General features: G+C 46.9%; 4 protein-coding genes across 4 annotated transcripts in view; 1 reads left to right on the top strand and 3 right to left on the bottom strand.

Annotated features, from left to right (window-relative positions):
* Positions 1-9,762: 9,762 nt before the first annotated feature.
* On the top strand, positions 9,763-11,527 carry MARCKSL1 (MARCKS like 1). The gene is made up of 2 exons (XM_054571527.1): positions 9,763-10,021; positions 10,860-11,527. Exons 1-2 carry the CDS (start codon positions 9,935-9,937, stop codon positions 11,370-11,372), a joined length of 600 nt encoding a protein of 199 aa, XP_054427502.1. The 5' UTR covers positions 9,763-9,934; the 3' UTR covers positions 11,373-11,527.
* An 843-nt stretch (positions 11,528-12,370) lies between these two features.
* HDAC1 (histone deacetylase 1) lies at positions 12,371-44,997 on the bottom strand. The gene is made up of 14 exons (XM_054571903.1): positions 44,874-44,997; positions 36,110-36,222; positions 24,933-25,050; positions 20,389-20,463; positions 18,604-18,742; positions 17,996-18,137; positions 16,857-16,949; positions 15,383-15,491; positions 15,160-15,300; positions 14,455-14,563; positions 14,230-14,360; positions 13,793-13,945; positions 13,198-13,246; positions 12,371-12,919 (listed from the first exon to the last, which is right to left on the bottom strand). Exons 1-14 carry the CDS (start codon positions 44,920-44,922, stop codon positions 12,892-12,894), a joined length of 1,449 nt encoding a protein of 482 aa, XP_054427878.1. The 5' UTR covers positions 44,923-44,997; the 3' UTR covers positions 12,371-12,891.
* Positions 44,998-48,260: 3,263 nt separating this feature from the next.
* On the bottom strand, positions 48,261-55,593 carry LCK (LCK proto-oncogene, Src family tyrosine kinase). The gene is made up of 12 exons (XM_054571526.1): positions 55,484-55,593; positions 55,101-55,182; positions 54,845-54,935; positions 54,497-54,595; positions 54,242-54,345; positions 53,931-54,080; positions 53,515-53,667; positions 53,211-53,390; positions 51,240-51,316; positions 50,993-51,146; positions 50,779-50,910; positions 48,261-48,463 (listed from the first exon to the last, which is right to left on the bottom strand). Exons 1-12 carry the CDS (start codon positions 55,586-55,588, stop codon positions 48,261-48,263), a joined length of 1,530 nt encoding a protein of 509 aa, XP_054427501.1. The 5' UTR covers positions 55,589-55,593.
* Positions 55,594-69,002: 13,409 nt separating this feature from the next.
* The window catches only part of FAM167B (family with sequence similarity 167 member B), a 1,543-nt gene continuing 351 nt past the window's right edge, over positions 69,003-70,194 (bottom strand). Inside the window, exons 1-2 of the mRNA XM_054571525.1 lie at positions 70,098-70,194; positions 69,003-69,417 (exon numbers count right to left, since the gene is read on the bottom strand). The exon at positions 70,098-70,194 is cut by the window's right edge and continues 351 nt beyond it. Of these exons, the coding sequence (XP_054427500.1) occupies positions 69,187-69,417; positions 70,098-70,194 (328 nt within the window). The 3' untranslated portion in view covers positions 69,003-69,186. The remainder of the gene's footprint in view (positions 69,418-70,097) is intronic.

The raw sequence follows: 70,194 nt of genomic DNA, 5'->3' as shown, positions 1-70,194 counted from the left end.
CACTGGGTTCGCAGTAGTGAAACAAGCAGCTGAAATCCCTGCCCTCATAGAGCTTATATTCTGGTTAGAAAGACAGACAATAAAAAGAGTTCAGAGATAAAATATTCGGTGTTTGAGAAAAACAAGGTGGGCCACGTGCTACTTTACATGTACAGAGCAAGGACTTGGTCTTGCTCACAGATCTAACTCGTAATTGGGACTCAGTAAGTGTTGAATGAATGTATTTGTTGGTCAGGATGTGCAGCCTGAGGAGGTTAACTCCCATACAAGGCCTGAAGGATGAGAAGGGGTCAGCCACTCCAGATGCTGGGAAGAGTATTCTTGACAGAGGGAACATCGTATGTTTAGTGGGTGGCCTCTTGCCTCTGCCTCTCTGTTTTCAAGTATCCTTATTGTTATGTATCTGTTTCTGTACGGTGTGTGTGTGTGTGTGTGAGAGAGAGAGAGGGAGAGAGAAAGGGAGAGAGACACTGAGAGAGATCTTGGGAGCCTTGGGCCAGGCTTCAGGGTTTCTGGAAGTGATGTCACTGCAGAACTGATTCACCCCTACTGATCCTTTCTAGCCTGGCCATTTCCCTCAAAGCAATCACTCTCCCCAGCAGCCTCAGTCCCAGGACTTCTAGCTCCTTTCCAGGGTAGTATCCTGCAGCCCAGAAGGAAGTTCTTCATCCTGTCTAACCACAATCCCTGCTGGTCAGCCCTTTCCTCTCATTTTGCCTTGTGGGCAGAGGAGAGGAAATGGGAAGGTCCTGTGGCAGCAGGTACTGCCTGGTCTGAGAGCTCAATAAAGACCTGACAGAGTGGGGTTTGATAAGCCCTGTCAGCCCCAGGGAGGTGAAGAGGGGCAGAGATAATCATTCACCTTCGATGCCTCTGCCAAGTTCATTATCTCATTTAACCCTTCAACACCCCATTTTACAGGTGGAAACTCAGGCAGACCCAGAGAGAAAAACATGGCAGAACTGGGACCGGAGCCCAGGACTTTTGATAAAGTAGTAATAGTCATAACAAATAATATTTATTGCACATTTGACTCTCTTCCAGGTACCATGCTTAATCTTTGCATGCAATTATCTTTCCTAAGCCTTATCATAATGCTGTGAGGTGGGTACCATCATTATTCCCATTATCCTCAAATGAGGAGACTGAGGCTCAGAGCCATTAGATGAATTGCCCAAAAACACCAGCTAGTCATGGCAGAGCAGCATGTGAAGCCAGGCAGTCTGGTATGGCATAGGGTTCCAGGGGAGTAACACAGATGTCTATTTTCCAGAGATATGGGAAGACAGACTTCAGGTTCATCGCATGATGGCCCTGGGGCTGACTTGTACCAAGCCAGGATGAGCAGAAAGATGGCCTGGGAGCCCTGCATAATACGGTGTCCCTTCTGAGAGGGTGAAGATCACCTCACTCTGCCTTGTCTCCTGGGCTCTCTATGTTTCTGCCTTTCCCTGCCCAAATAAAGCTGCTTTTGCCTCTCTCTGGCTCTCACAGTTCTCCCCATTCCCACACCCTGAGTTAGACTGAACTCAAAGGCTGGGGAGCATCTGCTGCCACCCCTGATCCTCCCACTGTACACATTCCCACCCACAAACCCCCAAGTAAACCAGACTGGAGGAAGCAGACCTCTCAGAATGCCATAGAAAGAGAAAGGCAGAGATATACTCCAGCCCGGTAGAATGCCACAGGGGGGTGAAGTTGGTTTCTACAAGGCACAGTGGGTCCTCCTGTGGTCAGAAAAGCCTTAGGAGAGGTCCCTTGAGCTGAGTCCTGATGGGTGAGCAGGAACAAGGAAGGCATACACGTGGCACAGTGGTGCAGGCAGAACTGGCAGCATGGAGAAAGGCTTGGCGATGTGCAGGCTGGAATGGTCATTCCACTGGTGGAACAGGTGAGAGTGGCAGACGTGTGGGTTCTGCCTAAAATCAGGGCTTGGAGCTTCAAATAGTCTGAAGGTCAAACTAGGGAGTACAGGAGGCAGTAGGGAGCTATGGACAGATTTAAAGCAGGGGAGGGACATGGTTTCATTACGGTGACTCCAGGCCTCGAGCCCTCCTCGGGTCCCGGAGCCATCTAGTGAGCAGTGAGTGGTCTCCAGCCCTCCACTAGGTCCAAGGCCTCCGGCTCCTGTCCCTGTGCTCTCCCTTATACACTCTCCCAGGTCCCACTCAGGACTGAGACCAAGAGTGGATCCTGCCTAAGCCTCCCTACAAAGGGCAGAGGGTGCTGATGGCTAAGGAAGGAGTCTTTGGACTGCTACCCAGACTCCTCCACCTGGTGGTCAGCAGGAGCCCCCCTTCCTCACCCCATAAGGTCCACTTGTGACCCATTCCCTGCCCTTGTGGGGTCTCCATCACATACAGGTAACTACGGAGCAGCCCCACACCCAGTGGAGCCCTAGAGCCATCTCCCTTCCTCCTCTAGCCCCCTCTCCCTCCAGAGGGAACCTAGTCCCCCCCTCCACCTCTGGTGCTGTCGCCTCTCTGAATGTCTCTGGATTTGATCTTCTCCTCTGCCCTCAGGCCTCGCCTAGTTCAGGCCCCTATTGCCTTGTCTGGACCAGTCTGATTGACTTCTCCCTTGTTTTCTTGCCTCCAGCGCTGTCCCCTCTAATCTGTGTCCACTTAGGCTTGCCCTTCTGTCTTGCAGGTCCCTGAAGGACACTGGTGTGATCTCCAAGGGCAGCTGGAGTTCTGGAGGGATCTGGGCTAGAGATAGTAATTTCTGAGTTGCAAGCATATAGATTATCTCATAGATACACATAGAGAAGGCAGCAGCGGGGCGGAGGTGGAAACGGACAGAGGGATCTTTTTTTCTCTTTCTCTCCGACAGATTTTTCTCCAGACTCAAAGACACCATTTGATCCTACTGACTTCATGTGATCCTAAGGCCATTCCAAAGATATCTCAACCCAATCTATCTAAAACTGACCTCTCCATTTCCACGTATACCCCACTGCTCCTCCTTTAGGCTTCCTGTGTGCAGGTCGGCACCGCCTTCTACCCATTTGCCCAAACCAGACCCTTGGGCACCATCCTCAGTCCTTCTTCCTCCTCATTGCCAATATCCTTAGTCCTTTCCTAAGTCCTGTCACTTCTGCCCCCTGCATGCCTCCCATACCCATCTCCCTCCATCTTCCTCACCCTTCAGCGGCGTTTTACATGGAAGATCATTCATTCATTCCTTCTGGAAACCATTTCTTCCCCAACTTTCAGGGCATCCCTGTTCCTGATCTTCCCCTTTCTTGCCGTCCATCAGCTGAATCACCCTGCTAGCTCCCCCTCCAGGCTCTGTCTTCGTGCATCACTCCTCTCTAGTGGATCCTGTCCGGTTCTGTGGCTTCAAATTTGGGACATCCCCAAACTCCTCTGAAGTCCAGGCTGACGTCCAGGCTTATTGACCCATCAACTGCCAGACTTTAAGTCCAAGGCTGCACTCATAACGCCCAGCACTGAGTAGGTACAATGTGCAAGGGGCTGAGTGGGAACCCTAAGCCCCGAGGTATCAACTATGTGGTGGGGAGAGCTGTTCCTTCCTCCTGGGGAATCTAGATAGTCTAGACCTGGGTTTGATCTGGGTTTTAAGAGAAAGGTAGAAATCCAGCAAGTAGAGAAGTGGAGAGAGGCATTGTAGGTGGAAGGAAGAGCATGTCCAAAAGCCCTGAGGTGGGAGAAACTCAGTGCTCTGAAGAACTAAAAAATCCAGTGAATTTGAAGTTCAGTGGGCTGAGGAGAAAAGAAGAAAAAGGCCGCCAGGAGCTCACCCTTCAGAGGCGCAGCCTGGAGCACTGGGAGGTCCTCCACCGTGTCAGGCCCCTTGTGCAAGTGGGAGGGAAGGAGAATTTGTGGAGGGACTGGGAGGGGACCGCAGATGAAGTGTGTGTTGGAGCGGGGCTCCAGAGTATGTCTTTCTGGGAAAAGGCACTAAAAGGAGGTCCCAGGGAGACCCTTCTGGGGTGCAAGACAAGAGGGAGAGAACCCAAAGGGTTCTGAAGAGAGACAGATTCATTTACCACTTAAGGAACTGATTGAGCTGAATAAATTTCCCTCCAAAGAAACAAGCCTCTGGTCAGTCCAGATCAGCCTGGTCAGTCCCTCTACCACTTGCACCAGGAGAATGTTGATGGAGGGACCGCAAGGTTATCCCAGGGAGGTCCCAGACTCCCACCCCTCCCCCCAGGGCAGGGAAGAGAAGAGAAGGGAATGGGCACACTGGTGAGTGCTAACTTTGTGTCAGGCCTTCGCCCAGCATGTCACGTCATCACATCTAGGAACGTTGTTGAATGTCCCAAGTGCCCTGTGCCTCAGGTCTCGGTTTCAAGAGCTTTGCTGGCTGGCGCTAGCTCATCTATCACAGTAACCCAAGAAATGGGCAGTTATCATTCCCATTTTCCAGATGAGAATACTGAGGCTCAGAGAGAGCCTAAAGCCGCAAAGCTAGAACGTGATGGAGCCAGGTCTTCATCACTAAAGTTGCCTCAACACAACACCTCACTGAACCCAAGCCACAACGTGAAGTGGCACCGAGTGTCCTTGTTTTACAGAGTGGGCATGGTGAGGTTGGTGAGGGGAAGGTACTTGTTGGGGTCACAAAGTTGGAAGGTAACAGTACTTGGGTCCAGATCATTTGGGGGAAGAGACTGAACAGAGGAGGTAATGAGCAGCGTGGAGAGAAAGGCAGGGGGTAGGGGCGGGACTAGGGACTGGACTAGGAGAGAATTTCAGTTTCCCTTTTAAAGGGACTTCCCCTCAGTGGGGATTTTGGCTGGAAAGTTGTAAGTAATCCACATTCCACCTCTTCCCCAAAGACAGCCAGGATCTGAAAAGAAACTGAAAGTTGGGAAGAAGGGAAGCGACGTGGAGGGGAGGTGTTCAGGGCAGCCCAGAAAAACTGGGTTGAATTTCTAATGACCTCACCAAGCCTAGGGGAGAGAGGCAGGCTAGCGGGCATTACATACCTCTTGGCTATTGGGGAAACTGAGCCAGAGAAACAGCTCTGATAGACAGTGGCTGGGCCCTGTCCAGTTCACACAGCCAACCTCCCTGCCCCCACCCCCACACACAGACAAACGCGTGCACACACACACACATGCATCACATATGCACAGAGACCAGGGGAAGAGGGAGGAGAAAGGAGAAATAAAAGGTTGTGGCGGCCTAAAATTCTGAAGGTAAACTTTCACCATCCCTGTCCCTGTGATTTGGTGACTGATTAGATGATGGGCCCCAAAGAAGGGCCCCTCAAGTATCCAGTATCCAGATCCAGATTCAAGACCAGGCGGCTGGCAGGGAGGCTGCAGGCCTGGGGCCTGCTGACCACAGTATCAGCACCCAGCACACCCAGCGTGCCGGGGCCTCAGCGCTGTGACTGCCGTGCCTCTCCCTGCCGCCGTCCCCACCTGCCCCTTCCAAACCATGGGCATCAGAACCCTTTGTGGATGCCTATGGCTGAACCTAGCACTGCCAGGCTCCTGCAAACCACTTTCTGCTAGTCCTTTCTTCTTCCCCTTCTGTTCACATAAACTCTCTGCCTCTGGGTTTCAGTTTCCTCCTCTGGAAGTGGGAACAAAGATGATACACATCTCACCAGTTAGAAGAAATGTATGGGAAACAGCATGTCATCAGTGCTAGCAGCTATGATTACTATTACTGTTGGTCATTCCTGCCTTGTTCAAAATCTCCCCAGTGGTCCAGGGTCTCCATGATTCTGTACTTGCGGGGCGGGGGGTTCTTCCCCTTCTTTGCTGGCTCCCTCCAGGCTCCTTCCTGGGGCCCTCTCCTGCTGCCCGCCCCTGCAATGGCAGTGCTCCCCATTGCCTTGGTACTTCCTGGGCGACCTCACCTACTGTGAGGCTCCAGTTTCAAGCAGTGACCAGAGGCTCAGATTTTGTGGGGTCAGTTCTGACTTAAAATCTTCAGTGTGTTGTCCCTGTATGGTCACGAGCCAGGTTGGGCCCTGGCCTTTGTGATCCCATGTCTATGTGCGAAAGCATATAAACGTCTGGCTGCTTCCTTGGTCATCCCCCCAAAATGTTCCCCTGGCCCCTCGAACTCAACAAGTCTGGGTTCAGCAACTCCCTCCTGATTCTTTTCTTCCCCTGATGCCCTGTCTCAATGGATTCACTTTGCCAACTGTCACACCGAACAGACATGTGGGCCACAGCTCCATCGCTGTCTTCCCCCTACTCAGCCCTGTACCCAGCCAGTCACAGAATCCTGGGAGCCTGTCTCCTAAACCTTGCTCTTGGCTAGGCCCCTCCCTCCATCCCCACCCTCACACAAACCATTTGCTGTTCCCTCTTTGTCCTGCTCTAAATTCTTCCTCCACCCCCTGGCCCACCCACACGACCCTGCTTCATGCAGCCCACAGAGCCCTCATCCGATCCTGGTCTCTCTTCTCCCTCTAAGGCACTGCCAGTTTCTCCCCTCAGTGGGAAACCCCTGAGAGCAGGGCCTTCTGTGACTCACAGCTGACACTCTGCCTTGTAAGGAGCAGGAGGAACTCCACCCCAGTCTTGGTGAGTTTGAATCATAGAGCCCAAGCTCTCAACGCACAGATGAGCAAACCGAGGCTCAAGAAGAGAGGGGACTGGCTCACAGTTACAGAGCAGGAAGAGGCAGCAGACCTGGGCTAGGACTGAGGTCTCTGGGCCCAGTTAATGTTCCTGGAAGGAGACGGGGACCCTGAGCCTGGGAACTGGGCTGTGTCAAGTCACTGCTCCTGAGGCCTCCATTTATGACCTAGCCATTCACTGATGTCTCTGTCCCACCTCCAGGCCTTTCCTGATGCTCCGGAGGCCCATCCTCCATCTCTGACTAGATAGCGCCCAGTCATACTTACCTGGCATCTGATCTGATCTCCACCACAGGGTCTCCCTCAGAGATCCCAAAATGCTCCCCAACCTCCTTTATGGGACAATGCTCTCTGTTGCCCTCTTCCACCTTCAGCTTCACCCTGTGTCTCTCTGAGGTCCCAGGCTTCCTGCCAAGGAAGTTCGTGCGGTTCTGTCCATGGGAACTAGGAGCATCTCAGGCCGGAGCCAAGATGGAGGTCTGAGCCTTACAGGAGAGCTGGGAACAGGTGGAGGTGTATGAAAACATGGGGTCTCTAGTCTCTGCCGCTTCCCTTCCCCCTGTCCACCCCACACTCACCCTGCCCTTCCCATTCCTCCTTTCCCTGCCACTCCTCCTGGCCAAAGCCCACACCTCAAAGGTTCTGACCACCACTGGGGCACACAAAGTATTCACTCTTTTGTCCACACACTCATAGACATTCCCTTACACAGCCTCACACACTCATACTCATACACCCACAGTCAGACAATAGTCACCATCACATAATCTCAAGTCACCATCACACACCCAGAAAGTCTCAGAGTCACCAAGAGTACCAAGTCTCTCTGTCACCCTAAATACACACAGTCAAACAAAGATGCAGACTCACACAACGACAACTCTACACACCTGGTCACACATACACAGAATCACAAAGTCTCTCACACACAGACAGATACAGAGCAATACACAGTCACACACAGAGAAAAACAGACATACACAGTTGCACACAGGCCCCTGGAGACGCAGAACAATGGGCACATTGTCTGGGCTTGCAGCAGCTGGGGAGGAAGGAGCAGCAGTGTGGACAGAGGAGGCAGTGGGGCTGCTGTACCCCACCCCCTTCACCCAGCAGCATCCTCTAAACCTCTTCCCTCTCCAGAAGCCAGATTCTGCTGGACCTGGATTTGCTGAGGGATTGGGCTCCCGGGCACCGCCCCCGCCCCCGACTTTCCCCTCCCCGGCCCGCCCTCCCCGCTCCAGCAATGTCTGGCAGGAGATGCAGGGGCTCCTCTGTGGACCATGCTCCTTCTGAGGCTTTGGGGACTCGGATCCTTTATCCCTGATGCTCCTCCCTCCTTCTGGGATTATCCAAGCAATTTGCCTCTCATCCCCAAAGGGCAGTTCCTGGAAATTAGGAGCCCTGGGATCTGCTCTTAACCTTTGACCCAAACCCCTCCAGAACTCACACACCCTCCTTCTAAGCCCTACCAACCCGGGGCGGGCAGTGCCTGGCAGCATTGTGGCTTCCCTATTGTGACCCACACAGAGATGCAGGTCACAACGTCCATCCCTTAGTGGCAGTGGGTGGAGAAGTCACCGTCATATCACTGAGCTGCAGTGGGGCATGGTGCCCCTTCCCTGTCCCAAAGCTGGCTCTTCTTGCCTCACTCTCTGACCAAGCAGCACTAGATCTCAACAGAGAAGTCTTCCAGGGGTTTCCTTAGAGTCCCCGGACCACTTCAGCAGGTCTCTCGGCTCTTTCTCACCCTCAGCTACTGGTATCTGCTGTATGCCCTTGGACATGTCACTTTCCTTTTTTGAACCTCAGCATCCCGGCCTGTAAAATAGGAGGGTGCTCATGAAGCTGAAAGTATTCCATAGTCTCAGAGTGGGGACGGATATGGACGTTACAGGAGTGAGTGCTGAGTGTAGACGCCACCTCAGCCTGCCCCTCCCACAACCCCAAAGAGGCCAGACCCGTGCAGAGTTCCCGATCTCTCAGGCCCCGGGTTGGGGCGATGGGTTGTATCTCCACAATTGACAGCCTCAGTCCTCCCAGGAGGCCCTACCCATTGTAGGTTGAAGGGAAGATGGATGCCATTGTTGAGTGAGCTGTCCAGGACACAGCCTTGCTTTTGCAACGTTTCCTCCAGCCCCCAGCCCCTTCCTCCTGTACAACCTGATGAACACAACCCCTTCACCCTGGGCAGCTGGACGCACACACACCATGGGGCACGCCAGGACTCTGGGGTTCCCGTGGCCTGTCCAGGTATGAAGGGAGCCTTGGTGATGGTCCTGCCCCTCCTCCTCAGGAACTGGAGTGTTTTAAGGTTTGTTGATCCCCTTTCAGGGCTTTCTCTGCCTGCTTGGTGGGGAGTTCTGAGGTAGGGGAGCCGATGTGGAAGGAGGGCAACAGAGAAGTCAGACATACTGTGTCAACCTCTCTGAGCCCCAGGCTCCTCAGCTTTCAAATGGAGATGAAGATACCCTTCAAGATTATGGGACCACCTTACGTGGGATCTAGGCTGAGGGCATGACAGGCCAAGTGTGAGCTTGTCTGTCGGCGCTCAGCATAACTGGCCACCAGGGACTGAGAGGATGGATGAGGAATGGGCCTCACCAGTCTGAGCAAAGAGATCCCGCAGTGGGTTGGACCCCGGGGTAGGCCGGCAGGGACGTGGGTGGGACCTCTGACCTGAGGGAGTGCAGATCCTAGCCCCGGGCCCTGCATCTTTGATGAGCACGTTATCCTCAGCATAACTCAGGATTAGTCCTCGGATGCGCCTGGGCACGTGAAACCTTCGAAGAGTTCTAGAGGGAGACTGTCCGGGACTGTCACGGACTGCCAGGGCAGGACCAAGGTAATGGGGGGCCACTCCAGATGCTGGGGCAGCTCGCTGAGAGATGGGCCGTGAGAGGAGGGAATGATCGCTCTCTCCCCTTTCCTCTAGGAGCACTCCTCTGCCCAGCTTGCCGAGGAACCCGCCTTTCCCCTTCCCACACAAGACCCCACCTGCCGTGTGGGCTGGGGGGACCAGACCGCCAGCGTCGCCCATTGCACAAGTGGGGCGCGCGACCTGAGCCCGCCTCCGCCCCTCGATTGGGCGCTCATTTAAATGCCCGGCCCCGCCCCAAGCTAGGGGCGCATATATATAGGCAGCTCGGCGGGCGGCGGGCAGCATTCTGGCGCGGAGCAGAGCGGCGGCTGGTGCAGTTGTTGGGTCGGGAGCTGAGTGGGGGTGCAGCTCGGTTTCCCCCGATACCCCTCCCCCTCAGGCGCGAGCCCCACCCCTTCGCGGGCCAGGCCGACCCCGCCGAACCACCCCCTGCGGCGCGAGCCCGGGGTGGCTCCGGGCGCCCCCCAGCAGACCCCCATCATGGGCAGCCAGAGCTCCAAGGCTCCCCGGGGCGACGTGACCGCCGAGGAGGCAGCAGGCGCTTCCCCCGCTAAGGCCAACGGACAGGTGGGTGCGCTGGGCACGGCCCGCCCTGGCCCCCTCTTCTCGTACCTCGCCCCCTCTAGGGCCCTGGGCCGGGGCCGCGCGCTTTGTCCGGCCCGGGACACGCGGCAACCCCCTCCCCCGCCCGGTCCCTTTGTTCTCGGCGCCGCAGCCCCCGCGGGTGAAGCAAGGGGAGGGGCGGGGAGGGGGCGCCGGCCGGGCCCCGCCGCCTTCTTTGTTCGCCGCCCCGGCCCCCGGCGCTGCCCCCCGGCCGCCCCGAGTGCCGATCGGGGAACAAAGGGCCGCACCAAGGGGGCGCCCAGGGGCCACGGGGCGGTTGCCCTACCCTCCGACCACTCCACCCGCATCCCCGACCTCAGTGGCCCACGGCCTTTTTTCAAGGGGTAGCCGAGGTGTGGGGAGAGCCTGCGGTGGGTGGGGGGCCGTTTACCCAAAGCAGGAAACTGGGGAAATAGGCCGTCCAGGTGCGGAGAACAGCGCCCCGGGGCGGCTTCCCGCCCAATCTCAGCTGGCAGGGCTCGCCCGCCCGCCAGGGTTCCGCGGCCGCCTGTGGGTCTGCGCGAAATGGAGAGCGCGCCCCGGGGGAGGTGGGTGGGGGGCCACGGGACCCCAGCGCCTCCTGCCGGCCGCGGCCTCCGTTCTTGTCCCCAGCGCGTCTGGAAGGGGCAGGAGGAAGATGTTTGACGGGATCCCGGGTGTGGGGTGAGGCTACAATTAGACTCGGTTGCAGTAGAATGGGTCGGGTCCTCGTTGTCTGGAAGGGGTCAGGGGCAGGCGGGGGGCGGGGGGTGGGGGGGGGGCTAGAGTCCTGACCCTTACTGCTGTCTCCTCTGCCCCGCAGGAGAATGGCCACGTGAAAAGCAATGGAGACTTATCCCCCAAGGGTGAAGGGGAGTCGCCCCCTGTGAACGGAACAGAGGAGGCAACCGGGGCCACTGGTGATGCCATCGAGCCAGCACCCCCAAGCCAGGGAGCTGAAGCCAAGGGGGATGTACCCCCCAAGGAGACCCCCAAGAAGAAGAAGAAATTCTCTTTCAAGAAGCCTTTCAAATTGAGTGGCCTGTCCTTCAAGAGAAATCGGAAGGAGGGTGGGGGTGAATCGTCTGCTTCCTCGCCCACAGAGGAAGAGCAGGAGCAGGGGGAGATCGGTGCTTGCAGCGAGGAAGGCGCTGCCCAGGAAGGGAAGGCTGTTGCCACCCCCGAGAGCCAGGAACCCCAGGCCAAGGGGGCAGAGGCTAGCACTGCCTCCAAGGGAGGAGACACAGAAGAAGAGGCAGGGCCCCAGGCTGCAGAGCTGTCCACCCCCTCCGGGCCGGAGAGTGGCCCAACACCTGCCAGCGAGCAGAATGAGTAGCTGGGTGGGGGCAGGTGGGTGATCTCTAAGCTGCAAAAACTGTGCTGTCCTTGTGAGGTCACTGCCTGGACCTGGTGCCCTGGCTGCCTTCCCGTGCCCAGAAAGGAAGGGGCTGTTGCCCCCTCCCAGCCACGATCGATCCCTTTCCACTTTTCCTTCCCTCCTGTGGATTCTCCCATCATCCACCTGGTCTTCCTCTCAAGGCCAGTTGAAGATGGTCCCTTCCCGTTTCCCAAGTTAGGTTAGTGATGTGAAATGCTCCTGCCCCTCCCTTTCCCTGTCCCACCCCTGCAGAAGGCAATTGCTGGTTTTCTCCCCCAGTTCTTTTCCAAGTAGGTTTTGTTTACTCCCCAAATCCCTGAGCCAGATGTGGGGTGCCTGAGTGTCCAGCCTTCCCCCTGTTAAGTTTTTAGTCTCTTGTGCTGTGCCTAAGTGGCACCTGGGCTAGGGGAGGACACTGCCCCTGTCTAGGTTTTTATAAATGTCTTACTCAAGTTCAAACCTCCAGCTTGTGAATCAACTGTGTCTTTTTTGACTTGGTAAGCAAGTATTAGGCTTTGGGGTGGGGGAAGGTCTGTAATGTGAAACAACTTCTTGTTGTCTTTTCCCCGTCCCATTGTTGTAAATAACTTTTAATGGCCAAACCCCAGATTTGTACTTTTTTTTTCTAACTTCTAAAACCATTTTCTTCCACCTGGTTTTACTGTAACATTTGGAAAAGGAATAAATGTTGTCCCTTTAGTGGTGCTTTTTAATGAGTGGTCTCTTCTGGGGGAAGGGTGAGAAGATTGGTTAACCTCAAACCTTGAGGGAGGCATGAAGAAGACAGGTGAGTTTGTGGAGCTAGTTGGCGGTACCCTTATGGACCTCCCAAAGGGCAGGGAGGTGGAGACAAAATCAACCCAGGGATACTGCTAGATGAGCTCAGGAGGGTATAGAAATGTACCATTTTATTACAAAGACTCACAAAAAAAAATATCTCAAAAATGAAACTACCCATCTCCACCTGCAGAATGGGGGAGGGAGGGGGAACAAAGGTCAGGCAGTGTGAGTGTCTTGGCTCACTGGGGGCAAGTGGGGAAGGTATGAGAACAGAACCAATCTAAAGATGGCTGATGTTACCTTAAGGAGCCTGTAAAGAACAGGCAGTCCCGGAAGACCAAGCCACCCCTTCTAGAATGCTCAATAAAGGGCATCTTTCCAAAACTAATGAGCAGGAATTTGGCATTTCAGGATTTTGTCCTATGGATGTTTAAGAGAACAGAGTCCCTTCCATCCAGAACCAGCACCCTTTATGGTTCAAAATTAAGAATTGGGGAGAGATGGTAAGGCAGCTATTAGAAGAGCTCACCCAGCACATGTGCCCTGGGCTAGGGGCCCTGGTTCCTGTCAGGTCCCTGGGGAAATTTATATTTAATATATTTTTATATAAATACACAGAAATAGAAAATATAAAATCTGAGGGGTTGCAGGAGAAAGGTGGGGGACTCTGCAAGAAGCCAAAACTGTAGAGATCTGCTCAGGCCAACTTGACCTCCTCTTTGACCCTGTAGAAAGAGCAGAGACTGGTATGAGATAACCCACTCCAGAGGCCTTGAAGCAAAAGTATGGGTACAGTGATTTTCACAGGACCCCAGCTGCTCAGGTGACTGCTGAGGGCTGGGGCTTCCTAGCTCTGCCTAGAACGGCAGAGACAGACTGGTCCCTGAAAGAGGCCTTTGTAAACTAAACCAGCTCTCCCTGAGCCTTCCCTCTCAGTGTAGTGGGACAAAGGGGCTGGTGCATCAATGCCAGGGAGATGGCCGACAGACAGCTACTTCCTCACCCTTTGGCTTCTTGCTTGTCGTCCTTGGTTTTCTCTTCTTCTGTAACTTCTGGAACATAAAAGTGCAGGGATAACCAAGGACAGCCCTTCTGGGAAGACCCACAGGATCGTCATTTACCCAGAAACCCCTTCCCCACACTAGAGCTCACTGGACATTAAAAAAAAAAGAGAAAAGCCCATCCCAGGTCCACCCAGTGAGCCCAGTGAGAACAAACAGGTCTGACCGGTTTCCCAACCTGCTAGAGTCTGAACCTGGTGGGAGGAGGCAGCCCCCTGGGAAACTGGGGTGAAGTGCCAGGAAAAGGGCTTGGGTGGTATGTGAGAGCCACGCTCCTGACCACAGGGAGCCCAGGCATGTCCCTGGCTCTGGAGCCTGGCAGGGCTCAATAAGCCAGGGGAGATGACGAATCGGATTTCATTCTTTTGTAAGCCCTGCAACTTCTGGGAGCCACTGAAAGGCCCAAGGAGCTGAGGAAGAGCCCCATAGGAGCTGGCAGGGCCCAAGTCAGCTCCCTCCTCCCAGTGCCCTACATAGATTCATCATCCTCCAGGGCCTGGGGCTCAAGACCCAAGTCCTGGCTCAATCCAAACCCACCTTTCTTCTCTTCTGGGTCTTTCTCTTTTTCATCCTCTGTTTTGACTCTTTTGGCTTTTTTGAAGTTGGAAGAGTTCTTCCGACCACCTTCCCCCTCCTCATCAGAGTCCGAGAACTCTTCCTCACAGGCAATTCGTTTGTCAGAGGAACAGACTGGGAAGCAATGGGAAATATTGAGGGAGAAGGAGAGACTTGATCTCTGGGTCTATGCCCAGTGCTTCCCTGTTAGTGTCCTCCAAGAGACACCAAGGGAAGCAGACAAAGAAAAAGGGGTAGGGAACTCAGGCTCCCTCACTGTTCCTACAGGCAACAGAACTTGGAACTTGGGTTTCCCAACAGATGGGTAGCTTGGGAAGAAATGTGGAACCAGGAACAGTGGAGGGAAGTCAAAGCTGCCTACTTAGTGGGAAGTAAAGGACCCTGGGTCTGGGTCTTACTCGAGATGCGCTTGTCAGGGTCTTCTTCGTCCTCATCACCACTCTCCTCTGGAATGGCATCCTCAGGGATCGCCTGCATTTGGACCCCAGGTGCGTGGGGCAGCATTCTCAGGTTCTCAAACAGTCGCTGTCTATGGCCAATGGTAGAGAGGGTGGCTGGGCTCTAGTTAGGGACAAACCACAGCCTGGAATGTTCAATCAAGGGGTGCCTGGGGATATACTCACTTGATTTTCTCCAGGTATTCATTCGTGTTCTGGTTAGTCATATTGGAAGGACTGATGTGAAGCTTGAAATCTGGTCCAAAGTATTCAAAGTAGTCGTTGTATGGAAGCTCTAATTGGGGTAGTGAATAAGAGAGTTATGAGATCTGGCCAAACCACTGAACCCTGAGAAAAGCATTTGTAGGTTTATGTGGACCTGTCAGCCCAACTATCAAAGAGACGAATGCCTCCCAGACAGAGTGAGAGGGATGCCTATAGTACCTCAATCCTTTTTAATGCCATCCTACAATGTCCACGCGGCGGCGGGGGGGGGGTGTGTGTGGGATGTGTGTGTGTGTGTGTGTGTGTGTGTGTGTGTTTCTATCTCTCTCTCTAACTATGAGAAGGCCCAAGCCCCAAATTCAGAAAATTGAGGCAACGCTCACTGTGAGCACTTCCTTACTACCCCTGTTACCCTACAGAATAGAAATTCCAAAGCTATAAATAACCGATACTTCTGTTCACAGAAAAACAGGGAGAGAGAGAGGATCAAAAAGTACGCAGGAAAAAATGATGGCTATGACCTGACAATCACAAGAGAATAGACAGGAGAATCAGTGACTAGTATTGGAAAAGGAGAGGTCATATGCCCAGTGGGAAAGGAGTTGAGAACTTGAGGACACATGAGCTCCAGCTCCACCCAGCCCAACCTGGCCCTGGAACTATTACCATTAGGAATCTCTGTGTCCAGGGCCACGGCTGTTTCGTAAGTCCAGCACCGGGCAACATTACGAATGGTATAGCCACCTCCTCCCAGCATCAGCATAGGCAGGTTAAAGCTCTTCACAAATTCCACACACTTGGCATGCCCTTTGGTGGGAGAAGATGGTGCTAGGTTACAGGAGCACCCAGCAGGACCCTGCCCACCCAGCCCCATGCTACCTGGCCTCACCTTTGATGGTCAGATTGAAGCAACCTAACCGATCCCCAGACAGGGAGTCAGAGCCACACTGTAAAACGACCGCACTGGGCTGGAACATCTCCATTACTTTGGAAATGACCTAAAAGGACACATCCTAGTCACCACCAGCCTCAAGAAAAGCTATGTGATATTAGGGGCTAAAAAGCATGGGTGCAGCACTTTCTTTTGTGCTTCATCATCTACTCTGACCATTCCACTCTCTCACATGCAGGGTAGTAGATAAAGGAAGTATCAGCTTGGGGTCCTGGTTTCCCACTTTGGATTTCAGTTTTCCAATCAGAAAGGATTTCCAAGAGCCTCCTAGCATTAACAACATTGAACCCAGAATGGCCTCTGCAGCAACTCCCTGAGGCCCTTCTTTCATGCCCAGACTCCAGTGTCACTTCCTCTAGTAAGTTTTTCTGACCCTTAGCTGCATCTGTTCTACTCACCTGGTCCTATAGACTTTGAGCATGATATGATGAGGAGCCACTTTTTAGTAACTCATTCTCACAACTAGAATCTAACATTACTGAGCACAGAGACCATAACTCAGGCTTCTCTCCTTCTTACTATAAGGCACACAGTTGGCATTTGGTGTTTGCTGACTTTATTAGGTTTCCTGCTGCTTACAGGTGAAGATTTAACTCCTCAGCATGACATTCAAGTCTCCCTTTGAAATACTGACCCCAACATACATTTCCCACATCGTTCAGCACTCCTCCCACACATCACCCTGGCCTACATACAGCTACATAGGCTACATATTGGCACCACTATTCCTTTTGCTGAATGCCTCCCCTCCCCCACTTCTTCACATGGGTAACTCCTCATTTTTCAAAGTCTAGCCCAAATGTCACCACCTTTGTGAAATCATCTGATTACCCTCTCCTCAGCCCAGGCAGCAGTCTGACTCTCACTCCTCTCTGTTCATCCCTTAAAAACAGTACTGACTACACACACGCTGTTGGGTGTGTGCCTGCCTCCCACACCCTACCAGTGGTGTCTAACCCGCAGCCCGCAGGCTGCATACGGCCCAAGATGACTCTGAATGCAGCCCAACACAAAATCGTAAACATACTTAAAACCGTTTTTTGCACATCAGTTTTTGTTAGTGCTTGTGTATTTAACGTGTGGCCCAAGACAAGTTGTCTTCTTCCAATATGGCCCAGAGATGCCAAAAGTTTGGACACCCCTGCAGGCCTAGATTGTGAGGTCTAGGCCACAGTTCATGTCTTAAATATTCTAGTATCCAACAAAGGGCCTGACTCACAGAGGACATCAACAAGTATTTGGATGAATTTTGTTTTCAGAACTGAGCACATGACATGCAATCCAGGGTTTAAACACATCTCCCAACTAGCCTCTCAGTGGGGAGAGATTCCCGAGATACAGTGAGGGTGCTTTGCTACCCCTCCCTTAGACCAACCCCGTTTATAGCCCAAGTGGTGAATTAACCACTTACCGGCTTGAAAATGGCCTCATAGGACTCGTCATCAATCCCATCTCGAAGCGGGTAGTTAACAGCATAATACTTGCCTTTGCCAGCCCCTATATCCTAATCAAGGGGGACATTAAAGTAAAACTGAACAATGAAGCAAGAAGGAAGTTCAAGGTTGGGGGTTGGAAGGCTAAAGCAAGAGGCAGCGGTTCTAAGAGGGACAAGTTGGGCCCATGAGGTAGGCCAGGGACAGAGCAGGGACACCTTGGTTAGTACCACCCCCCTCAATGGCAAGTCTAGTTCTCATCTCTTGGCCTATCACTGAGCCTGTACCCAAACTGAGAACTGTTTATGGGGCTAGAGATTAAATACCCTACTCCACAGCACAAAGACCTCTACCTCTGCCTGGTAACTGCGTCACAGAATACCTGCCCACAACAATCCTTTCCTGTCCAGAGAGCTTTACTGCTCATCCACCCTCTACCCACCCACCCTCTCCTCTCTAGGGAGATATGGAGGGGAAGCAAAGAGGAAAAAAGAGTTCTTCAAAATAGTAAATGTTCAGTTACTCTAATGCTTGCTATACCAAACAAGTGATTTAGTACCACTTTTTCACCCAATGGCTACTGGCATGACAAAGTGGCTGGTTTTACTGTATTCATGCTAACAACAGAACTGCTCAATGACTTAGCTTCCAAGGATTCTTACAGGTCCATGGATGGACATCATTAAGGGGAAGTGTCTATTAACTATTCGATATCAGATGGAAAATACATGTTTCAGTCAAATGGTCAAAGGGGAAGTAACCTAAAAATGTTAAGAAATCCTGAGATGGTTCATAAGGGTCCCAGTTCACAGCCCAGAGGAGAAAACCTGGTGTTTCTCAAGCCATGCAGGGTATCTGAATAGTGCAATGCAATTCAGTTGTGGCCAGGAGGGAAGTGCATGAGTCAGGCGACCCCTATCCCTCCCAACCCTGTATGTCCCATCATTTCCTTCCTCCAGAATAAGGAAGGAAAGGAGACTATGGGCAGGTGTCCCAGGCTGAAGTATGGTGCTCTGAATGGCAGAATAGACAGGAAGTAGTTTCTGGTGACACAAGATAGGAGAGTTAGAGCTGGCAGCTGAAGGTGAGCTGGTTGGCCCCTGAAGGGAGTTCTCACCCGTAGGTCCCCAGTTCCTGGGAAGTACTCTCCATATTTATGAAAGGACACAGTCATGACTCGGTCTGTGGTATAGAAGGCCTCTTCCACGCCATCGCCATGGTGAATATCAATGTCAATATACAGCACTCTCTGGTGATACCTAGGATCAAAAAGGGGTCAGAGATCTGGGAACTCTTTCACAGTGGCACGCGCCAAGGGCGCCAGGTCCCAGCTTACCGAGCTGGCTGCCTCCCTCAGGTATCTCTAAGCACCAGAGACGTGGAAACTGGCTGAAGTAAGGTGGAAGAGCGGCAGGGTGTCTCCACAGGCCTGACAAAGCCGACCAAGTCCGATCTTCCTACTCTATAGCCAGGGTCAACTCCGGCCACACAGGGACACTCTGGAGGCAGGATCTGAGCAGCACCTGAGCACCTGCCCCTGATCTTGCCGTGGGCTCAGATCAAATCAAGACCCCGTCAAGGAGAGAATGGCCAGAGACACTCACCAAACATATCCTAGCCAGCACACTGCTAGGAAAAGTAAACTAGGGAGGCAAGCCCTGGGGAAAGGTAAGTGGGAACCTGGCCTAAGGTGCTCCTCCAAAGGACAAGGCCAGGCAGGCATACTTTAGCAGTTCCAGGATGGCCAAGACGATATCATTGACGTAACAGAAGCCAGATGCCTCGGACTTCTTTGCATGGTGCAGGCCCCCAGCCCAATTCACAGCGATGTCCGTCTGCTGCTTATTAAGTTTCACAGCACTTGCTGGGCGTGGGAAGAGAGAACATAAGCCTATTACCAAGCCACTCTCCCCCTCCCTCTCTTCCAAAGAAACCCAGAGAACCCAGTGAGAGGTAGGACCTGCCCATTCAACAGCTGTATTGTACAATTCACAAGCCAGTCTTCTCCCTCCCACCCCATTCAACAGGGAGTAAACATAATATTAGTACTTTTAAAAAAACTATTTTCTAAAACTGAAGGTGGTAACCCCTTAGTATATCTTAAAATTGGTTTAGTGGGTCATGACCAGCATATATATTTTTAAATGAAACAGAGTAGAATAAAAATATGACGATAACAGTAAAGGTAACTGCTCTTTGGTAAAACTGGCTTCAGAGTGAGGAAGGGTTTTTGAGTGTAGGAGTGTGTGTGTGTGTATATATATATGCACAACCTGGATTACATGTATAAATGTATTTCTTACCATGGTTTGCAATAAAAAAATTTCTGAAGATACCAAAGGTGGCAAAGGCTTAAAGTACAAAGAGGTCCAAGAAGTGAGAGAGAAATACACACTCAAGTGTTCAAGTGCATTTGTGGCATTTGTTAAAGTGCTCTGTGGCATTTGTTAAAGTGTAATTTTAACAGCAATAAAAACATGAAACAATCCAAATGATCCAACAAGAGGGGACCAATTACATCAACTGAAGTAGGTCCATAACATGGAATAATCATGTAGCCACTAAAATTCATGCTGTATCTACTACAGATAGGGAAACTTTAAAGATTTACTAAGTAAAAAAATGCAGCCACAAAACTATATATATATAATGCAACACATTTTTATGAAATATAGATGTATATACATTTTGTCAAGATATATACACATAGAAAAACAAATGGATATACAAACTCCAAAATGGTGACAATGATTATCCATGGACAGTATGATTGTGGGAATTTTTTTTCATGCACTTCTTTGTTTTCTGAGATTATATTGGGTGGTGGGCAGGGGGAGAGAACACAATGATCATAAGAAAGTATTTGTTAAGCCCTGGCAGGGTAGCTCCGTTAGTTAGAGCTTTATCCTTGATATACCAAGGCTGTGGGTTTGATTCTCAGTCAGGGCACATACAAGAATCAATCAATGAATGCATAAATAAGTTAAACAACAAATTGATGTTTCTCTCCCCCCACCTCTTCCTCTCTCTCTCAAATCAATATATAAAATTTAAAAAGAAAATAAATACTTGTTAAGAAAAAGTGTTTAGAGTAATCCGAAAGGTAATCTAGAAGTTACTAATGAAGTGGGCAATATATAGGCCATATTTCTGATCTTAATTACCATGCTCTTTTGTAAGGCACAAATGACACTTCCGATTTTTATAGCATTATGCAATTCACAAATTGCTTTTATGTATAGCACCGCAACAATCCCTAAGATTGGCAGGGAATTCCTGTATATAAGATTGCTTGGTAGGAGAGGACAGTCCAGGACACCTGTCAGTACCATGTCAGAGGCTGAGCCCTGGTTGGGACTGAACCAGAAAGACATTTGAAAGACTTAAGGTAAAAGCCCACAGGGACATTTCATACAGTCTCAGATCAGCCCTACTAGAATAGTGACCTAAAAGATAGATCTCACTATTATAACCCAGCACAGCCCTCAAGGAGGGAGGTATGTTCCTTACCCACAGAGCCACCAGTAGATAACTGACAGAACTCAAACAGGCCATCAAATACCGGACAGTCCTCACCAACGTTGACTTGAAAGACATAAGCGAAAGGTTATTTTCCACAATTTCCTTTAGTTTGTGTTTATATATTTATAAGCTAATGGAAAAAACAGAATTTGGGACCAGAAGGCTTGGGTTCTAGTCCAGGCTCTACTACTTACTGGCTGTGTAACTGGGTCACGTCATTTAACTTCTTTCAGCTTTGGCTCATTATCTATAACAAGCGATCATGATATCCACCTCACCCCATTGTTGAGAAGATTAATAGAAATCTTTTATGGGGAAGCATTTTGCAAATAAGTACTTGGAAAATGTTGATTCATTCCTGGAGGGAGAAAAATTTAGCCTCTTCTTTCAGCCTAGGTTTGTTCCTGGACTTCACTCTGGCTGACCGACAAGGAAATGAAGGACAGAGACCTATATGACTATCATTCTCTGAATGTTTAACAACGTGCCAGAAACTGCTAAATGCTTTCAATACCTGACATGATTTCTTCTCACACAACCATATTAGGTAAGATTTGGTTCTATTTTATAAATGGGGAAACACGCTCAGAGAGGTGAACTGCTAGTAAATTGGCAGAGGCAGTATTGAAGTATTGGTCTGTCCTAAAAGCCTATGAAAATATACTCTGGCTTTTCCCCAGTAATTTCTCATCTGATCCTCATGACAACCCCATGAGCTGGATGAGACCGATAACAACCCCACTGCAGAGGAACAGATACAGAGAAGTTAATTGACTTGCCCAAGGTTATACAACCAGGCAATGGCAGAACCAAAATCAGAATCCAGGTGCTTTGACTCTTCACGGTCCAGTGTTCTTTCTACTAAACCCACAAGTGACAACTGGAGTAAAGTTATTTCAGGCCTAAAGGGGTAAAAGTATAAACTAACACATAGTGATGAAACACATGCAAACCATAATGCAAATGAAATGAAAAGACAGGAAGAGAAGCACACCTGAAGACTGTAGACTCACAGAGCTAGAGGAACCTTATGGCTCCAAGTCTCTCACAGAAAAGGAAAACTGCTGAGACATCAATGATATACAGGAAGTTAGAGGCAAGGGTAGGGTTATAGCCTTATTCTCTTGTCCCAGTCTTCCCATGGCACCCACTGTTATCAATAGCAGTTCCCAAATTAGAGCAAGGAGGAGGACCCCTAGGATGAGGAGAATAGGAGAGCACAGGTTGGATTGTGATAACCTCTTGAGACACAGCTGAAGCTCAAGGTTTGCAATAACCACAAGAGTTACCAACTCCAGCACTGCCCTAAACTCGGAGGATGCCCTGATCTGATGTCCTGCCAACACAAGTGCTCTGAGGAAGTGTGGCTTGTATAAGGGGGAGTGCACTGGGTGGCTATCCTCCCAGCTTCCTGGGTAAACACTGGGAGACTGTGTCAATAAGAACTTTGGTCACTGGGGCCAGGCTATTTATCTACTGGCGTCCAGTTCCCTCCTCTGGCTGCTTCCTCCTGCACTGGGTTTGGCCTGCCTGGGTTTCCCAAGTTTTGCTGCATTCCTATTTGGGATGTGGAGCCTCCATGGGAGGAAATGGGTGCTTTAGACACAAGGAGAAATTATTTTCCTTCAGGCCCCAAACCAACATGTGGCTCAAATGGCCATCCCACTGTTCCCAGCTCAACAAGCTGTGTAATTAGAGATGGAAAAGGGGGAAAATGGAAAGGCAGACCCTCATTTGGACTAATCTGTAAGGCTAGGAAGGACTTTTCTATGGGTTTTCCCTCTTCCTACCATAAATACTTTTCTCAGTCTTAGGCTGGCTTTAGACTGAGGGTGAGCAATACTCAGTGAAAGATTGGGGAGCAGAGGTGGGTAGAAAGGCAGTAAAAAGAGTATGGTAAAAAGAAATGTATGGAATTAAACACTGACTTCAGGACAATGCTTGTACCTTGGCAGTGGTGGTACTGGAGGAAAAGGGAAGTAGGAAAGAAAGGTATGTGATCAACAAGAGGTGCCCAGGAGGGCTTCAACTATACTGGTAGTATTTTCTTTCTAAGACCAGTAGTGGGTACATGGATGTTCTTTCTTATATCATTTTTTATACTTCTTTTGTGTCTGAAATATTTTTATATGCAACATATTTAAAAACATTCCAGAATCAGGAGACTAGAATTCCATTCTACTTTCTACCAGTGGAGAATTCCATTTTCCATTCTTTTTTAAAAAAGATTTTATTTACTTTTAGAGAGGGGAGGGAGTGAGAAACAGAGGGAGAGAAACATCGATGAGTGAGAGAAATATCAACTGGTTGCCTCTTGCATGCCCCACACAACTGGGAACCTGGCCTGCAACCCAGACATGTGCTCTGACTGGGAATTGAACCATCAACCTTTCGGTTCGCAAGTTGATGCTCAATCCACTGAGACACACCAGCCAGAGCCCATTTTTCATTCTTGCCATGTGACTCTGGCAAAAGCATTTTATCTCCCTGGGTCTGTTTGTACATCTATAAAATGGACAAGAATGGTTCCAAATTTTACCACCATAAATCCCTTTTATCATGTTTGCACCATAAGCCTCATGTTCTGATAGACTATCTGCCCAAAAACCTGCATTTATATTCATGCTCCCATTTTCACTTATCAAGGTTTTGAAAAACTTCAAGTGACCACAAAGCACTTACCACTCTAGCCAAAAGCAAGGAAACCTGACTTAGTTGGTCTTATTACAGGTATTACAGGTACAATTTCCTAGGTTAGATGTTGGTAAATATTTAAAAAGAGCTCAGTTCTTACATCCCTGGTACCTCTGTAGAAACCCCTGGTTATAAAGCACTGTACTAAGTGACATCTCTCTATAATCCTATAAGTCAAGGCAATAAGGTACCTTGTAGTCCTCAAAGAGCCTCATTCTTCCTACTCTGCATCTTCAATGAGATAAAATCCCAGACCTAGTTTATGAATGCATAAGATTAGAGTGCTGGTTTCAGGAAAACTGGAGCAATCTGGGAACCAGAGCCAAACATATGTGCACTCCCGAGGTCCTAATATTTCGTCTGCCTTGACAGATTTGAAAATAAAAAAGCCGTAAGTCATACTAGCAAAAGCTACTATTCAGTGATAGTGTTTTGAATATATTATCTCACTCATCCCCTGCCCCCAACCTCCACTATGAGATAGGCACTACTTACTGTCTTCTTTTTAGAGAAGAGAAAACAGGCTGAGAGCAGCGAGGAGACTTACTCCTGCTCCTGAACACATTTCTATATGGCAGAACTAAGGGAATCAAACCAAGACATCAAACTCATTTTCTTGCCTTAACACCAAGCTGCTCCTCTAATAAGAGCCCTCTCTGCCGACAGTTGAGCCTGACTGCTAGCCTAAATAGGTAATGAAAACCCCTAAAACCATCGAGAGCAAAGGAATGAGTCTGTCTCACCTTGAAAGGAAATAAGACCCTGCTAATTCAAAGAGCAAATACTTCACTTAGAGGGGCCAGCAGCTCCTGGAGTTCTGAAACTTAATGTTTCAAAGAAGGTCTCTGTGGTTCTGTAATCATTACCTGCACAATTATTGCAACGAATAAACAACTTTCTGCTTTGGGACTCAGACTACCTTATGGACAGTAGTAATAAACAAATACCACAAATTTCCTGATATTTCAAAATAAGCTGTCATAAGCTATCAGAACCTCTTCTGAACAATGCTGTTACAATATACTGCTTTAGTGAGATCTTAGGTGCAAGTGAGAATTTCTAAAATAACACAAAGGAGAAGTCATGTATGATAGTTCTTCCCAATTTTGAACATATTTTCCCCTCACAGCTAAAATATTCCCCATAACTCCTACAAATTGAGTGTTGCTTCTGAGATGGAACCTGTTCTGGGTTTGAAGTCCCAGGGTTCCGGGGTAGGTAGACTCACCTCAACTCAAAGATTACATCCTCTAGAGTCTGTCCTAACGGGCTGCTAAAACTCTCTCTCTCTCCCCCCCCCCTTTTAAGTTATATTTTATTGATTATACTATTATGGTTATCTCAATTTTCCCCCTTTGCTCCCCCTCCACCCAGTGCCCTCCACTCCCTCAGGCAATTCCCACACCTTTGTTCATGTCCATTAAATTCTCAATTAATACTAACACAGTGGGAGATGGTCAGTTGTATGGGGTGACATCGAGTACATTTTACAAAAGAAAAATCTGAAGCGAAGTGGCTTGCCCAGGTAGTTGTCAGAACTAGGATCTGTATCTCCTGTTCCCCACTCCCAGGTCAGTGCTTTTTCCATTACAACGACTACAGTTTTCTTGGCAAAATGTTGTGAACCTAACTGGACAAGGTTCAATCTCTACTCCTTACAATCAGAAACAAAGAAATCGAGGCTTGAGAAAAAAGAAGTACTTTGGCACTTTTGGAAGACAAAGGAAATCAGGTGTCAGCTGAATGGGAGGTACAAAGGAAAGAAGGGTAGGCCCCTCGAATTGAAAGGGAGATCCAAATGGGGGCTTGAAAGTAGGGAGAGAACAGAATGGACTTACATCTCTGCATCTGCTTGCTGTACTCAGACATGTTATCTGGGCGGATGGAGCGCAAGAATTTTATGTAGTCATCACTGTGATACTTGGTCATCTCTTCAGCATTGGCTTTGTGAGGGCGCTAGAGGACAGAGAGGAGAAAGGGCATGTTAATCTTGACTACACACCAGTCTTCTTGGTCTAATCTGAACACATGACTGCCCAGTATTGAACTAGATGCTGTGAAGGATAAAAAGAAATTACTGATTAGATTCTGGCCTCAAGAAACTTACAATCCAATTAGGCAACTAAAATTATTAAAGTCATTATCAGAAGACCTAGACTGCAACTCAAATTCTGTTGCTTAGGCAAGTCTACCCCTTGAGCCTCAACTTCCTCATTTACTATATACAGATAACATCTGCCTTACAGGGAAGTTGTTGAGAAGTGAATGAGATTGTTAAATCTTTATAAATTGTGAAGCACTTTACAAATTATCACTTTTTTGTGTGTGTGTTCTTGCCCAAGGATACATTTACTGATTTGAGAGAAACATTGATATGAGAGAGAAACAAAGACCGTGGGTCATGGGGACAATGCTCCAACCAACCAAGCCACACTGGCCAGGACCAAATTACTACTTCTTTTTAATATTAAATGACTATATATAATTATGGGCCAAATGGCTCCAGAAGTTAAAAAAGGGATGACTAATAATTAAAATACGAGATCTGTCCAGAAGGAATCCAGCCATATACTATGAAAAATACAGACATCTATTGAAGAGACAAGATATAAGAAACATTGTCCGTAGGACAACGACGCCTTAGTCCCCCTCAAAGTAGACACCTTGGGACCTCACACAGTTCTCCCGGTCGCCATCAGCTGCCCTGTAGTATTTTCCTGAATCTCACTGACAGTCTGAAATCTCCTTTTCAAAGGTGATTTTAGTTTTGGGAAAAGCCAGAAGTCACAGGGCACCAAATCTGGGCTGTAGAGGAGCTGAGTCACCTGGGTGATTTGATGTTTTGCCAAAAAACTCTGCAGGAGACATGATGTGTGAGCACTGTCATCATGAAGCTGACAATCACCAGTTGCCCATGGCTACAGCCTTCTGAATCATCCATGTAGTTTCCATGAAGGAATGTACAAGCTTAACGCAAAATTCGATGCAGATTTGTCGCTCTACTCGCTCAGTCATTTTGAATGTGACAGCCACACAGTATACATGTTCACTCATTGGCATCTACCACCTCCACTGACTAGTACAATGAAGTCATCATTGTTCACACATGCACATTCCAATCCCTCTCCTTGGCTGTCAGGTTATATCACACAAACTATTCTTGTTATACTAACAATGGCTGGATTTTTTTCAGACAGACCTCGTAGATGGAAAATCTTTTCTAAATCATCATCACACCAATAATTCTGATGGCATCATTCCCATTAAAGCTTGACATGGTAATTTCCTGGATAGCCCAGCATTCTGATTTCTGATTTCTCTTTGTCTCTTTTAAAAAATTCTCTTCTAGACTTACAGCCAAGATGAAGGCATAGGTAGATACACTTGGCTTCCTTGCACAACTGAAAGAAGGACAACAAAAAATTTAAAAACAAAAAACAACCAGAACTGCCAGAAAATCAAACTGTATAGGAGTCCAACAACCAAGGAGTTAAAGAAACATTCATCCAGACCAGTCAGATGGGTGGAGACGGGAAGCTGAGGCGGAGAGGACGCACGGCAAGGCAACATATGGAGGACCGGGTGGGTGAGGCAGCTGGTAGACCAGGTAGTCCCACATTTGTGTGCAGATAAACCAGGAGAACAGCTGGGGATCGAGACAGACCACACAACCCAGAGTTCCAGCACAGGAAAAGAAAGCCTCAAAACCTCTGGCTGTAAAAATCTGTGGGGGATGCAGCAACAGAAGAAACTCCCAACCTTACAGGAGAGTTCGTTGGAGACCCACAGGGCCCTAGAATGTACACAAACCCACCTATCTGGGAATCAGCACCAGAAGGGCCCAATTTGCTTGTGGGTAGTGGGGGAAGTGACTGAAAGCTGGCCAAGGGCAGAGCAAGTGGCATTGTTCCCTCTTGGACCTGTTCCCCACCTACAGCATCACAATGCAGCAACCTGGGCTGCCACGCCCTGATGAAAACCTAAGGCTCCGCCCCTTCCAACATAAGAGGCATGCTGAGACAAAGAAATATGGCCCAAATGAAAGAACAGATCAAAGCTCCAAAAATAGAACGAGAAGATGAAGAGATAGCCAACCTATCAGATGCAGAGTTCAAAACACTGGTAATCACGTTGCTCACAGGAACAACTGAGTATGATCACAAAATGGAGGAAAAAATAAAGGCTATGCAAAGTGAAATAAAAAAAATATACAGGGAACCAACAGTAAAAGGAAGGAAACTGGGACACAAATCAACAATTTGGAGCAGAAGGAAGAGATAAACATTCTACCAGAACAGAATGAAGAATATAAGAATTCAAAAAAATGGGGAGAAGCTTAGGAACCTCTGAGACAACTTGAAACATTCCAACATCTGAATCATAGGGGTACCAGAAGAAGAGGAAAAGCAAGAAATTGAAAACTTATTTGGAAAAATAATGAAGGAGAACTTCCCCAATCTGGCAAAGGAAAAAGGCATGCAAGTCCAGGAAGCTCAGCAAGTCCAAAGAACTTGGACCCAAGGAAGCACATGCCAAGACACAACATAATTAAATTACTCAAAATTAAAGATATGGTGAGAATCTTAAAAGCAGCAAGAGAAAAGGAGACGGTTACCTACAAAGGAGTGACCATAAGACCATCAACTGAGATCAGAGGGGCAGGGAAAGGGGGAGAATGTAGGAAAAGGTACAGGGAATAAGAAGTATAAATAGTAGGTACAAAATTGACATGGGGAGCTTAAGAACAGTACAGGAAATGGGGAAGCCAAAGAACTTATATGTATGATGCATGGACATGTACTAAGTGTGGTGGGGTGGGGCGGGAGCGGGGGAATGCCGGGGAGAAAAAAAATGGGACAACTGTAATAGCATAATCAATAAAATTTTAAAAAATTCTCTTTCTAATGCCTTGGCTGGTGTGGCTCAGTGGATTGAGCACTGGTCTGCAAACTGAAAGGGACAGCAAGGTCACTGATTCAATCCCATCAGGGCACATGCCTGTGTTTTGGGCCAGGTCCCCAGTTGCGAGAGGCAACCAAATGATGTATCTCTTGCACATTGCTGTTTCTCTCCCTCTCTTTCTCCCCTCCTTCCCCTCTCTCTAAAAGTAAAATAAATAAAACCTTTTAAAAAAATTATTATTAATGTTGAACCTTAAAAAAAAAATTCTCTTCACCTCATCCCATCAAGGTAGGTATTCTTCAAAGATGACTCTTTTCTAATTACCAATACTTCTATAGTTTATAAAGCATTTTCAACATACAGATAACATTAATTGTTTCCTTTGTGCCAGTTATTGTTTCAAACACTTTATATGCTATCTCACATGACCTTTACAACAGCCTTTTAAACTTCATACCATTATCATCCTCACTTTGCAGTAAGGAAACTACAGCAAAGAGGTTAACTAATTTGCCCAAGGTTACAAACTAGTAAGCTGGATCTGGGAACCCAAAGGTCTGGCTCCAGGTACAATCTGATTCTCATTTAATTCTCACTAAATATAATGAGAAATATAAGGCTGAAAGATAGATATCGTTTTATTTAAAAAAAAAAACAAACAAAAACACCTACAGTAAAAGAAGAAAGGCTTGGCTCCACATATCAAGTTTTGTTTGTTTGTTTGATTTTTTTTTACTATTTTAAGCCCTTCACTCCCTTGGCAATGCTGTCAAAGCTCCACTTTGACTATCTCTTCTAGATAGATGACTACCCTAACTCTCCATCTTTATCTCTATTCTAAGCTCCACATTCACAATTCCAACAGCTTCCTAACCAGCTCCATCCACAAATCCTAGAGGCACTCCAAATTTAACCTATCCTCCAGAACCTCTCTTTCACTAACTTTGTGATGTCAACATCCACGCAGGCCAAAAACCTGGGTGCCAACTTTAACTCCATCCTTTCTGGCCTTCCACTTCAATCAACTGTCAGTCCCTTTTCCATTATCCCTCCATAATTTTGATTGCATCCACCACCTTATTTCCCCTATGCTCCTCTTTCCTGGATTTCCTATTCTAACCACCATCCACCCAGCTGCTCAAGACAGAAGTCTAAGTATCACCCCTAATTCCTTGTTCCTCAACTACTGCATTCAACTTCTCTTGAAACTACTGCCAACGTATCTATCAAATCTGTCTACTTCCATCCCCAGCTCAACACAGTTTTGGCTTGGATTGCGGCAATAATCTCCTAACTGGTATCCCACCCTCAACATTAACACTGTGAATCTGTTCTCAATCCTACAGCCCTAGAGCAGAAGTAATCTGTCTAAAATTCAACTGAATCATGTCACATCCTTCTAAAAACTCTTTAGAGGCTTCATTACTCACAAGATCAAGTTTGAACTCTTTAACCTAGCTTGGGAAACCAAAATAACCTGGTCCCTGCTCACCTTTTTAGAATCCCTCTAAATATTTTATAATCTAGTCCAGGGAATGAATACCAAGTTCAAAGCACTTAAAAAAGCCAGTAGGTTAACTAACTTGGTACTTACAACAAACAAAAAATCTCATGCATTAATTGTACCATTCTGCCAAGAACAATTTTACTTGCAATTCTCCAAGAGACTCCTCTCTTATCTTTAGAACTTTGCACGTGCTATAGCCTAGATGACTATTCTCTTCACCCCCTCTACTCAGCTTGTAGGTTGCAACTGAAAAGCTAATTCTCCTAGAATGCTGTCCTTAACCACTAGAGTCTCAGTTAAAAACTCAATGATGCCTTGGCCACCTAGCTCAGCTGATTGGAGCACTGTCCCAATAAGGCCAAGGTTGCAAATTGATCCTCAGGGTCAGGGGACATAAAATAATCAACAAATAGATGCTTCTCTCTACTTCTCTAAAATGAATAAGAAAAAGAAAAGAAACTCACTGAAGTGACTTCCCCTAAGAATTCTTACTTCCCTTAACACATTCAAAGTGCATAGAAATTGCATTTGTTTGGTCCACTATGAAGGCCAGGAGCAGGTCTGTCTTTATTCTAAGTAACTAGCACAGTGGCCAGCACTTAGCAGGTGCTCAGTAAATATCTGTTGCCATAATAAACCCTCACTTGGATTATGTTTGGCCTCTTAATTGGTCCCATTTATATCCAGCCTTATCCTCTTCCAACCCAGCTTCTGTAATGGTGTTACAAAAATCTTAAAAAGTCAATGTCCTGCTCTAAAACATTCAACTGCTCCCTAACTACAAAAGAAAAGATTCTAGTCCTGGCTGGTGCGGCTCAGTGGACTGAGTGCTAGCCTGTGAACCAAAGGGTCACCAGGTCAATTCTCAGTCAGGGGACATGCATGGGTTGCAGGCCAGGTCCCCAGTATGGGGTGTGCAAAAGGCAACTGCACATTGGTGTTTCTCTACCTCTTTCTCCCTCCTTTCCCCTCTCTCTAAAAATAAATAAAATAAAATCTTTAAAAAGAAAAGAAAAAATGTTGACCCTGGCTGGGTAGCTCAGTTGATGAGAGCATCGTAGTGATAAGCCAAGGTTGAGGGTTCAGCCCCTGGTCAGGACATACACAAGAATCAACCTCAACCAATGAATGCATAAATAAGTGAAACAACAAATCAATGTTTCTCTCTCTAAAGTCAATAACTTAAAAAAAAAAAAGATTCTAAATTCTGACATGGTAATTAAGGAACTTTGCAAATTTCCTTTTCCAATCAAATTCTTCCCTGCCCTCTTTCATAAATATTATACTCCAGACAAACAGCTCTTCTTCAACAAGACCTATAGAGCTTCCCAACAGTGTACTGATTATGCTCTTCCTACAATATGAAATTTACCCTTATCTCAAATCTCTGAAGGACAAAGTCCATTTCAAAAGCTAACTCTTTTACAAAGAAAAAGCAAATTTTGCTCCAAGAACCCATCTTCCTCGCCCTGACTGGTGTGGCTCAGAGGGCTGGGCATTGTCCAAGAAACTGAAAGGTTGCCAGTTCAATTCCCAGTCCAGGCACATGCCTCAATTGTAGGCCAGGTCCCCAGATGGGGGTGTACAAGAGGCAAACGATAGATGTTTCTCTCACACTGATGTTTGCCTTCCTCTTTTTCTCCCTCTCTTTCTCCTCTCTTAAAACTAAAATAAAATCTTAAAAAAAAAAACAACCCAATGAATGCATAAATAAGTGGAACAACAAATTGATATTTCTTTCTCTTTCCCTCTAAAATCAATGAAAATTTTTTAAAAATTTCAAAACAAATAAATAAATACTACATGTTGTTTAGGCACATCTGCATATGATAACCTTTTTTTTTTTTTTAAGAGCAAGAAAATAAACACAAAATTTAGAATAGTGCTTGGGCTGTAGGATTCAAGATGTTCCTTGCATTATTAAAATATTAAGTAAATAAATTAACAAGTAGAAAATAAAATCAATTTTTAAAAAAGCCTGCAGAACACGGACCTTCTTTTGATGCTTATGAGCCAAGGATAATGATTAAGCCTATTCTGTGTATCTGAGGTCCAGTTAAAACAAAAATAAAACTCAGACAATCAAATGGAAAAGTGGGCAAAAAGCTTGAAGAGGAACTTCAATAGGAAAACCTGAATGGTCAATAAACATACAAAAAGATCCTCAGCCTCACTAGTAACCAAGGAAATACAAATTAAAAGAATAATAAGACATAATTTCATACCTACTTACAATGGCAAATAAATAAATAAACACACACACACAACAAAATGAAGTCAAGAAATTAGAACAATGCAATTCTTCTACATTGCTGGCAACTGGAACCACGCTGCCATTATCTAGTAAGTGTAACTATGTGTACATGTCCTGATCCAGCAATTCTACCCCTAGTAAATCCCATAGTGAAACTCCAACTATGTACACATGTTTAAGAATGTTCACAGCAGCAGTGCTAATATTAGCACAAAACTAGAAACCAACCAAATGCCCACCAATAATAAAACAGAAAGTTGTAGTATACTCTTTCAATGAAATACAGCTACATGCATCAACATATATGACTATCAGGAACATGTTGAGCAAGAAAGGCAAGTCACATAATAAGTACTGTATGGCTCCATTTCTGTAACACTAAAACATGTACTGTTTACGAACACATACTGGTAAAACTATACAGAAAAACAAGGAAGTAATAATCCCCCCAAATTGAGGGCAGAGGTTAACTCTGGAAGGAGATAGGGTCAGAGAAGGGCATACATTGGCTTTAGCAGTCATGAAAATGTCCCTTTTCTTCAACTAGGTGGTATTAATTGCAATGTGAGTCATTATACTTTATATATATTTTCTTTTCTTTTTTTAATGCTTTACACATATTTTATGAAAATTCTTTCGTATCTACAAATTTTATAAAAACATTTTTAAAAAAAGAATAAAAAAAAAAAGCCCTAGTTGGTGTGGCTCAGTGGTTCTGAGGGCCAGCCTGCGAAACCAAGGGTTGCTAATTTCATCCCCAGTCAGGGCACATGCCTGGGTTACCAGGACAGGTCCCCGGTTGGGGACGTGTAAGAGGCAACCAATCAATGTATATCTCGCACATAGATGTTTCTCTCCCTCTCTCCCTTCCTTCTCGTCTCTCTAAAAATAAATAAATAAAATCTTAGAAAAAAAAAAAAGAACAGAAGGCAATGAATAAGAAGCCTGGGAATATACAAAATTAGCATCTGAGGCAAGGAAGAGAGCAAGATTTTTAATTATATAAATAGAAAGGTGCCTGGATGAAAAGTGGGGATGTAGATTCAAGGAGAGATTAATTAAAATGTATGGAGACAGAATTGGGAAAGGGACCAAAAAGAATGAAATTGAAAATGACCTCAACATGTCTCTTTCAGGTATAGAGACAGAAATAATACAGCAACATCCATGAGAAGTCTAAGGAGTATCTTTCAGGGCTGACTCTCAAAAGATATCAATTTCAGGATATGTACTAAAATGTCTACCTGTGCTTTGGAAAAGGAATGCTAGGATCATAATCCAGAGAAAGTAGAAGATAGAGAGATAAATGCAGATAAACAATGTTAGGGGTATACGACCAAAGATTCATACTCAGAGGAAAGGTAGGGCCAGAGAAAAAGATCACATTGAAGATAACAAGGTCTAGAGATTTCAGAAGGAGAGGCAATACTGAGGTTTTGCTTTAGAAGTTTACAAAAAGAAAACCACACATATGACATTATTTCCAATAAGATATTATTATTTTCTATGAGAGCCACTGTTGGTTGCTTCCCAAAAAGTCATTCTCTCCTTTTTTGGTAGCTTATCCCAATTTGCTTAGGTGTTAATGTACCCAACCCCAGGGATCAAATGTGATTAGTCTAAGCCAATTGCTGGTGAATGGGCTAAGGATGGCAATAACCAATGGAGATGTAAAGGGGAAATTTGTTGGAAGTTTCTGGAAAGTTTTCCTCTTTAATCTCTTTAATCAAAGCAGGAGTATAAGATTGGGACAGTGGACAGCGATCCATTTACTCTTATCCCCTTCCTCTTTGGATTTTGTTATATGAAGACATGGTACTTGGAGACAGCAATCATGGGACTTCCAAGGCAAAAGAAGAAGGGATGAAATCACATAAGCTAAGGATGTCTGAGCAAAAGGGTAGAATAAGCCTGGGTCCCTGATAAACAAAGAAAGAAATCCTGAGACCATCTACCTCTAGACTCCTTGTTAAAAGATTGTTTAGGAAGGAAAAAAAGGACAAATGGACAGATACAGACACTGGAATCAGAGAGATATACACTGGAGTCTTAGCTCATCTATTAATAGCTATGTGACTTTGGGCATGTTAATTATCCTCTCTGAGCTTGCTTCCTGATCTGTAAGTTAGGGTTGTTATAAGAATTACATAAAATAATAGGTGGCTCTGGCTAGGCACCTAGCAAGCATCAATAAATATTTATTAACTTTTCCTCTCACTTGAAGATAGAATCCATTTTTACATTTCTCAGTATCTCTCACAGAGGTTAATACAGTCCCTAAGACATGACAGTACTCAACAAAAATATGCTGAAAGAGGGCATGAGGTGACTCTTGAAGATGAGTAAGATATGATTGGGCACAATAAATAATTCCCCCAGTCAGGACAGGGTGGAAAGAGGCAGAACCTGATCTGATTGACTTGGAGAGCTAAAGGGGAAGAAGCAGTAAAGAAGGCAAATTGGGGACAGACTAGCACGGTGTAGATGTACAACAGACAGCTCTGGAAAGTCTTGGCACTTACTATTCCACATTCAGGTATTCTCTTTATCTAAATTCTAGTCTGCTCTCTAGAGTCCCTGAAAACCTTGCTACCTTTTATGTTTTTCATTCCCAGCTGCCTTTTATACCTGAAAAACCTTTGGTCCCAAGGTCTATCTGTTCCTGTCTACCTTCTCTCTGGCTTTCCCAGCTGCCTCTATGGTCTCTTAGAGACATGACATGGCCATCTGGGAAGGAAGACTCATCCCCTTTCATTCTCTGGAATGGTGAGGAAAGATACTGCTGTTGCTAGGTTACTTAAGCTGCTGGCACACTTTAACAACAGACTCTTATGCTCTTACCATAAGGCAACATGGGCCCCCAGATCCTCTTTATTTTTCTCATTTGGACCTTTGCAACAGCCTCCTAAATGGACTCCATGCTTCTAAAATGCATGCCTGTTCCTATCTGTCTTTCATGTAAAATCCTTCATTTATTATTTACTGCCTCCAGAAGAGGTTCACACTAGGAACCTTTGGACCAAATTTGGTTCACAGATGTACTACTATGTTTTTATTCGTACAGGTTTAAAAAAGAAATGCCTTGGGTGGTGGGGCTCAGTGGTTTGAGCGCTGACCTGCAAACTGAAAGGTCGCCAGTTTGATTCCCAGTCAGGGCACATGCCTGGGTGGAGAGCCAGGTCCACGGTTGAGGGTATGTCAGAGGCAACTTTGATGTTTCTCTCATGCATCAATGTTTCTCTCCCTCCCTTCCCCTCTCTCTAAAAATAAATGAATGAAATCTTAGAAATAAAAGAAATGAATAAATAAAATCTTTAAAAAATCCACTTGGGCCAACAAGTCTTTGCTGGAGATTTTTGTTGGGGGATTTTACATAATATCTGCATTTCTAGCCTCTGTTTAAAAACTGGAAGATGGAGCAAACATCACTAAAAGCTGAGTCAAGAGGTTAGTCAGTCTATACTCTCTAGTACATGGAGACTTGGTACTAGTTCAACAATCCCAATCACATGTTTTTGTTCTTTTTCTTCCCATTCAGACTTTTTAAAAATCTTAATAAAGCGGTGTTTTTGTTTAAGATTTTATGTATTTATTTTCAGAGAGAGTGGGAGGGAGAGAAACACTGATGTGTGAGAGAAGCATTGATAGGTCGTCTCTCACATACCCCCAACTGGAAACCTGGCCCACAACCCAGGCATGTGCCCTGACTGAAAATCGAACCCGAGGAGACCTGTCAGTTCACAGGCTAGCACTCAGTCCACTGAGCCACACCAGCCAAGGTCCCAATCATACATTTTTTGACCCTGGCCCACTAGAGCTCCTCAGGACAGCACATCCAATTTTTGCTGACCTCTCCAGCTCTAGCTGCCCTCACTTAGACCTGTAAAATTTACACTATAGCAATACCTGCACAATGAACTACTTATATTTTCCCCAAACACACCATCTTGTTCTTACCGCTGTCTTTTTGTATATGTTCTTCCCTTAGCCCAGAATAGCAGTCCCCTCCTGAACTCTGGGCTAAATTCCATTCAATCTTTGAAACTCCTCACATCACCTCTGGGAAACATCCCAAGGCTCCCTTCCTCCTTCATTCCTCCTTATCTCTACATCTTGTACATTTTTTTAATTATAGAACTTACACACCGTAAATTATCTGTGTACATGTCAGTCTCTAGCAGTAAAATGAATTCTTTAAAAACAGAATTTCTATCATTTACACAGTGGGGTCTGCCACTCAACACATGTTTGATGAATGAGTATTTAAGATAATAAATTAATAAGATAATAAATGACCTAAGGGAAACCAGAGCTGATGAGATTAGGGAGGGGTGGAGCTCCCAGTAACTCACATAGATTTCCATTTTTCGGTAGAGACCATAGTTAAGTAGCAAGTTGTGAGTCATGCGGATTCGGTGAGGCTTCATTGGGTGGCCTTGTCCATAATAGTAATTTCCAACATCCCCTGAAGAAGAAAGAGTGAGTTTCAGTGACAGTTAGACACACACTCCCAGGAAAACCCAGGAATTTTTCCAATAAACTCCTAAGCAAACGTTTTCTGGCTCTGGCCAGTGTGACTCAGTTGGTTAGGCATTGTCCTGTGAACCGAAAGGTGGCAGGTTCAATTCCAGTTAGGGCACATGTTTGGGTTGTAGGTTCAGTCCCTTGGGGCATGTACAGAAGACTACCAATTGATGTTTTTCTCTCACATCAGTGTCTCTCACCCTCTCTTTCTCCCTCCCTTCTCCTATTTCTAAAATCAAAAATAACAAAAACAAAAAACAAAAAACAAAAAAAGTCCTCTTTCTGGTTCACTCTAATCTCTAAAATTCTCACCTACCTTGAGGAAAGATAACTCCAAAAGAAAAAAAAAGCAGGGAATCCTGGAGAGGTCAGATGAATGTCAGTCTAGCCCAGTTTCCTCCCCTGGGACCCAAAGGCACTACTAGAGAATGTGATGGGTTCATTCCAAAGCTACTTGGGAACAGCGGCCAGTGAAGTGACACTGTATCTCCACGGAATCCAGTCCCGCAACAGAAAAATAACCATCAATACTCCAAATTATTATAACCCACAGTTCACCTCTTGCACATTGTGATACTTTATGCGTCAAAGCACATTCACATTCATTTTCTTATTGGATCCTCACAACAGCCCTGTAAAATAGTTAGGACAGGGAGTTTTATTCCCATTTTATAGAAAACTAAACTTTTATCATCTCTTGCTTCATCTATAGCAATAGCCCCCTAATTGGTCCCTCTGCCTTCAATTCAAACTACCTGCTTTACTGTCACAACTTATTCCCCTCATAAACAACTCTGATAACATCACTCCCCCTCCCTCAAAAATCCTTAATGGCTTCCTATACCCTACAGGATGAAGATTAAAGAACAACCTCAGCCTTCGCTGGGGTGGCTCAGTTGACTGAGCGCCAGCCTGTGAATGAAAAGGTCACTGGTTCGATTCCCAGTCAGGGCACATGCCTGGGTTGCAGACCAGGTCCCCAGTTTGGGGTGTGTGAGAGGCACTGTATCTCTCACACATCAATGTTTCTCTCTGTCTTTCTCCCTCCCTTCTCCTCTCTCTAAAAATAAATAAATAAAATCTTAAAACAAAACAAAACAAAACACCAAAAAACCACTTCAGTAATGTGGCATTCAAGGACTTTCTTAATCTACCATTCCAGTTTAACCACCATCCTCCTCCACAACTCTCTCCCTCTCCCTTCCTTTCTATCTTCTAACTGGGAGTAGACAAACTAAACTACTACAGCCTTTGGGCCAAATGCAATTGAATGACTGTCTTTTTGTAAATAAAATTTTATTGGCATACAGCCATGCCCACGAGTTTATGTATCATCTACAGCTGACTTCACATTATAATAGCACAGCTGAGTAGTTAAATTGCTACAGAAACCCACCCATATGGCATGCAAAGCCTAAAATATTTACTATCTGACCCTTTACAGAAAGTTTGCCAGTATCTGCTCTAAACACACTAGATTATTATCAGCATCCTGAACATGGCAATTGCCTTCACCAAATATCCTTAGTTCAGACTGTTCATTTTGACCTGGGAAGTCCTTCTGTCTCTGATGATCCTCTTGCTACAAAGCCTAGCCCAAGCTCCAAACATATTCCTGATCAGAATAAATGGTCTTTTCCTCTCTGTGCAATTTGTATAGCACTTAATTCATTTTGTTTCATGTCTGAATTCTTGACTTATCTATTTATATCCACAACACCACATGCTCCTTTAAGGCAAGGACAAATATACTCTGTATATCACAGAGGCTCAACAAATATTCAAAGACTTGAACTGAGACACAGAGATGTTAAGTGCCTGATCAAGATGGCACAGACAATGAGTGATCTGGGGATCAGCTCTTCTGACTTTGAATCCAGTGTGCTAAAAGCTACACTGGGTTTCCTTAGTACCTACTTCAATTTGCACTTAATCTAGACAGCTCTGTGAGTCTACTTGGTAAAAAGTTTCTGTAACAATATTCCAAAATCTAGTGAACTGCACACCCAAAGATCTCTCCTTAGGGTTCCATCAGGATGAAGTAGATTTTTTGACACCAGTGAAAAAAAGGTTCCAACCTTCTATTCACTGGTTTGGTAGTGCAAGAAACAGGTTTAATTCCAGGGATCAATGCACTGTGGGGAATGCCACCAACAGCATCCAAGCCACACTCCAATTCTCTTTGACACAGACATGGCCTGGGATGAGAAACTTTTAAACACCTGGATGTATAGGAGCTCATCCTCTTTTCTATTTCTCTTTAAATAAACTTTATTCTTTAGAAAATTGCAGATTTACAGAAAACTACATAGATAGTAGAGAGTTTTCATATACCCACAACCAGTTTCCCCTTCTATTAACATTTTACACTAGTAAAATAAGTTTTTGTTATAACTAATGAACCAGTATCAATACATTAACTCAAAGTCCATACTTAATTCAGATTTCCTTAATTTTTATCTGATGTCCTTCCATCCTCTTCTCCTAATCTTAGTGAGACCTCTGAGAGCAGGGACTATGCTCTCAGCCAGAGCCACAAGCCAGAGTACAGCCTGTAAGTGGCATTCAACAGAGACCCTTTTCCCATACAAACACAGACTTTGAGATACAGTAGCAAGGAAGGCAGGCAAAAAAGTTGTTCCCAGGGCCCCTCAAATAACCTTATCAGCCAAGGCAAACAGGTTCTCAAGGCATTGGCTGAGGTGTGAAATGCTTATCCAATTTGTTGGCAGTCGGTAGTCACATGGCCAGTGTCTTGATAAATAATTGGATTCTGGCTTACCCATGTCTCTGGTATGGGCCTTGATCCCTTGCAACTCCCTTCCCTATCAATCCTGGATCCAGCCAAGGCTTAGACCTAAAGAACTAAGATACCTTATCTATTTTTTTCACATTTCTTATTTTTTATTTCAACATTTAAAATATTCACAGATGGGAGTATTATATTCATTGACATCTCCATGGAAGATGTATCAAACAAAGCATGTAGGTATTCCACAATTATAAGATACCTTATCTAGAAGGCTAGGAAGTACCTGAGGGCAGGGCCCAGAGATACCATCCTCTTAATAATTTTTAATTAGGTTGCTAAGAGACTCCGAATGAAGTAATTCTTTTTTATTTAGATACTACTTTTAAACTTTAAAAGCACTCTCCCCACTGTTCTCATGGTTTCTTAATGTCACAGGAGAGTGACCTGAGGCTGGAAAGGTAAAGTGACTTGCCTAATACTGCAAAGCATCTGAGCAGCAGAGCCAAACCTGAGTCCCAAGTTAGTGACCTCACTGCAAAACTATTTCTCCTTTTTTCTTTTACTTTTTTAAATATTATTTATGCTATTACAGTTGTCCCAACTGTTCCCCCTTTGCTCACCTCCATCCAGCTCCCCCCACTCACTTAAGCAACCCCCACACCATTGTCCATGGCCATGTCCATGGGCCCTGCACAGATGTTCTTTGGTTAATCCCTTCACCTTCTTTCAACCAGTCCTCACCTCGTCCCTCCCCTCACAGTTTCTTAAAAAGCAAGAAGTCCTGACTTCTGGCAAAGATGGAGGCATAGGTAGATTTGCTTTGCTTCCTTGCATAACCAAATGAAGGACAAAATAGTGTAACTAATTTAAAAACAAAAAACAGCCAGACTGCCCAAAAACAAACTCTATGGAAGTCTGACAACCAAGGAGTTAAAAAAGAAACACTCATCCAGACTGGTAGGAGGGATGGAGACAGGCAGCTGGGGTGGAGAGGACACACGGCAAGGTGGAGGCTGGCAGACTGAGTGGTCCCACATTCACCTGCGGATAAACAGGGAGGAACAACTGGGAAGCAAGACAGACCATGCAACCCAGGGTTCCTGCGCGGGAACTTCTGGTTGTAAAAATCTGTGGGGGTTGCCACAGCAGGAGAATCTACCAGTCTCACAGGAGAGTCTGTTGGAGGGACCACAGGGTCCTAGAACGTACACAAACCCACCTACTCGGGAATCAGCCCAGAAAGGCCCAATTCGTTTGTATGTAGTTGGGGAAGTGACTGAAAGCAGGCCAGGAGAGCAAGCGGCACTGTTCCCTCTCTGAGCCTCCCCAACATATAGCACCCCAGCGCAGGGAAGTGGGTTGTCCTGCCCTGGCCAATACCTAAGTCTCCACCCCTTACAACATAACAGGTGCACAAAGACAAAGAAATATGGCCCAAATGAAAGAACAGATAAAAATTCCAGAAAAAAAACTAAGTGATGAAGAGATAGCCAATCTATCAGATGCAGAGTTCAAAACACTAGTAATTATCATGCTCACAGAAAAGATTTGAGCATGGTCGCAAAATAAAGGAAGAAGTGAAGGCTATATAAAGTAAAATAAAGAAAAATATACAGGGAACCAACAGTAAAGGGGAAGGAAACTGGGACTCAAATCAATGATTTGGAGCAGAAGGAATAGATAAATATTCTGCTGGAACAGAATGAAGAAACAAGAATTCAAAAAAATGAGGAGAGGCTTAGGAAACTCTGGGGCAACTTTAAATGTTCCAACATCCAAATCATAGGGGGCCAGAAGAGAAGAGAAAGAGCAAGAAATTGAAAACTTATTTGAAAAAATAATGAAGGAGAACTTCCCCAATCTGGCAAAGGAAACAGACATGCAATCCAGGAAGCTCAGCGAGTCCCAAAGAAGCTGGACCCAAGGAAGACCACACCAAGACACATCATAATTACATCACCCAAGATTAAAGATAAGGAGAGAATCTTAAAAGCAGCAAGAGAAAAGGAGGCAGTTACCTACAAAGGAGTTCCCACAAGACTAGCAGTTGATTTCTCAAGAGAAACCTTACAGGCAAGAAGGGGCTGGAAAGAGGCATTCAAAGTCATGGAAGGCAAGGACCTACATCCAAGATTACTCTATCCAGCTAACCTATCATTTAGAATGGAAGGGCAGAAAAAGTGCTTCCCAGATAAGGTCAAGTCAAAGGAGTTTAACATCACTTATCCCTTAGTACATGAAATGTTAAAGAGACTTATCAAGGGAAAATAAGGGTGATCAAAACTACGAACAATAGGCCCTGACGGGTGTGGCTCAGTGGACTGAGCGCCAGCTTGCAAACCGAAAGGTTGCTGGTTCAATTCTCAGTCAGGGCATGTGCCTGGGTTCGGAGCCAGGTCCTCGGTTGGCGGTGTGTGAGAGGCAACCACACACTTACATTTCTCTCCCTCTCTTTCTCCTTCCCTTCCCCTAAATAAAATAAATAAAATCTAAACAATAATAATAAAAGTTTAACAAAAGAAACTATAAATAGTAATATGACAACAAACTTACAACTATCAACAATGAACCTAAAAAAACAAAAACAGAAAAAACTAGGCAAACAAGAACAAGAATAGAATCAGAGAAATGGAGATCACAGGGAGGGTTATCAGCGGGGAAGGGGAGGGGAGTCAATGGGGGAAAAGTTACAAGGAATAAGCAGCCTAACTGGTAGGTACAAAATAGACAGAGGGAGGCTAAGAATAGTATAGGAAATGAAGAAGCCAAAGAACTTACATGTACAACCCATGGACATGAAGTAGTGGGGGAATGCTGGGGGAATGCTGGAGGGAGGGGGGCTGCAGGGTGGAGGGGGAGAAAAAATAAGACAACTCTAAAAGCATAATCAATAAAATATACTTTAAAAAAAGTAAGAAGTCTTGCCCTGGCCCAGTAGCTTAGTTATCATCCTGATGCGCCAAGGTTGTGGGTTCAATCTATGGTCAGAGCACATAGAAGCAACCAATGAATGCATAAATAAGTGGAATACATCATTGTTTCTTTCTCTAAAAAAATCGATAAAAAAATTAAAACTTAAAAAATGTAAGAAGTCTCTTTTTTCCTAATTTCCCTTTTTTTAAAATTATTTATTGATTTTGAGAGAAAGGGAGGAAAGGAGAGAGAGGGAGAGAGATAGTAACTTGCTGTTCCACCCAGGTATGAAACCACTGGTTGATTTCTGTATGTGCCCTGACTGGGGATCGAATCCACAACCTTGGCGCATTGGGATGACACTCCAACCAACTCAGCTCGCTGGCTAGGGCTTCATTTTTCTCTTTTTAAACCAGGAGTGTGGAGATCACTAAACTGTGCAAACTGATACGGCTGCAAATGTATACGATCCAGCCTCAAATGTGCCCTCATCACCGCCCAGCAATCCTTCCAAATTTATTTTCCTGGCTCCCATTTTTACAACAGCTATTTAACAACTATCTCTCTTCAAGATTCCTACTGTATCAACTGCCCTCCCCCACTCTCAGGAAAAGGAATATTCTCCTACTTCACCTTAAAAACTCCCTCAACTCTCCACATCAAACTTGCCTGCATTTGTACTTTTCCTTGCCACTTACCCTTTCTTTGAGAAGGAACTTCCTCTTGAAGGCTAGAGTCCCTGCTGTGCTCTGCTGTGCATCTCACCTGGTCTCCTCATGAAACTCCATCATCACTAGTTCTTCTCTTCTGTATCTTCTACCTTTCCTTCTCTCTGGCTATTTTGCATAAGAATTTGAATACGCTCAACTCTCAACCACTATATCTTCTCTTTATCAACAATCCTCTCTGCCCTGGACAAGCTTCATTAAAATGAGTTCAAGCTGATGTCTTCCCTTCACCCACTTTAGTTTCAAAACCTGCACAGGAAACAGTTCTTGCCAACCCTTGGCCATTCCCTCCCTCTTTTGGCTACTGGAACCCAACACTTTCTGGTTCACTAACATCTCTGGCCATTCCATCTGTATCTTTATTCATTTAGTCAACAAATATTTACTAAGAGCCTACTAGGAGCTAGCACTGTTCTGGTGACTGAGCATAGAGAAGTAGGTAAGACATGGTCTCTCTCCCTTAGGCATTTACTTTCTGTAGAAAGTATGAACAAATAAATGGACAATTCCAACACACAGTGACAGTGCTACGACAGGGTAGTACAGAGCATGAAGAACACTAGACTTTTCCTCAGTCCACGTCCTTAGAATTCCACCCTGGATTCCCCTCTCTTTTCACCCTATACTTCTTGGATGATTGATTGTATCCTCATCTATGATAAAATTTCCATCTGTATGCTGACACCTGCCAAAAATCTCTCTTTTCATTTCTGTCTTCTAAAGTGCAGACCAGAATGTCAAACTGCCTCCTGGACACCTCTACTTGGATATCCCCCAGATATCTCAAAGAGTATGCAAGTATCTCTTAAACAAAAAAACAAACAAACAAAAGAAAAAAAGAAGTTATCAACTGACATGATCTCCTGCAAATACTCAGCATCAAACTGCCCAAATCAGAAACTTGGGCTTGGGCTCCTTGCCTTCTTCCTTACCCCAACATTCATGAATTTAATTTCCGCCCCAGAGTGATAGTTCTAAGGTATACATTTGATGATGTCACTAACCTGCATATAAACCTTCAATGATTCACAAGTGCCCCCAGAATAAACTACAACTTCCTTAGGAGAGTATGCCCAGACCCTCATGATCAGGTCCCCATTTACTTCTCTAGGCTCATCACTTGCAACCTTTTCCTTACTCCTGTTCCCTACCTTCTACACTCTGTCCTCCAATTTATGCCTCAGACATACTGTATACAAATATACCTGCTGTTTTCTAAAGGTGCTGTCCTCTCTCCCATCTCTAAACTTGCTGTGAGCTTTGCCTTCCCTGTGCCAGGCTAATAACTCCTGTTCTTCAGGTCCTAACTGAGAGGGTACCTCCTTCCCTAACTCGTAAGGTGGGCCTGGGTGCCTCTTCTCGATGCCCCGTAACACTGAGAGTTCCTTTATCCCAGCAAGATGCTGGAGAGCACGGCCACTGTCTATCCCTGCCTCCAAACTGAGCTGAAGATGTGAAATGAATTGATCATCGCCCCAGCCCCAGCACCTAAATAGCACCTAGTTCAGAGTAAGCTGCTGGATAGATTTTTGTAACACGAAAATGTTGAATCCTTTTCCTTCCAAGCCCAGGGGCCCCATTTCCCAGAAGCAAATGCAGGCCCCGCTCAGAGACTGGGGGAGGGACAGGGCGACCACTAGTTGGTGACTCTTGAAGGGGTCTTCCCAAAAAGGATGACGGAGGAGAGGGGCAATGAAGGACCCTGGTATTCTCAGCAGGAAAATATACCCTTGCAACGTTCTCCATCATATTCTGCCTTTCCCTTCAGACTCAGCCTCCCCTCTAGGAATCCCACCCACTCAAACTCTCCCCATCAGACTTCAGAATTCCCGACCAAGATTACTTCAGGCTGCCCCGAGCGACCCTCTCTGCCTCAGATTCTTCCCTCAGTCTCGACCTCCTTCCCAATCCTCTGAGCCTCCTACCTCAGGCCCGACCTCCTTTTCTCAGCTTCCTTCCTCAGCTTCGGTCTCTTTTCCTCTTGAGCCTCTTCCCTCAGTCTTGACCTCCTTCCTCTGCCCGACTTCATTCCTCTCAGCCTCCTCCCTCAGCCCCGAGCTCCTTTACCCTCCAGCCTCCTTTCTCAGCCTTTCCCCAACGCCTCAGCCTCTCCCAGCCTCCCCTCTCAGGTCTCCTCAGCCTCCCGCTCCCGGATTCGGCCCAGCCAGGCCCCGCCCCCGCTGCGAGGACGGTGCTCACCGTCGTAGTAGTAACAGACTTTCCTCCGAGTGCCCTGTGTCTGCGCCATCTTGCTCGCCTCCCGTCCCTCCCGTCCGTCCGTCGGTCCGTCAGGCCTCCCGCCCGCGGCTCCGCTCTGCGTCCGACCCAGGGGGAGGGGGCGGGTCTCTAGTTCGCTCCGCCCCCCGCCCGAGCTCACCTATAGCCGCGCAGCCCGGGCACTGCTCCAGCCAATCAGCTTGCGCAGGGACGGGCCCGGAACTCGGCAGGGGGCAAGGGCAGCCCGAAGAGGCAGCCCGGGGCCCCCTGGGCCTGTACCAAGGCCCGCAACAGGGGGGTGGGGGAGCAGTTTAAGGACGGTACCATTAGTCTTGGGGGAAGAAACCTGGTCTGTAAACTTCACATTTAGGTGGTGGAACTGTGCTTGGAAATCGGAAGCCAACTTTGTAATATTACAGAGAATCCACCGAAGCCTATGGGGGAGGAAAAGTGACTTGCACAAGGTCACTCAGCAGGTGAAAAGGCTGAACCTGGATTAGAACTCAAGTTTGGAGGAGGGAGAAATTACCTGACAAAGGAAATGAAAGTGCAGTCGCCCAAATACTTTACCAAGGTTATCTCAGTTATTCTGATAATCCCTCACAACAGTTTTAGAGGAGGGTTTTTTATCCCCATTTTACAGATTAACAATGAAGTTAAGACCTTTGTGACTTAAATTCAGTTTTCAATGTACACATATTTTGAATGCCTACTATGCACCAGAGACACTGTAACAAAGTGGCAGAACCCAGTCTTTCTTACTCCAAAGGCTACCTCCCCAATGCAGTCACACAAGAGGGCTAAGGAGTGCCTTTGGACAGAAGGAAACTGTCCCATTATACTAGTGCAGGGCTTCTCACGCTGTTAAAGCTGTTGGCGTTTTGGACTGGATAATTCTTTATTGTAAGGGGTGGTCCTATGCACTATAGGATGTTTAGCAGCATTCTTGGCCTCTACTCCCTCCCTGTTGTGACAACCAAAATTGTCTCAAGACATGCAATGTCTCAGGGCAAGGGGGGAAGGGATTGGAGGGAGTATAAACTGCCCCTGACCCTATCCTCAAGAACCTCTGTACTAGATCACTCAATCAACTGGTCATAAGCTGAAAGATTGAAAAACACTGAGATGTACTATTAAAAATAAAATAACAACAATATTAATGTTTAGTGGGTGTTTACTGTGTGCCAAATAAGTTACTCTGGTGGTCCTATAGTGAATAAAATACATTTTTATGCCTCTTTACAATTTAAAGGTTGCTTGGGCACTTATGTTCCTCACCTGGGAACTGCATTTGGGCCATTAATTATAAATAAAGGTAACAGATCTATTATAGAAACAGCAAAGAACCAAGGAATAATTCTATTATCAGTTCTGTATTGCTCCCTACCTAGGAATCTTTCTTGGCCTCCATATCCCTCTTTATAAAATGGAGAGACTAAGAATACAGAGCTGACAACTCAATAGCTGCATACAGTGCCCAAACGAGACCATAGATATGGCAGCATTTTATAAAATGCAGAACAGAAATTACAAATTCAAATGCCAACAGAGGTCAGGCAGGCAATATAAATATATATTCATATATATAATATATAATATATGAATCTGATTTAAGTGTTTCATTTGCATATTTTAAAAATTGAATTTTTTCACTTTCCTAAAAAGAAATGCCTCCCCCCACCCCGTCTTTCTTCAAATATGTTGCCATCTTAAGATATCTTTAATTTTCTCACTTTTTAATGGAAATATGAGGACAAAAAAATTCGTTTTTCTCTTTATTAGAAGAACAACAGTGTGGATATAAGGACAAATAGCTACTAACAGTTTCATTGTTTGGGAGCAACAGGGAGTGGAGGGAACTCTGGCAAAGGGAGGGCTTGTGCCCCACCTGAAGGGGTTGGCCACTACTTCGCTCCATGAGGACAGATAAGCCCAAGGGAACCAAATCTTCCTTTCCTTTTTTTAAAGAGAGGCAGAAATCTGGAGTTTTATGCAAAATCTCAGTTTTATAAATTAACTACTAACTCAGTCTATTATGAAGAGAGCAGTAAGAGCCATCCTTTTAAAATATGTCAGGTCATGTCATGGCTCCGCACAAATCCCTGTAAAATCTTCTCAAAATGGCTCCTGCACAGACCACACAGTGCCACAGAACCTATCCCCTGCCTAAAGTAGTCAGCAAGCCTCAGGCTGTACCTTCTGCGCAATGGGCTCCTCCCCTCCACAAGTGGCTCGCTCACTCACCTCCTTCAAATCTTTGCTCAGTCATCTTCTCAGAGGCCTTCTCAGACCGCCCTCTTTAAAAGTAACAAACTCCCCAAACATGACCTTTCTAAATCCCCTTATCCTGCTCTTTTTTCTCCTTATCACTCATCACCTTGTAGCATATTTTATCATTTACTTCTTCATAAAGTTTATTTTCTGTCTTCCTGTACTAGAATGTAAGCTCCACAAGGGCAGAGGCTTTGTTTTATCTACTGCATATCCTATGATCTCAGAACTGTGCCTGGCACAGTAGATATTCAATAAATATTCATTAAATGAGTGGATTAGCTCAAGATTTAAAAACATCTTGAAGGTGAATCAAAACATATCTGAGGCCAAATATAGCCCTTGAATCAATGGCTGTAAAACTTGCTATTGCCCCTATAAAATGGGAGGGGGGAGGGTCCTGGGACACACTCAGTCCCTACGAGCTTCTGAAGGATAGGGAGTTGCCTTGAATCCTTTGGGGAAGGGGTTTAAAGAGCTACAGAAAAGCATAGGGACCTCCCCTTGGTCCCCAGCATCAGCAGGGCTGGAAAAAGTTCAGACATCCCCTCATCCCATCTTTCACCCCAATTCATGGTTATCATCTTCTGAACCCCCACTCTCCCCTCCCAAGGAAGAAGAAATAGGAGTGGGGAGCAGAGAGATGCACAACCTTCATCAACAAACAAACATTTATTGAGCTCCTGATGTGTGCCAGGCACTAAAGAGGAGCATAAAGAGGTATTAGATAAGGTTTCCCCACTCAAGGAGCTTCTTGATGACTAGGGGGAAGGAAAAGTGGGTGGGCAGAAGCTGGTGTCAATCACAGGCCTCTCTCCTTTCTCAGGTAGTCTCAGGAAGTGGGAGGGCCCAGAAAGAGATAGCTTAGACAGGTGTCCAAGACATATGCACAGGCTGCACATATACAAGACACATGTGCAGAGCCCACACAAATAAAGAACCAGTGTATAGGTCATGAGAAGTGTATGTGTCACACGTGGGCAGGATTCACATACAGACTCCCTATGTGCATAGGCCACATGGCTGTGGCACAAGAACTGCTTCTCCCCAGCCATGTTGGCTAGATGAGGGCAGGGCTCCAGGTCCCAGCTAGGACTCTCAGGGCTGGGGCTGGTACTGGCCCTCCGTGGCCGTGAAGAAGTCCTCCAGCACGCTGCGCAAGTAGTCAAAGGTGGGCCGGTCCTCTGGGCGCTCCTTCCAGCACAGCATCATGAGGTGGTACAGCTCCTCTGGACAGTTGTCAGGTCGTACCATGCGGTAGCCTCGCTCCAGGTTCTGAATCACCTCAGGATTGGTCATCCCTGGAGGGTGACCGGGGGGAGAAAGGACATCAAGGCTCCAGGCTTTGGAAGCCCACAACAGAGGCAATGTTCAGGATATTTAACTGTTACGGCGTGAGCACCAATCCAAAAGGATCTCTGTCTTCATCAATGGTAAGACATCGCTACCAGTACCTGCCAAATGTCAGTTGTGCTCCCTGGAGTGTCTGCTATGGCTTAGATACTCAACAACACACACCTGTTGGCTGTGAGTGATTGGGTGAATCACCTCACCTCTTTGAGCCTCATTTTTCTCACTTGGAAAACAGAACAAATAGTAGCTCCTACCTCACAGAGCTGTTGTGAGGACTGAATGAGATGGTGCCTATAAAGTACCTAGTGCCCAAAAGGGAACTGCATAAATAATACTTGTGACTATTATTATGATGTGGGGAAGGACACGGTGGTCAGGGGCCAGGGAAGGATGGGAGCCCACAGCCAAGACAGTGGTGAGGCTTCTCTCGCTTTGGGACCATGCACATGAGATGCTGCATTAGGGAGCCAGATGGACTCTGGGCCCCAGCCAAGCAGAACCTCCACGGGGCAGAGGCCTACCAGGTCCCTCGGTGACCCAGACAAAGTAATTCTGGGGCCAGTCCCCTCCCTTTGTGCTGGTCCTGGCCCACCTGGCAGGCTCCTAGCATGTGGACTCCAAGAGGACCTGATCTGGAGAACTGCACGATCATGGCAGAAGGAACGGCTACCTGTTTCTAAACTCCCCATTGGACCTCTTATTTCTCCTACAGTCTTCTAAGAGAAGACTGACAGGCACTTCCCAAAGATTAAACCCTTACAGGGTCCTGGCAAAATAGAAGTTTCGCTCCTGCAAAGCTTGGGGCTGGACCCTGCTCAAAAGACACTGTCTTCCCCAGGCCTTGCCCCTAGGAGGCCTCCAGCTACAGGTCCCTCACATTTCAAAATCAGCAAATTGGAGGACACCGGCCGTGGAACTAAACACCAAGGCTAGAGCCAAGGCTGCGAATCCATAGGCTAAATCCAGCCTAAATATAGCCTACAGACCTACTTTGGTTTGGCCTCTGTAGCGTTTTTAAACTATTTGAATCAATTGCCAATGTTTGGAACTGGGCAAAATATTCCAAAGTTTTGGCTTCTCTTTAAAAAACAAAACCTGGTTTTTGGGCTCACATGTCTTAATGGTAGCCGTCTGCTGGAGCAGACGCGAGTTCACCCAGGACCCCAGTACTCCCCACTGTCTTCCCGACCATGCAGCCATATGTCAGTTGCCATGTATCATTATGATTTCAATACCTTTTTTCTTCTAACAGAGACATTCTCTATGGATTTGCCCCTCTGGGCACACTGGAGGAGCAGCGAGGGCCCTTGGCAGGATGACCAGAGTGGGCTTCTAGCCCCAGCACTGTCCCTGGCCTCTGTGACGGGGCAAGTCCAGGGCAGGGAAGTCCTTCAGGCTCTCACCTGATTCTAACGTGTCTTTACTTTCCTAGGAGCAAAGTTCTGTGCACACTGCTCTCAGGATATGGTAAGCTTCTACAAATCCGGCCACTGTGCTCCCTGACCTCCGTGCCCTGTCTTTGTGTTCCATTTCCTTTCCCCAGTTTCCTAGCAAGTTCTTTTCAAAAAATTCCATCCTTGTCTTGGCTAAATGCAAGGGTAAAGGACTTTGTTCAGGAGATAAAGGGGCGGGGTGGGAGAGGATGGGAATTGGTTGTTTACATGTCTCTCTCACTCTTTAGTCAGAAAGCTGCAGAGGGAAAGGAAGTCAGTGTTTAGTGAATGTCTATTATGAGTCAAACTGTTTCACAAATAGTTTCGTTTTTCATATCAAGAAACAGGTGATGTCACTTGCCTAAACTCATTTGCCCTAAGTGATAATTAATAACAAAATCTAACATTCTCGAGTGCTTAATATGGGCCAGATAAAGTTTTAACCTTACATTTTACAGATAGGAAAAGAAGGAATGACCTGATCAAACAGAAAGTTACTATCGTGGCAGATCTGGTAATAAAAGGAGACCTCTTGTCACATCCTCTTCTACCATACTAGGCTGCCAGTGTTAGAACCAAAGAGAAGGGCTGTATTATTGAAGGGAGAGACAAAGGTCCAGAGACAGAGACAAAAGCCAGCCACGGTTGATGTGATACCTCACTGGTACCTCAACATGGTTGATGATGGAATATTGGAATCACATCTCTGAGAAGATGATGGAGGAGCAGCTAGAAAGTTTTCAGATTGTGAATCTGAGAAGTTAGTGGAAAGGCATGGATTTTGCTGTCCTTCTCCATCGCCCTATTCAGTTCCTGTCTTTGGCCCTGACCTGGGTAAGGGATGCGGCCATGGGTGACAATCTCCGTCAGCAGGATCCCGAAAGACCACACGTCCGACTTGATGGTGAAGGTCCCATAGTTAATGGCTTCTGGTGCTGTCCACTTAATTGGAAACTTGGCCCCTGGGGAGAGGCAGAGAGAGGTTACCTGGGTCTGCTTGGTCAGACCCTGTGGGCCCCAGACTTCCCTATATCCCACACCTACCCTCTCTGGCTGTGTACTCGTTGTCCTCAATGAGGCGTGCCAGGCCAAAATCTGCGATCTTGCAGCTCAGGGTGTCAGACACTAGGATGTTGGCGGCCCTCAGGTCACGGTGAATATAATTGCGCTCTTCGATGAATGCCATGCCCTCTGCAATCTGCAGGCCAGGTATAGGTAGGTCAGCAGTCATGGGCTAGACATCCTTACCCCCTGAGCTGTGCCCATGCTCAGCCCTCCCAAGTCTCCTTACTTGGGCTGCCATATCCAAGAGTTTGTTGATGGTCAGCTTGAGGCCTGCAGAGGTCTTCAGAAAATCCACCAAGCTCCCTGTGGGCAGAAGCAAGAGCTGCTGACCCAAGTTGCCCCAGGAGGGAACCCCCGGACACTTCTCCCCTAATAGGGGGTGGGTTGTAGAGGCAGTGTCTGACATGTGAAAAGGAAAAGTAAGGGCTGAAAATGGAGATGTATGTGTTCAGAGTGAGGATGCCTGGGAAGGTATTTTCCCAGGGACTAGGATAGGGCATGCTTGAAGGGGTCTGTAAGCTTTTTGTCACCAATAGAGTAGAGCCCAAACTCCTCAGCCAGGCATCCAAAGCCCTGCATGGTCCGCTTTGTATTTTCTTCTCCACTCTCCCCCACTTCTGTTACTCTTACTCCACTTACCCTAGACAATTTTGACATTTTTCACATAGACCAGTGGGCTCTCACCCGGTCTCTTTATTCCATCTCTCTCTGATAAAAATTCTACTTTTCTTTTCATGGCCCAGCTAGACTATTCCTCTAGGAAGCCTTTCTAGATCCTACCAGACATAATAAATTACATCATCATCTACATTCCCTGTGGCATGCTGGAACTTTCCTGTGGCACAAACTGGGTTTCCAACTGTGCATAACTAAAATGAGATTTCCCTGATTAGCAGGCACCTTGTTTTGTCCATCTGTGTTCCCAGTGCCCGGCCAAAAGTAAACAGCAATAAATGTGTGCTGAATGCATTAAAAAGGGTATGGAAAGAGATGCCTGGGGGCCTGAGAGGCTGGGAGTTACTGGATTGGGCTAGTGGCTGCTGTCCCTTCTCTAGAGTTTAAAACTGTGTGACGATGACAGCAACCTAAGTGTCCCCACTATGAGTGTTGAATTAGTCGCCATAGATTAACGCCTCACCCAGATACAGCAAATATGTGACATATACTGCCATTCCTCCCTTGTGTCCAGGGCAGACGTTACTAATCGATCCTAGCACTCACTTCCAGTGAACCTCAGAATCCTTCTCAACACCAAACTCCAGACAACTACCAATTCAAATTGGCTCATGTGATAAAACCGATTTGCCATTTCCACAATTCATCAGCCAATGTTCAGCTTTTTTCCCCTCCCTGAAAGAGGGAGAGATCTTGTACTCCCAAAGAATCAGACCAAGATAACACACTGGGCAGTTAATATGTGACAGGTACTGTTCTAACTGCTCTATATGCATTAACTCTTTCATCTCCATAAAGACCTATGAAAAAGTTACTACTGCATTATAATCACCATTTTACAGATGAGGAAACCATGGCAAAGAGCAGTGGAGTTATTAGCTCAAGGCCATGGAATTGTGAAGCCAGAATTCTAACCCAACCCCTCAGACTCTAGAGACCTTAATAACCTCTGTATTCTTTCTGGGTGAAACGTTTAGATTTCTGCTGTTATACGTAGGGAAACTGAGCATCAGATGCAGGACAGGGACTTGGCCTGTGTTATACAGCAAATCAGTGGCAAAACTTGGCCTGAAAATTCCTATTTACCTGCCTGGGGCTCATACTTTGTCCAATAGGGAGGGGAAGGGACTCACTCAGAAATGAAAAAGGGCTTTGGGGCAGATCTGGCCTCTAACGGCTCAGGGGCAGGAGGGAAAGAAATAGGATTATGGAACCCCTCATTTCTTGAGAACAAGCATCCTTAGATCAATCAAGGTGGAGCTTTCAAGAAGGCAAAGGTACTGAAGGTCATGGAAGATCGGGACTGAATCCTCTTTCAGAGCCTGTCGCCTTAGGCTGGGCTCCCAGACAGACTCAGAGGACATGCTCTCTTCTCAAGCTCTGAGGCAAATATTTGGGGGCCCAGAAAACTCTAGCAACTTTCAGTGCTGAGCCAGAGAAAGATTTCTCCTCCACCCTCTAGATCAGCAGCAGAGGGGGACGGCAGCGCCCCCCAGCGGCCGCGCCCGGCAGCGGCGCACACCATTCTCCATGTATTCCGTGATGATGTAGATGGGCTCCTGGGTGACCACCGCGTAGAGCCGGACCAGTCGCTGGTGTTGCAACTGCTTCATGAGGTTGGCCTCGGCCAGGAAGGCGTCAGGGGACATGCTGCCCTGCTTCAGGCTCTTCACTGCCACCTTCGTGTGCCCGTTGTAGTACCCTGGGGTGGGGAGGGGTTGGAGGAAGTCACTCGGAGCCCGGCACCCAGACTGTCGCGGGACTCTCACGACCTCAGCGGATGCCTCCCCTCCCCCTTCCCCACAGCCCTGGAGGGCCTCACTCACCCATCCACACCTCCCCGAACTGGCCAGCCCCCAGCCGCTCCACCAGCTTCAGCGTCTCCCTGGGAACCTCCCACTCGTCCTCCCACCATGGCTTCTGGGGCTTCTGGGTCTGGCAGGGGCGGCTCAACCGTGTGCATAGCCCGTCTGAATTATCTGCAAGGACAAGGGAGGGAGTAGGGCGGTGAATATGGCGGGACTCGAGTACCCCTACCCAGTCTCCACCAAGTCTCATCTAGGGGAAATGGACTGGTAGGGGAGGTGTGGGCTGTCACCCGCATCTCACCCAGTACGGCATGAAGGAGCATCCTTAGTGATGGGTAGAGGGTATTTCTGAGAGGGACTTAGGGGAGGCAGGCTGATAGGGCACAGGTGAAGGAGCCTCATGCCCACGTTTGAGGGGGTACTGCTGCGCTCACTGCTGTAATGGTGGACCAGCTCGTGCAGGCCGGGAAAAGTGATGCGTGGGGAGATGTAGAAGCCTCCTTTGTCCAAGTTACGAATCTTGTAATGTTTCACCACCTCTCCCTGGTTCTGATCGAAGTCCCGGACGGACAGGGAAAACGATCCTAAATAAAAGAATGGGTAAACGAAAGCAAAAGAGGGGGGCTGTCTTCTTGCGAGAGGCGCCTCGTCCACCGCGCCCCTCCCCGCGGGCCCACGGGCCCGCACCTGGGCTCCCAGGCGCCAGCCCGCGGCCCGCCCACCGCGGTCCCGCCCAGCCACTCACCAGCGGTGCTCTCGCTCTCCCGGATCAGGAAGGAGCCGTGCGTGTTCCCCGGAGCCAGGAGCTGTCGTTCCGCATCCTTGCGGCTCAGGTTCTTGAAGAACCAGCTGCGCAAGGCAGAAGAGAAAGCCGTCGTCTGTTGGAACGTGCTTTCTCCATCAGCCTTAAACATTCACCATCACCCCTAGCATCCCTCCTCTGCTGCGGGGTCCCTAGATCTGCCGGCTCCTACCCATCCCACGACGAGTCCCCACTCACGGTTCGGGCTCCAGGCTGTTCGCTTTGGCCACGAAGTTGAAAGGGATGAAACCTTCCTGGCCGGTGGTCAGGGACTGCGCCTTCCACCACTCACCGTTCCTGAGCAACAGCAGGTGGTCAGTCTGGCCTGCTCAGCCTTGGACTCGGCTGCAGACTCGCCCCACCCCCGCCCCGCTGAGAGCCCCAGTTATTACAGGGCCCCCCACCCTCCAGCTCAGCACTTTCGAGCCTCCCATTTTGTCTCAAGGGCGCAAACTAGTCAGGACCTGCAGGAGGGCTGCGGTACTGGGGATCCCAGCTCCCTCATTACTACAGGGCAAGGATCGGGGGCAGAGAGAGGGCACTCACTGCTCCAGGATACGGAGCTGTTCACCCTTCTCGAACCCCAGGTCTCCATCGTGAGAGGGCTCATAGCTGTGCAGGGCGATAACCAGGTTATCTGTAAAGACAAGAAGAGGTCAGGGAGAACCAGCTTGAAACAGGTTGGAAGAATAGAGTTCAGGAGTTAAAGGGCAGAGCACAAGACTGGGGACAAGAGTAGAGGGTAGGTGGGGAGGAGAGGGAGGCGGACAGCCAAGGATCCTTATCTGCTGATTGAGGTCACCTTGCAGTGGAGAAGCTGGGGGGTTGGAGCCCTCATAGGTGACCAGTGGATCCCGAACCTCAGAGCCATTCCGCATTGGCAGCTGCGGGGTGGGGGATGAGAATGAGATCAGAGCAGGAGGCTGGGTCAGGCCCTGGCTCCCTTCACCGCCCCCCAGCTCTTCATTTCTTCAGTCTGGCTGGGTCTTATCCCTGAATTTGCCAACTACTTGCTGTGTGATCTTAGGAGAGTCTTTTTCCCTCCATGTTTTTTCCTTTTCCTTTCTGTGTTGCAGGGGAGAGGGCGGCTCTGTTATTTCAATGACCTATAGTGGTGGTCCATTTTGTTCTTCTGAGTTGTGCACTCCACCCAGCTCCCTTGCCAAGCCCCGTCTTGCCTCTTACCGTGGCCTTGCCATCCAGTGGGACTATGGGGTAATGGCAGTTCTCACATACATCGATGTTTTCCATCCAATCATCTTCAGGGTTTGAGCTGCAGCTACAGCCCATGGTCCCTAGGGGAATGGAGAGGGGATTTAAAGGGCTCCCCCATGAACTACTTGCCCGACATCAGATATAGGAAGTTCTCAGACCTTCCCTAGCCCTGGGAACTTCCAGAAGTACCTGGGATTGCCAGCTCTCCTCCCCAGGCCCCCATTCACCAGCCATAGAAAAGCTGAAATGAGGCCCAAGCTACCACCAACTGATGCTCCCTCTAAGCCTCCGAGCCACAAATTGAGTCACATTAGGCCCCGCCTTCCCACCTGGGATGGGCAAACCGCCACAGGCACCTTTGTTAGTCTAGCTGCCCGCTTCCTGCCTCTCCCCCAACCTCTCTCTCTCCGCCCATCCCCCATGTTGGGGGACTACCTACCAGAGATCATACACTTCCCCCCCACCGTCCTGGCGGGGGAGACCGAAGTTTTGATCTCCCCCTACCTGAGAGGTATGTGCGCCCCACCTCCCAATACAATTCCCTTCGCCAGCCCAGGAAGCTGAATAAAAAGACACCTGCTCCCAAAAGTCAGCCATCAGGGCTCTGCCCCCTGCACCCCTCCCACACACAAAGTCTCCTTCAGAGGGTTCCTTCTGCTTCTCCCCCGAAGAAAATCCTTTAGTGGCCCTATTGGTGGTAACTTTTTTATTTGCTTGCTTTAGCAGTGGAAACTTTTTGTCAGATGCAATCAAGCAGAACCTGATAGATAAAGCAGGCAAAAATGGAGCTGTTTTGCTTGAAGGAAAGTGGGGCCTCGCTCTGAAGCCCCTAGGAGTCCCCTGAGGCGCCTCTTTCCCTGGGCTGCTCCTTGGAACTGCTTGGAAAGCACTCGTCCTCAGATAAAGTTTAACTTACCATGTGTTCCAGACCCTTTAAAATCAAGATCAACTCCACCTCCTCAGTCTATTCTGCTACAAATACACAAACAAGTACCCCCACCCACGCACACACCCAGCCTATGTTTTGAGCTACTCTTGTCTCTCCCAAGCACCCCACACCATTTTCATACTTCATGCCTTTGCACATGTGATTCCCCTGCCTTGGAACGCGCTTTTTTCATCCATCCATTGAACTCGACCTTCAAGGCCCAGCTCAAGCATCACCTGTCCTGGGAAGCCTTCCCAACGCTCTTTGCTCCTACAGTTCTACTCAGAGCACAATCATCAACTTTGGCACTGAGGGCCATAACTAGACTGATTCATGTGTCAGTCCCGCTGCCTCTTCCAGCCCCTTCACGAGGTGGGGGCATTCCTCAAGAACAGAACCTGTGCTTTGTTGGCCTGAACGCCCCAGTCCCCAGAACTAGATGTCATTAATAAATGTTGACTGGTACGTAGAGGGTTGATGCACAGATTCTCTCCCGGATGAGAAAACGTTCGTCGCCACCATACCAGTAACGCAAGAAGTGTTAAAGGCACGTGTTTAAGAAAAAGAAAAAAGATAAAAATACGAATAATAAAATGGCAATAAGTACATACCTATCAATAATTATTTTATTTTTTCAGGTACAATTTTTTTAATTTATTTTTTCAAATACATTTGTCTCTGCCTACCCCTCAATAATTATTTTAAATGTAGATAAATTAAATGCTCTAATCAAAAGACATAAGGTGGCGGAATGGATAAGAAAACAAGGCCCATACATATGCTGCCAGCAAGAGACCCACTTCAGATGGAAAGACACACACAAATTGAAAGTAAAGGGATGGAAAAAGGTATTTCATGCAAATGGAAATGAAAAAAAAAAGCTGAGGTAACATTACGTATGTAAGACAAAATAGACTTTAAGACAAACTCTAAAACAAGAGACAAAGGAGGATATTTCATATACAATAGCCACAATTTGGAAGAAACCTAAGTGTCTATCAATAGATGATTGAATAAGGAAGATGTAGTCCATGAGTATATGCAATGGAATATTACTCCACCAAAAACAAGAATGAAATCTTACCATTAGTAATATGGATGGACTTAGTGGGTATTATGATAAGTGAAATGAGTCAGAGAGAGAAACACAAATACTATATGATTTCACTTATATGTGGAATCTAAAGGACAGAACAAATAAATAAAACATAAACAAATTCATAGACACAGAGAACGGGTGGTTGCCAGATGAAAGTGGAGGTTGAGGGGCTGAGTAAAAAAGTGAAGGGATTAGGAAGTTCAGATTCGCAGTTATAAAATAGTTACTGAGGTGTAAAGTACAGGATAGGGAATATAGTCAATAATATTATAACAACTCTGTTTGATGCCAGATGGGTACTAGACCTACTGCGGTGATCACTTTGTAAGTTATGTAAATGTCTAACCACTATGTTGTACACCTGAAACTAATATAATAGTGAACGTCAACTACGATTGAAAATTTTTTTAAAATGTTTAACTCCATACAGGCCTTTGTTTAAGAAGTTTTTTTATTGTATTTTTTCCATTACCATTTATCCCCCTTACAGCCCTCTCCCTTTGGCAATCACCACACTGTTGTCCATGTCCATGAGTCTTTTTTCCTTTTTGAACAACATTTTTTTATATGCACAAATTCTCCCACATGCAAAGGTCTTAGCAACCATAAGCCTAATCTCTGATTTTACGTGAACAAACAAAGGCCCAGAGAGGCCTGCTTAAATTCACACAATTTTTGGGGGGTAGAACAAAGCTAGAGTTGTTAACCCATGCTGGGCCCAAATGGAAGTGGAAACAGTGGAGGTGTGAGTTAGCAAAACATGAGCACATCTGTGAATTATAGCTCAATTTGAAAAATCAATAAATAAAAAAACTCAAGGGCAGGCCGTCAAGTCAGAGATACCTATGTTCAAATCCTGGTTCTGACACTTACTGTGTGACTTTGCTGAAATCATTCTTCCTAAACCTCCTTTCACCTTTTCTGTTAAATGGGGATCGTCATCCCTTTCTCATAAACGTACATAAATGTAGCTTACTTTAGAGCGTAGGAAGACTTCCACCTGTGCCTACTCAGCCCTACCAACCCCTGCTTTGGAATGTGGGAGAATAGTACTGGTAAATAATCCTCTTTGCTTTAAGCTCCTGTTTATTTCTTTTCTTTCCTTTCCTTTTTTTAAATGTATTGATTTTACAGAGCAAGAGAGGAAGGGAGAAACAGAGAGCGAAACATTGATTTGTTGTTCCACTTATTTATGCATTCCTTGGTTGCTTCTTGTATATGCCCTGACCGGAGATCTAACTGACAACCTTGGTGTATGAGGACAACATTCTCACCGACTGAGTTATCTGGCCAAGGCCAAGCTCCCATTTCTTACACTGGGATACTCATAACTTCTCAGGGATATGAGTCACCCACATGCATCTTCCCAGAGCATCTTCCTTGACCTTCTTCCTGTAGTTAAACCCAGATCTATGAGAGGAAAATGCAAAGTATACACGGAATTTTAAACCAAATCAAGGCAAAGGGACAATTAATTCTTCCCCCTACTGTTAGGAATCCTGGAGAGTGGTGGGGTAGACATTTGAGAAATCCTGTTCAACCACAATTCACTCATCTGTGGCTGCAAATGACTTTTCAATTGCTATTTTTATTACAGCAGGGAACTGGTTAGTGGCAAAAGCCTCCAGAAAAGGATTGATGAGAACCTAGAGTCAGCCTAAGAAGAGCTGAGCTATCTAGTAAGGTCGTGAGCATCCTGTTGTTTGTGATACTCAAATAGGCCTTGGAAAACCGCAGGTTGGTTATAGTGTGGTGAGAACTCCAATACAAGATGGAGCGTGGACTGAGGTCAGTAAGGTCCCTCCCAAGCCTGACATTATTAGAGGCTTCTGAAAACGGTAAGAGAAAGTCCTGGCTGGTTGAAAGTCCTCGCTCAGTTGAATAAGCATCATCCAGTGGAGTGAGGGGTCTTGGGTCAATTCCTGGTGGGGTCATATGCCTGAGTTGGTTCAATCCTCCGTCTGGACATGTGAAATACACACCATACTAGAGACAGTCAATTGATGCTTCTTTCCCTCTTTTTCTCCCTCCCTTCCCCTCTCTCTAAAAATAAATAAATAAAATCTTTAAAAAACAAATAAATGCAGGATTGATGTTTTAAAGAAATCTGCAACTTTTTAAATAAAGATTTTACTTATTTAGTTTTAGAGAGGGGGAAAGGAGAGAGAAAGAGAGGGAAATAAACATCAATGTGTGGTTGCCTCTCACATGCCTTGCCACCAGAGACCCGACCTGCAACCCAGACACATGCCCTGCCTGGGAATCGAACCACGACCCTCTGGTTCGCAGACCTGCACTCAATCCACTGAGCCACACCAGCCAGGGCAAATAAAATCTTAAAAAAAAAAAAAAAATGCAGTGAGGAAAGGCCAGCAGAAGGGAAACCACAGTTTAGTTTAGTTCAGTTTAGTTTCTAGACTAAAAATCATAGGGTTGGTACCTGGTCCAGGCTGGGGTCACCTGGGAAGGGAAAAGAAGCCACAATGCCTTGGGTTAGGATCCAGGAGGTCATGCAGGCAGGACCTGATCCTGGACTGAATCTGGGCCTACCAGAGAAGACCTGACATCCATAAAGACTGGGACCATGAGTGAGAAGACGTCAAGCTGTGTTAAATTAAGCCAAAGGGAACTCTAACTCTGCCAGTATCTGATCCCTAGTGTTTCTTCTGTGCCTTGTTTTATGCTCCTGAAGCCCCTCAGCTGCAGGCAGCAGACCCTGCTCTCTGCAAAAGGTGGGCTTTGGAGTGTAGGGCCTGGCAGCAATCAGAAGACCTCAGGACCTGTCAATGCCAGAGATTATTTTGGTGAGGGGCAGAAGCCACCGGCAGCGACATGCTCCTAGGAGGTCCCAGCATAATGCTGTAGGCCTGCAGATTATTTCAATGTTTTAAAAATCTGAAGGGAACTTGTATTATTATTTGTTTCTTAGTTTGATAAATTGTATTATTGTTTCTTTAGTGCCAGCTTAGTTAAGTTTCTGATTAAAATGTCCACTAGCAAACAAGAAAATTAGTAAATGAGGTAGTTTAATGGCAAAAAGTTCAAAATCGTGAGCTCCATTGGGGGGAAGGGGAGGGGAGGAGGGGCACGCACACCAGGGGAAGGGCAAACGCGTCTTTGGGAGGGAAGAGTTTAGAGCACTAATGCAATTCAACAGCTTCATTTTAAAGATAGAAAAGCTAGGGCATCAGAGAAGTTAAGTAATTTCCCCAGTAGCACAGAAGGACTCTTGACAGAGGCGAAAATCAAATCAGGCCCATACCTCCTTTATCAATGGACTCTCCTCTGCCCTTTATTCCCCAGGAAGTCTAAGGAGGGTGGGGTATGCTGAGAGGTCATGGAAGAAATGGACAGGGAGGCAGGTCTGACAGGGTGGAGTCCATTCTTCATCAAAAGTGTAATCATTGTGCTGTTAACAAAGTCCTTTCTCTCCAAGATTCTCCCTCTATCGAGAATGTATGTTTCTGAGTGTACATTTATCTGACTGGTGAATGCAAATCGATGCATATGGAGGCCTATGATTCAGTGAGCATAATGCTAATGTGTGCATAACCGTGCATGTGTATGAATCCGTGGGTGCAGACGGATGTATACAAAATGGGGGTATATATAGTTTGTGCTTGTCCCTGTGTAATTGTGAGATCTTACATGTACACGTCCTTTTATATAAAAGTGGGTCTCATTCTTCTGGTCTTTGTTTGATAGATATTGCTGAGTAGCCAAAATGGTATAACCAGGTTAATAAATGAGGTCAGTAGAAAGAAAATCAAAATTAAAGCTTAATATAAATTTCTCATTGTCTGAAAAAAAAGAAGAAGAAGAGAAAAAAAAAAAAGTCAAGGAATCCCCAGGGCTCTCAGAACCAGCAATAAGGGCAGATTCTGGGGTGAATAAAACAGGACATTCTCTTCTCCCAACTCAGGAATTCAAGGTCAATAGCAGGAATTTGTAGATTCTAGACCTCCTCTGCCTAGGGTCTGGAATGTTCTCAGTCAAACTCAAGGCTGCCCATGGTCCACAGAGCATTTTGTGCCGATTAGAAGGGCCACCCCTCCCTGGCGTTAAAAAATGAGGAGAGCAGAGTAAAGGTCAGATTTCAGTCCCCAGCCCTTCTTGCCCCTCACTAAAAAGCCCAGCACACACAGTGGCCTGCTATGCAGAATTGATAAAAAATCCCAGGCTGTGGGAAGTCCTGGGCTAGATTTTCTGATCCCAAGCTTGTTTAGGAATCAAATCAGGAGGAGTTCTGCTGATTCTTGCTAATGTGTTTACTTTTATGAACTCCGTAGACATTATCTGGCCTGGCTGGACTTAGAATGTGTTTTGTTCCCACCCCTTCCAAAAAAAGGAAACACTTTTCCTCCCCTAATCTGTAAACCTATTTATATATTGAACATTCTGTCCAAAATGTGTGCCAGTTTCTTGCCTGGGCTTCTCAGGCTAATCCTGTAGGCCAAGAGCAGGCAGGCTATTCCACTGCAGACCACTGTTATACTCTGGACTGCCTGGTGGCAAAATCAGTCAGGAATAATTTTAAACATTTTCTTGGTCTTTTTCTTTGGCCACGATTGCAAGATTGGTTATTGGCAAAGTTGCAAGTGTTCAAGGAAGAGTTTTAGCTATGGATGCCCCCACAGAACCCTCGTCATTGTACTCAAGAATCAGGGTTGGCAGGCAAGGTAAATAATTTCTGCTGGGTAAAACAGGGATGTGTCCCGAGTTGCCTCCTTTTTCATGTGTTCCTTTTTAATATAACACCACTTTTGAATTAACTCTGTGAGTTCAGAGTTCCCAAAAATAGAGAACAAAAAGATAAGTCTCTTAACATGCAAACAAGTTGGATGTATTCTCACAAACTAAGAGTGGCTTGAACATAGAACTGATTCTGCTAGTTAATTGTTGCCATAAACAAAGGCTACAGAGCAATTACTCTAAAGCTGGTATTTTTGGCAGAGGCCCTCCAACTAATAATTTACAGGTACTTAGTAATCCCTTGTAATGAGCCCCCTCCCTTATGTACTCTGTGAACATTTTGCATTATGGGGATTTTATCAAGACGAAGCCTTACTTACAGCTTGGCAGTCAATGCTGCTTTACTGAGCTTTCTGAGAGCCTGCAGGTCATTGAGGCTCAGCTCACCATATCCATGTCATAGTGACCCAAGTTCAATCCCAAGGCTTCCGAATCACTTACTGGCAGAGGGCCTTTGGGCAGGTTACTAACTCCCAGCTTCCCTCAGTGACTTCTACAAAATGAGAATAAAAACAGGACCTGCATCTAGGGCTATTATGAGCATTGCATAAGATATGTAGATGATTCCATATAATAAAGTGCTTTACATAGTGCTTGGCATATAGTAAGGACTAAATAAATGAGAATAATAATTATTTGCAGATAGTATGAATATTTCATTACACCAGCATTAAACATTTTCCAGACTAAAATGATGAATCATTTTCTTTTCTTTTTAATATTTTGTCACTTTCACAGACCACCTTTTCACCTTGAATATATTTACCTAAAGTGAAACTTGACTACAATAAATGGAAAACTAGTATCACCAGCCATAAACAGAAATCAGTACATATTAAAATAAACACATAATATAATATATAAGTTTGCATTTGTAAATGTCCATTCATTACCCCCTAAAATCACTCACCCACATCAGTGGTGCCCAGACCACATTTTTGGAAATGCTGCACTGTGAGACAACTTCGAACTTAGGCCGCTGTCAGTGAGTTAGGTAAGGGACCATTTTCTTAACTGGCTAGCCTCTTAATAAAATTTAACAGGTGTTTCTTATGTGCCAAGCTCGGATCTAGCACTGGGGACATAGAGGGAGCAAAGAGAGAAGCTTCCACCCGCCTGGCCCTGTCCTCTGTGACAGAGATGGGTGCCCCTCTGGCGAGTCACTCCATTTTCACAGGAAGCCAAAAGGCCTCTCTGCAGCTCACTAATCGGTAATGTCTGTGACTCCCAACAACACTGACAATACAAAACAGAAATGCTTGCCAGGAAACAGCATCTCAAAGTCACCACAACTTCCCCACTTACCAAGTTAACGACAGTGAGCTAAAACCTTAAAAAGGTGGGGTCAATTTTCTTGTATTGACATGGAAAGACATCCTAGATATAACATGGTAAAAAGTAACAGAACAGAATATAGAGAATAAGCTTATTTGTATTTAAATATTTATATATAGGAGAGTCTTTTAAGCTGGGTTGTGTGCTAAGCCTTTATTTGCATGATTTCATGTAATTCTCATAACAATCCTATGAAGTAAGTGCTATTATTATCCCCATTTTACAAATGCAAAAACTGAGGCCCATGAGGGGTAACGTGATTTGTCTGAGGCCTCATAACAAACAAATAAGTGGTGGAGTGGCCATTGGACCTGGGTCTACCTGCCTCCAAAGACTAGGCCCATAACTGTGAAGCTCTTCAGTAGTCACATGTAGGAAATTCTGGAAGGATGGACACTGGGTTGTCCACAGTGAACATCTTCCAGGAGTGAGATCAAAGGGAGCTTCATTTCTTATATTTCTTTGTGTACCAAACTCTGGCTGGTATGGCTCAGTGGAGTGAGCACCAGCCTGTGAACCAAAAAGTTTGCCAGTTCGATTCCCAATCAGGGCATATGCCTGGGTTGTGGGCCAAGTCCCCAGGTGGGGGCATGTGAGAGGCAATGTATCTCTCGCACATCGATGTTTCTCTCCCTCTCTTTCTGCCTCCCTTGCCCTCTCTCTAAAAATAAATAAATAAAATCTTTATATGCCTCTATAGCATTTGAATTTTTAAAATTCAAACCCTGTGCTAATTTTGTACTTGAAAAACAAAAAACAACAAGACCATCACCAATGCAAACATTCTGCTAAGTGACACAATCATTTGAGGAGGATCAACTCTGTGGCCCACCCTTCCATTCCTTTCCTTGTTTCAAAAGGAATAGGCATGGAAGAAGTAATCCTGGGAAAGAAAAAGGTTCTGCGATCAAGGGAGTTTAGGGAGCACTGGGTCAGACCAAATCAATCTGTCTTCTTCTCAGGAGGGACTGGCAGAACTTCAACAAGCTCATGTTCACCATGAAGCTAATAGAGGAAAGTCTGTAGCTGAGACCACGTTATATGACCTCAGAACCCTTTTCTTTCCAGGCGCCTCATAGAACTAGCATTGTTTAGAACAAGCACTGGAAATGCACCTCCAGATACTTTGAAACCAACATCGAAGTGTGTTGTTAGAGGAGGCCGCATCCGTGGATGGTATCTTGGACCTGCCTGTCCCCATGCCGCCCACACACCAGCTTCTCTCAGCATTGTTTTCTCTGAATTAAGCTTGGCCTTGAAGCCATCAGCCTGTGAGTATGTGTATGGATTTATAGGGTCCAATGTGTGTTGTACGTGTAGTCCCCACCTCTGCCTCTGAACATACACGCATACGTACATTTTCCAATGATGATATGTATGGTGTTTGAGATAGAGAGGGTATGTGCGTGTGTGTGTGTGTGTGTGTGTGTGTGTGTGTGTGTGTGTAGCTGTGTGGGGGACCCTTTTCTAAGGTAAACCTGTAGCCTAATCAACTATCCTCACACCCACTATACTCAGGAAACAAGCTCACTTGCAAAGCCACACCACATGCGTGAGGGAATGGGTGGTTCGCTGGCCTGCCAAGTGCTGAGCAGGAGAAATTCTGGGTGTGGACTGCCCTCCCTTTGGTGCACACTTGAGGGAGGAGAGAGTACCAAACCTCTGTTTAGCACCCACTATGTGTCAGGTATTACCCACAGCATAGCATAGTCAGTATTTTCTCTTCAAGTAGCCACAAGCACTTTGTAAGGCAGCAATTCATTGTCGCTTCTTTACAGATGAGTAACTGGAGTTTGGAGAGGTGAAAACATGAAAACACTTGTTCAAGAAAATGGCAGAACCAGAATTGCACCTGGGACTGCCTGCCTCTGAAACGCGTGTTTTTCACACCAGCTCCCTTGCATTTGGTTTTGATCTGAGGCCTCTGCTCTCAAGGTACCCAAGGAACAGAACGCCGGGACAGTGACCTTGGCTTCACGTTTTGGGTACTCTCCAAAACAAGCTTTTGTCCTTCTCATAACTGCCTTGATTCTTCCGGGAAGTCTCCTCCAAATCGCCCAAGTGATGTCTTCTCCCATCCTCTGAACCCTCAGCCTATCCTTTTGCCACATCACTTGGCCCTTTTTCCCTTTGAGAAGGACATCCAACCCTCAGCCCTGAGTCATCTACCAGCAGAGGCTGGTAGGGGCGTTGGTGGGCTGCTTATCCTGTCCAGGGTGTGCAGGGAGAGCCAGTGCACTTTATCCTCAAGTGCAGGGCAAGCTGGTGTGTTCCCTGACCCCCACAAAAGGCCGCGGGTCTCGGAGCTAGGGACAGAAGAAAGGTTGGGATATGCTGACTAGATGGAAACTGTGTGTCAAGAAAAACTCCAATGGCAGGCGAAACTTGGAGAGTCTTGGGCAGGTGGGGACTCCCCCCATAATCTGAAAGCTGAGAGACAGTGAGGGGGTGGGCAGGTCGCTGAATATGCTTTCCTGGGCCTCCTCCTTACTGGGGTTTGAAGCAGGAATCCACAGGACCAACTGGCCCTACACATGCGGAGGCACTGTGCGGAAGCGAGCAAGCGAGGGGAGAGGGGAGGGCATCCCCAACACTTGGCAGGGGCAGGAATGGCAACTTTCCAGATGGAAGTTCAGACGTTCCTCATCCAGGGCCAACCGCATCCCTGTCTGGGATAAAAATAGCCCTTCCTTTCCCTCTCCCCTCTTTCTCTCCGCGCCAACTTCACAGCTTCCGGTCAGATATTTCCGCCTTGGAGGCCCCATCCCAGATGATAAATATGTTCTCACATATCCATCCACTCCCAAAGGGAGACTCCTCCCTCTCTCAGGCAATGCTGGCCACTAAGGCTAAAATTACCTCACGCGTGTCCACCGGGATGCTCTGGGTGACTCTGATGGCTCTCATGAGATTTTTGTCAGTGGGGTCTCCCCCAGCAACAAGAACGACTCCCGCGTCCCGTGGCTCAAGCCTGTCCATTACCCTGCTCCATGGTTGCTCACAGCCTAGACCACCACTCCTTCCCAAGCCCCGGCTCTGCGACTGCGTTGCTGAGAGACTCTAGGGAGCGGGTGTCTGGCCCTCTCTGGGTGTCAGGTGGCTTATCCATCATGGGACGAAGGACTGGACTTGGGGATTGTGTATGTGCTGCCAAAGTGAGCACTGGACTTGGTGATTTCTGAAGGCATTTTAAATACCTGACAGTCCATGTGCTAGACCTCCCAGTGAGGTGGCGGCCCACCGTGGGCAGCGTGGCAGAACCAAGAGCCAACAACCGCGGAGGAAAGAGGATCTGGCTGCAGCTCTCGCCTCCTGCCTGACCTCCAGCAAGATTCTTCTGTCCCCTCGCCTCAGGGGCTGCTGCATACCCAGGTAGCCTGGCCCCATGCCAAAATGAAGCCCCCTGCTGTCAGGTCCCCCACCACAGCCCTGGACCCCTGTTCCCAGCACTCCTTACCTGCCCAGCCCAGGAGCCCTCTGGCCCCATTCACATGGTCCTCCTGGCCTAGCTTGGCTGCCCAGACAGTTTCAGCTCCCCTCGCCGTCGTAGCCACCACCTGACTCCTCGCGCCCACGTCCCACCCTGACTTCCTGCCTCCTCCTAAGGGCTCTGCAGCCAACCGGGCCCCAGCAGCCCAACCACAAGCCTCCAGCACCCCAAGCTTCCTGCCACCATATCCCCCCATCCCTCAGTGCCTGAGGGTCCTGTACATCCCCAGGCCTAGCCCTGCTCACGCTGAGGGTGGCACTTGGAGGAGAAGGGAAGACATTTGATGGATTCTCCCACTTGCCCTTCAGGGTGTACCTGGACAAGAGAGTCAAGGGCAGACTTTAAACCCCAATGAACAGAGGCAAGCAGACACACACTGTTGACAGAGAAAGACGAGAAGCACTGTCGTCACGGTCTGAGAGCTGAAGGACCCTTTCATTACAATCTGAGGCAATGGAAACATCACTTCAGAGTCAGAGGAGAGTCCAATATCCCTGCTAAGTCGTTGGTGATAGTCAGATGTCAGGCTAACGTGACTGCTGCAGTCAAAATAACAGCTATATCATTTCAGGGCAGAGGACAATAGCTTTATTATAGTCAGAGGGTAGGCTAACACTCCTGACAGACAGAATGCTGGACAGCAAGCTGTTTAAGGAAGCGGCAGGACAACACTCACTATTAGGGTCGGAGAGTAGGGGATCACTTCTAGTTCAGGTAGAGGCAAGGCCATAGACCCTGTTAAAGGTGCGGGGCCTGGCACCATCTCCTGCAACAAGTGGAAGACAGATCAAACAGCCCTTCCCGGGCACCCAGGTGCAGGCAGCAGACTGGCAGCTCTTTCTGTTATAAGCAGGAGTCAGGAACCTTGTCTCGAACAGCAAGCTGGTCAAGAATTTCCCTTTAACCTGTGGCCACACGGAGAGTAGCGCCCATCATAGACTGAGGGCCAGGTCATAGTGTTATGAGAAACTGCTGGTGGCCCAAGAGCCTTAACCCCTCCCAGAATAAAGTATGAATGCGTCACCAGCCCATGAGCTACACTGAGTGAGCAGGTTGGGGGAAGGGAGCCCACAAAGCATTGTTGGGGTTTCTGAGGTGGAAGCTGATGCTGTGTGCACCTCAGCTGCCTGAGAGAAGGGGGAGACAGGAAATGGGTGGGGGGAAGAGGAAGCCTGAGTTGGAAAGTCAAACAAAGAGGGTAACACAGAAACAAAAGCTAAGAGATACAAAGTTTCAAAAACTACAATGACACAGAGCCCAGAGTCTGGGCTACAGGCCTCAGCCAGCTAGCTCCCCCCTTGTTATGAGCCTAAGCACTTTGCAGGAAATCTCTGGACTTGAGCACCATAGTAATACCACTGGTGATAGTAATGATTAGCAATTGAAAGTTTACATTTATAGAGTGCTTGCTGCTCATCATCTCACTTAAGATATGTCCACCTACTTGTGGAGTAAGAACTAGCACTTGTATTTTAGAGGTAAAGAAACAGATTCAGAAATTAAGGGACCGCCTCAAGGTCTGATGGAAATAAATGGCGGGGCTGGCTTTGAATCTGGGTCTCTCAGATCCCGCATTCTTCAGCTACCCATTTATCAAAGTCACCTTCCACGGGGGTCATTTAGGATTTTAAGTTCTTTCCCAGTTCTGCTCTTGACAAGACAGAAAGCTAGAGCTAGAGATGTGGAGATGGGGATCGATTAGTTCATGTCTACCCCCAACCCTGACCTTCTCTCTTGCAATGGAAACCCTGGTCCCAGCAACAGAAGACACTCAGAGACCTTGGCCCAAAAAAATGAAAAGAGATCTTGATGGGAAGCAGAGAGGGTATTTATTGAGGAGCCTGGGGGCCTGTAATCTACTCCACCACCCCCGCTGCCCCTCCCGTCACACAGCTGGGGCAGTAGCAGGAAGAGGATGCTGGCTGGCGCTTGATGCTCCCAGAGCTGAGTGTACCCACCAACCCCCACCCCTGCCAGGTGCTGGCGCCTCTGGGGCACCCGTTGCTTCCCCCTGTCCAGGTGGGCTGGGGAAAGGGTAGCCGGTGGCTCAGTAGGCACGCAGGTTCCCCTCAGCAGAGGGTGAAGCGCCGAGTACTGATGTTCATGCGTGTAAGGCCGAGGTGCCGCAGCGGAGGGGCCAGGGCAAGGCCTGCCCCCGGCTCCAGCTCCAGCTCCAGCTCGGCCTCGTCCAGCAGCTCTTGGTGCAGATGACAGGCTTGGTCCACCTTCAGCCGGTGCAGCTGGGCCCGCAGGCGAAGCAGCTGCCTCGCCAGCTGCCGGTCCTGAGCCTGCATCTCCCGCTGCGGTCGAGAGGGGGCATTAGCGGGCTGCACCGGCCCTCAGCCGCGCTGTGTTCCTTTCTTTCCTTCCCGTCAACACCCTGGGTCTTTGCACTGGCTGCGTCCTCCACACCACTTCTCATCCCAGTTTAACCCCTCCCTCCCCATCTCTCCGTCCTTGCTCCGCCCAGGTGGTTCTAAAAACAAGCTACGAAGCCATTATTAAACAAAAACAGGTGCCTGGGGCCCCATTCCAGATAACTAAGTGGAATCTCCAATTGGGAGCCTGGGCCTCTTGATACTTGTACTAGTTAAGAGCCACCTATTCAACATTCGCCTCCTCAGATTCTGCCTCCAGCGTGGTCAGTGCCTCATTTTGTACTTCACAGTATCTTTGGGTATAGCAATTCCCAGAGTGGGGGAGCCCTGGCCCTCCCCATCTATAACCGGTGACCTGAAAGGCAGGCTTTGTCCCATCAACCACAGGAGCACAAGGCCAATAGATTGAATGGAATCCTTCAGCAAGTCTCCCTGAATAAAACACTGAATAAATGCATTCCTGGCTCCTCAGCGCCTGAACACAGCCACAAGAATGGGCAGTTGCTGCAGCTGGGGTCCTTTCTCATCCCTGCTCCACACCTGTGGTCTTGGAGGATTACACCTAAGGCCCTCTGAAAGGCTGCCCACCCCACCAGACTCACCAGCTCCCGCCGGAGCCACTCAAGGGCAGAGTCCATTGAGTCGAAGCCGCAGATGGCCCCAGGTTCCCCCGGCCCAGGCCCAGCTCGGGCCCTGCGC

Source organism: Pteronotus mesoamericanus, unplaced genomic scaffold (assembly GCF_021234165.1).
Source record: "Pteronotus mesoamericanus isolate MK-2021 breed Mesoamerican mustached bat unplaced genomic scaffold, CSHL_Meso_final contig_221, whole genome shotgun sequence".
Taxonomy (NCBI): domain Eukaryota; kingdom Metazoa; phylum Chordata; class Mammalia; order Chiroptera; family Mormoopidae; genus Pteronotus; species Pteronotus mesoamericanus.
Note: the sequence above shows the minus strand (reverse complement) of the source record. Positions and strands in the feature narration are given on the sequence as shown.

Coding starts and splice junctions, on each gene's coding strand:
- MARCKSL1 (XM_054571527.1), top strand. CDS start 9,935: ATGGGCAGCCAGAGCTCCAAGGCTCCCCGGGGCGACGTGACCGCCGAG. Junction 10,022..10,859: donor CCGCTAAGGCCAACGGACAG/GTGGGTGCGCTG, acceptor TCTGCCCCGCAG/GAGAATGGCCACGTGAAAAG.
- HDAC1 (XM_054571903.1), bottom strand. CDS start 44,922: ATGGCGCAGACACAGGGCACTCGGAGGAAAGTCTGTTACTACTACGAC. Junction 20,464..24,932: donor CAGCAAGCAGATGCAGAGAT/GTAAGTCCATTC, acceptor ATGTCTTTCAAG/TCAACGTTGGTGAGGACTGT. Junction 13,946..14,229: donor CCCTGACAAGCGCATCTCGA/GTAAGACCCAGA, acceptor ATTGCTTCCCAG/TCTGTTCCTCTGACAAACGA.
- LCK (XM_054571526.1), bottom strand. CDS start 55,588: ATGGGCTGTAGCTGCAGCTCAAACCCTGAAGATGATTGGATGGAAAAC. Junction 51,147..51,239: donor TCTTGGATATGGCAGCCCAA/GTAAGGAGACTT, acceptor CCTGGCCTGCAG/ATTGCAGAGGGCATGGCATT. Junction 48,464..50,778: donor TGGCCGCATCCCTTACCCAG/GTCAGGGCCAAA, acceptor GTCACCCTCCAG/GGATGACCAATCCTGAGGTG.